This window comes from Oncorhynchus nerka, linkage group LG7 (genome assembly GCF_034236695.1).
Source record: "Oncorhynchus nerka isolate Pitt River linkage group LG7, Oner_Uvic_2.0, whole genome shotgun sequence".
NCBI classification, from domain to species: Eukaryota; Metazoa; Chordata; class Actinopteri; order Salmoniformes; family Salmonidae; genus Oncorhynchus; species Oncorhynchus nerka.
Window position 1 is genome coordinate 37,413,958 of NC_088402.1, and position 72,089 is coordinate 37,486,046.

General features: G+C 42.4%; 3 protein-coding genes across 4 annotated transcripts in view; 2 read left to right on the top strand and 1 right to left on the bottom strand.

Moving 5' to 3' along the window:
- The first annotated feature begins 696 nt into the window (after positions 1-696).
- LOC115131566 (exopolyphosphatase PRUNE1) lies at positions 697-25,398 on the top strand. The gene is made up of 8 exons (XM_029663373.2): positions 697-1,255; positions 13,261-13,365; positions 14,329-14,534; positions 14,805-14,989; positions 15,235-15,393; positions 17,613-17,707; positions 21,195-21,353; positions 21,913-25,398. The coding sequence occupies exons 1-8, from the start codon at positions 1,004-1,006 to the stop codon at positions 22,396-22,398; spliced, it is 1,647 nt and encodes a 548-aa protein (XP_029519233.2). The 5' UTR covers positions 697-1,003; the 3' UTR covers positions 22,399-25,398.
- A 1,715-nt stretch (positions 25,399-27,113) lies between these two features.
- LOC115131567 (BCL2/adenovirus E1B 19 kDa protein-interacting protein 2-like) lies at positions 27,114-46,468 on the top strand. Its single transcript, XM_029663375.2, has 10 exons — positions 27,114-27,251; positions 27,793-27,909; positions 28,084-28,157; positions 28,278-28,517; positions 28,844-29,041; positions 29,233-29,335; positions 29,421-29,552; positions 43,521-43,607; positions 43,893-43,991; positions 44,275-46,468. Exons 2-10 carry the CDS (start codon positions 27,827-27,829, stop codon positions 44,297-44,299), a joined length of 1,041 nt encoding a protein of 346 aa, XP_029519235.1. The 5' UTR covers positions 27,114-27,251; positions 27,793-27,826; the 3' UTR covers positions 44,300-46,468.
- A 4,208-nt stretch (positions 46,469-50,676) lies between these two features.
- LOC115131568 (CDC42 small effector protein 1-like) overlaps positions 50,677-72,089 on the bottom strand; it is a 21,687-nt gene continuing 274 nt past the window's right edge. The window contains exons 2-5 of one of the 2 annotated variants that reach the window (XM_029663376.2): positions 59,527-59,829; positions 54,883-54,987; positions 53,287-53,358; positions 50,677-52,904 (exon numbers count right to left, since the gene is read on the bottom strand). In XM_029663376.2, the coding sequence (XP_029519236.1) occupies positions 53,290-53,358; positions 54,883-54,987; positions 59,527-59,700 (348 nt within the window). In that variant the 5' untranslated portion in view covers positions 59,701-59,829 and the 3' untranslated portion in view covers positions 50,677-52,904; positions 53,287-53,289. The remainder of the gene's footprint in view (positions 52,905-53,286; positions 53,359-54,882; positions 54,988-59,526; positions 59,830-72,089) is intronic. The other variant, XM_065020471.1, reaches the window with a different exon arrangement.

Genomic DNA, 72,089 nt, shown 5'->3' on the forward strand with positions numbered 1-72,089 from the left:
GCAATTGAGGACCAGTACCAGAGGAGTGGCTCTAATGGAACGACTGACTATTCCCGAGAAGCAGGTGTGGTGCGTTGTTAACCTGTTTTTTGTTGTTGTCAGATTGTCATTGTTTATCCTTGCCTGTCCCATCAATGCCCTCTCTATTGGACCTACGATGAACCTACTGCCTTTCCAGCCCCAAATGCCTCAACTTCATCCGAAGCCGACTGACTTTCAATCTCCATCATTAACATGTTTTGTTTGTTTGCTTTTTAAAATATTTTTAGATTATTTGAAAATCGCAATATAAGTTAAAAATGTTATTCATAAATATACCTAAGTATGCCTAGTACGCTAGATCTACTGCGTAGCCTAGGCCTACGATGTTATTTGTTCGTAAATGTAAATGAGACATTTTTTAAGAGGACCACGATTCAAACTTTTTTTAATGTCATTCTCGATCATTTTACATGCATGTGTGGTTGTATTATGTTTTAACTTATCAAATAAATATATCAATATATCTACCACACAGTTCTGTAGTGGATTGCTTTTTGGCACAACTCCGTTTGTGACATCACGAATTTAGTGGAATATTTACCCGCGTTCCGAGTCTTTTCAGTGAACCGGCTCATTGCCTCCGTTAAGCTAAAAGAGCCGCTCATTTGGCGCCTAAACGGCTCTTCGTTCAGTAGCGCTTAAAAAAAATACTGAAAACCATGAAAATATCAAATTTAAGCCAACAAAGTTACCTCCCATTGTGTCAGATCGTGACATGTGTATTCAAATACATTTTTTTTACCGGAGCATATTATTAGATGACCTGCAAAAAAAGGAATGTACAGCTAAATGCGTGTGGACTTGAAAACGTATCTCACCTCACTATTTATTCTTCCTGCAGTGAGGAATTACACTCTTCATACAATGTTTTTATAACTTATCTGCAGATAATCGTTGTCTGTAGCTGAAAAAGCAGTAACAATATGCAAATCAGGGAGCTAAATGAACGGCTCTTTCACAGATGCAATTCGGATCCTTATGTTCACCAAAAAGAGCCGTTCATTCGCGAAGGACCCACCACTGTCACTTTCTACATTATAGCCGCTACACTTCAGGAGCTGCTGTTTTTCAAAACGTGGTGTTGAAATATTTGTCAACTTGTCTTTGCACAGGATCCTGGTCTGGAAACATTCTGTTTTACAGAATATCCCGGGCGTGCTCTACGCTGGCGAAAATGGAGGGGTTTCTACAGAGATGTAGTGCTGCAATAAAGGTAGACAAACACACGAACACGTTTACTATGCATTGCATGTTTTACAGATGTCTCAGTTGCTCTGCTCAATGACTAGCCCTGTCCATCGCGTGCTCTCTCTGCTGTCTGTCATGCCATATTTGTTTTTTTCCTATTGAATTAGCTAGCGTATTACTAATATATTACTCATCATGTACTATTCTATTACTAAACCATTCCAACGTGTCTGCAACTACCTCTGCCTAACAAGTAACGTTCGAAATGTATTCTACCCTCTTGTGGCTTTGAGTCAGTTACTCTTGTCACGGAGTGAAATTTAAAAGTTTAGTCTTGACAGCCAACTGTCAACTAAAATTGAGAGTTTATTGATTGAACATAGAGTCAAATACAGTTTGGTTCAAGATTCAAAACATTTTTTTGCATCTTCGTGTTGTAAAAGGTCTAACATACACAAACCACAGATCGCCATGACTAATGAGGGGGTGATGTGTGGATGAGTTGTCAGAGAGCAAGAGGTAGAATATTGCCCACCGTTACTTCCATTACAGTCATTGTCGAATATTGCATGATGCAGTTCTTGCACAGCAAACCCTACACCAGGCCTCGTTGGTATGTTTTCAATATATTTAGCAAAGTGTTGTCACAGTAGAGTCAGATAACCGATGCCGTGAGGGTTAATCATTTGTGTGACTATTAGTCAAGTGCAAAGAGCTAGACATGGAAAACAATCTCTTAAGCAATTCCCTATCTGCCCCATTCCTGGCATTTACTGACCATGTATTCTCTCAGTGTGTGCCCAATCAAGACGAAAGCTAACATGTGTGGTGAGTTCGCCTGTCTATATACAGTGCAATCGGAAAGTATTCAGACCCCTTGACTTTTTCCACATTTTGTCACGTTACAGCCTTATTCCAAAATGTATTAAATTGTTTTTTCCCCCTCATCAATTTACACACAATTGCCCACAATGACACAGTTAAAACAGGTTTTTAGAAATTTGTGTAAATTCATAATAAAAATAATGGAAATATCATATTTACATAAGTGTTCAGACCCTTTTCTCATTACTTTGTTGAAGCACCTTTGGCAGCGATTACAGCCTTGGGTCTTCTTGGGTATGATGCTACAAGCTTGGCACACCTGTATTTGAGGAGTTTCTCCCATTCCTCTCTGCAGATCCTCTCAAGCTCTGTCAGGTTGAATGGCGTTGCTGCACAGCTGTTTTCAGGTCTCTCCAGAGATGTTAGATCGGATTCAAGTCCGGGCTCTGGCTGGGCCACTCAAGGACATTGAGACTTGTCCCAAAGCCACTCCTGTGTTGTCTTGGTTGTGTGCTTAGGGTCGTTGTCCTGTTGGAAGGTGAACCTTCACCCCAGTCTGAGGTCCTGAGTGCTCTGGAGCAGGTTTTCATCAAGGATCTCTCTCTGTACTTTGCTCCATTCATCTTTGCCTAGATCCTGACTAGTCTCCCAGTCCCTGCCACTGAAAAACATCCCCACAGCATGATGCGTCCAACACCATGCTTCAGCGTAGGTTTCTTCCAGACTTGATGCCAGGTTTCCTCCAGATGTGACGCTTGACATTCAGACCAAATAATTCAATCTTGGTTTCATCAGACCAGATAATGTTGTTTCTCATGGTCTGAGAGTCTTTAGGTGCCTTTTGGCAAACTCCAAGTGGGCTGTCATGTTTTTTTTTTTACTGATGAATGGCTTCCTTCTGGCCACTCTACCATAAAGGCCTGATTGGTGGCATGTTGCAGATATGGTTGTCCTTCTGGAAGGTTTCCCCATCTCCACAGAGGAACTCTAGAGCTCTGTCAGAGTGACTATCGGGTTTTTGGTCACCTCCCTGACCATGCCCTTCTCCCCTGATTGCTCAGTTTGGCCAGGCAGCCAGCTCCAGGAAGTATTGGTGGTTCCAAACTTCTTCTATACATTATTTTTCTCCCAATTTCAATTACGATCATGTCTCATCGCTGCAACTCACCAACAGGCTCGGGAGAGGCAAAGGTCGAGTCATGCGTCCCCCGAAACATGACCCACCACCGCACTCCTTAACAACCGCCCGCTTAACCTGGAAGCCAGCCTCGTCAAGGTGTCGGAGGAAACACCGTTCAACTAACGACGAGGTAAACATGCAGGAGCCTGGCTGCCATAAAGAGTCACTAGGGCACAATGTGCCAAGTAAAGCCCCCCCAGCTAAACCCTCCCCTTACCCAGACGGTGCTGGGCCAATTGTGCGCCAAACTATGGGACTCCCAGTTACGGACAGTTGTGACACAGCCTGGGATCGAATGCAGGTCTGTAATGATGCCTGAGATACAGTGCCTTAGAACGCTGCTCCACTCGGGAGGTCCCCAAAACTTCTTCCATTTAAGAATTATGGAGGCCACTGTGGTCTTGTGGACCAATGCTGCAGAACGGACAATTCCTTCGACCTCATTGTCTTGTTTTTTGCTCTGACATGCACCGTCAACTGTGAGAACTTATTTAGACAGGTGTGTACCTTTCCAAATCATGTCCAATCAAATCAATTTAGCACAGGTGGACTCTAATCAAGTTGTAGAAACATCTCAAGGTTGATCAATGGTAACAGGATGCACCTGAGCTCAATTTCGAGTGTCATAGCAAAGGGTCTGAATACTTATGTAAATAAGGTATTTCTGTGTTTTATTTTTAATACATTTTCAAAAATGTCTAAAAACCTGTTTTCACTTCATCATTATGGGCTATTGTGTGTCGATTGCTGAGGAATTTTTTTAATATATTAATCCCTTTTAGAATATGTAATGTAACAAAATGTAAAAAAAAGTCAAGGGGTCTGAATACTTTCTGGAGTCTAGGTGGGCGTAGTCTGGGCTAAAGCTCTCACATCCAAATTCCTGTGGCCCAACTGCTTTACTGTTGTGCATGTGACATTAATAGTGACATTAGGTGGCACCTCTGTCACTATGCCTGGATGGCAGACATCTCATCCCCCCTTCCTTCCACTGTCTTTGGCTGTCAGGCACAGCAAAGGTTTAAAGGGTAGGTGTCTAATTTCAAGGGGTCGGCCATTTCTTTTTAGTAGTCACCATTAACGCTCTTCACTTTAGTTTTTTTCTTTCCATTAGAGAACAGCTGTGGTGGGAGAACACATTTGAGACATGACGTAACACAAATTAAAACATGAAATGGGCTGAATTGAATTCCCTTCTTAAAACCCTCCCTGTATGACACTGTAGTACAGTATGGACTGTAGTAGCCCAGGTTGTAGTTTGTAGTGCCTATTTTCTTTTTGAAGTGCAGCGAGCAAGGTGCAAGCATTCCTTAACCCACCATTACTCCCAAGCCAATTGGCTATGATCTATTCACTTAAAAGTTCTTCACTCCTGGCATCCTCCAAGTATGATTTCCCATTTTATGTGGGCGTAATCAAAACTTCGTGGCATACTTCCTGGCTCTTGTCGCCTGTTAGATTGAATGTTTCTGCCCTCCAGTCAGATGCTTCTGTTTGGTTCATATTAGAGGTCGACCGATTAATCGGAATGGCCGATTAATTAGGGCCGATTTCAAGTTTTCATAGCAATCGGAAATCTGTATTTTTGGGCGCCGATTTGCCGATTTAAAAAAAAATATATATATATATATATATTTTATACCTTTATTTAACTAGGCAAGTCAGTTAAGAACACATTCTTATTTTCAATGACAGACTAGGAAGGGTGGGTTAACTGCCTTGTTCAGGGGCAGAACGACAGATTTTCATCTTGTCAGCTCGGGGGATCAAATCTTGCAACCTTACAGTTAACTAGTCCAATGCAACAACGACCTGCCTCTCTCTCGTTGCACTCCACAAGGAGACTGCCTGTTACGCGAATGCAGTAAGCCAAGGTAAATTGCTAGCTAGCATTAAACTTATCTTATAAAAAACAATCAATCATAGTCACTAGTTAACTACACATGGTTGATGATATTTTTTTATTTTTTTATTTTTTTATTTCACCTTTATTTAACCAGGTAGGCTAGTTGAGAACAAGTTCTCATTTGCAACTGCGACCTGGCCAAGATAAAGCATAGCAGTGTGAACAGACAACACAGAGTTACACATGGAGTAAACAATTAACAAGTCAATAACACAGTAGAAAAAAAGAGACTCTATATACATTGTGTGCAAAAGGCATGAGGAGGTAGGCGAATAATTACAATTTTGCAGATTAACACTGGAGTGATAAATGATCAGATGGTCATGTACAGGTAGAGATATTGGTGTGCAAAAGAGCAGAGAAGTAAATAAATAAAAACAGTATGGGGATGAGGTAGGTAAAAATGGGTGGGCTATTTACCGATAGACTATGTACAGCTGCAGCGATCGGTTAACTGCTCAGATAGCAGATGTTTGAAGTTGGTGAGGGAGATAAAAGTCTCCAATTTCAGCGATTTTTGCAATTCGTTCCAGTCACAGACAGCAGAGAACTGGAACGAAAGGCGGCCAAATGAGGTGTTGGCTTTAGGGATGATCAGTGCGATACACCTGCTGGAGCGCGTGCTACGGGTGGGTGTTGCCATCGTGACCAGTGAACTGAGATAAGGCGGAGCTTTACCTAGATGACCTGGAGCCAGTGGGTCTGGCGACGAATATGTAGCGAGGGCCAGCCGACTAGAGCATACAGGTCGCAGTGGTGGGTGGTATAAGGTGCTTTAGTGACAAAACGGATGGCACTGTGATAAACTGCATCCAGTTTGCTGAGTAGAGTGTTGGAAGCAATTTTGTAGATGACATCGCCAAAGTCGAGGATCGGTAGGATAGTCAGTTTTACTAGGGTAAGTTTGGCGGCGTGAGTGAAGGAGGCTTTGTTGCGGAATAGAAAGCCGACTCTAGATTTGATTTTCAATTGGAGATGTTTGATATGAGTCTGGAAGGAGAGTTTACAGTCTAGCCAGACACCTAGGTACTTATAGATGTCCACATATTCAAGGTCGGAACCATCCAGGGTGGTGATGCTAGTCAGGCGTGCGGGTGCAGGCAGCGAATGGTTGAAAAGCATGCATTTGGTTTTACTAGCGTTTAAGAGCAGTTGTAGGCCACGGAAGGAGTGTTGTATGGCATTGAAGCTCGTTTGGAGGTTAGATAGCACAGTGTCCAAGGACGGGCCGGAAGTATATAGAATGGTGTCGTCTGCATAGAGGTGGATCAGGGAATCGCCCGCAGCAAGAGCAACATCATTGATATATACAGAGAAAAGAGTCGGCCCGAGAATTGAACCCTGTGGCACCCCCATAGAGACTGCCAGAGGACAGGACAGCATGCCCTCCGATTTGACACACTGAACTCTGTCTGCAAAGTAGTTGGTGAACCAGGCAAGGCAGTCATCAGAAAAACCGAGGCTACTGAGTCTGCCGATAAGAATATGGTGATTGACAGAGTCGAAAGCCTTGGCAAGGTCGATGAAGGCGGCTGCACAGTACTGTCTTTTATCGATGGCGGTTATGATATCGTTTAGTACCTTGAGCGAGGTGCACCCGTGACCGGCTCGGAAACCAGATTGCACAGCGGAGAAGGTACGGTGGGATTCGAGATGGTCAGTGACCTGTTTGTTGACTTGGCTTTCGAAGACCTTAGATAGGCAGGGCAGGATGGATATAGGTCTGTAACAGTTTGGGTCCAGGGTGTCTCCCCCTTTGAAGAGGGGGATGACTGCGGCAGCTTTCCAATCCTTGGGGATCTCAGACGATATGAAAGAGAGGTTGAACAGGCTGGTAATAGGGGTTACGACAATGGCGCCGGATAGTTTCAGAAATAGAGGGTCCAGATTGTCAAGCCCAGCTGATTTGTACGGGTCCAGGTTTTGCAGCTCTTTCAGAACATCTGCTATCTGGATTTGGGTAAAGGAGAACCTGGAGAGGCTTGGGCGAGTAGCTGTGGGGGGGGGGGGGGGGCGGAGCTGTTGGCCGAGGTTGGAGTAGCCAGGCGGAAGGCATGGCCAGCCGTTGAGAAATGCTTGTTGAAGTTTTCGATAATCATGGATTTATCGGTTCGTGACCGTGTTACCTAGCCTCAGTGCAGTGGGCAGCTGGGAGGAGGTGCTCTTGTTCTCCATGGACTTCACAGTGTCCCAGAACGTTTTGGAGTTGGAGCTACAGGATGCAAATTTCTGCCTGAAGAAGCTGGCCTTAGCTTTCCTGACTGACTGCGTGTATTGGTTCCTGACTTCCCTGAACAGTTGCATTTCGCGGGGACTATTCGATGCTATTGCAGTCCGCCACGGGATGTTTTTGTGCTGGTCTAGGGCAGTCAGGTCTGGAGTGAACCAAGGGCTATATCTGTTCTTAGTTCTGCATTTTTTGAACGGAGCATGCTTATCTAAAATGGTGAGGAAGTTACTTTTAAAGAATGACCAGGCATCCTCAACTGACGGGATGAGGTCAATGTCCTTCCAGGATACCCGGGCCAGGTCGATTAGAAAGGCCTGCTCAGAGAAGTGTTTTAGGGAGCGTTTGACAGTGATGAGGGGTGGTCGTTTGACTGCGGCTCCGTAGCGGATACAGGCAATGAGGCAGTGATCGCTGAGATCCTGGTTGAAGACAGCGGAGGTGTATCTGGAGGGCCAGTTGGTCAGGATGACGTCTATGAGGGTGCCCTTGTTTACAGATTTAGGGTTGTACCTGGTGGGTTCCTTGATGATTTGTGTGAGATTGAGGGCATCTAGCTTAGATTGTAGGATTGTATTACTAGATATTATCTAGCATGTCCTGCGTTGCATATAATCTGACTGAGCATACAAGCATACAAGTATCTGACTGAGCGGTGGTAGGCAGAAGCAGGCGCGTAAACATTCATTCAAACATTACTTTTGTGCGTTTTGCCAGCAGCTCTTCGTTGTGCGTCAAGCATTGCGCTGTTTATGACTTCAAGCCTATCAACTCCCGAGATGAGGCTGGTGTAACCGATGTGAAATGGCTAGCTAGTTAGCGCGCGCTAATAGTCAAAGGTTAATGAAATACAAATGGTATAGAGGGAAATAGTCCTATAATTCCTATAATAACTACAAACTAATACTTCTAACTTGGGAATATTGAAGACTCATGTTAAAAGGAACCACCAGCTTTCATATGTTCTCATGTTCTGAGCAAGGAACTGAAACGTTAGCTCGTCTTACATAGCACATATTGCACTTTTACTTTCTTCTCCAACACTTTGTTTTTTGCACTATTTAAACCAAATTGAACATGTTTCATTATTTACTTGAGGCTAAATTGATTTTATTGATGTATTATATTAAGTTAAAATAAGAGTTCATTCAGTATTGTTGTAATTGTCATTATTACAAATAAACAAAAAGAATCGGCCGAGTAATCGGTATCGGCTTTTTTGGTCCTCCAATAATCGGCATCGGCGTTGAAAAATCATAATCGGTCGACCTCTAGTTCATATCAACCACTTAGGTCAGGTTATGTCTGGATACTGCCATACAGGAGGTCTCTGTATTCTGTTGGGCACTGGGCAACCTTAGTTTAGCCACTGTCACTTCACATTATTGCTTCCTCACATGGCTGGAGACTAAGGGCTGGTTTGGGCCAGGAGCATACCACCCTGCAACCCATTGCTGGCTTGCCTCTGAAGCTTAGCAATGTTGGTCCTGGTCAGTCTCTGGATGGGAGACCAGAAGCTGCTGGAAGTGGTGTTGGAGAGCCAATAGGAGGCACTCTTTCCTCTGGTCTAAAATAATTATCCCAATACCCCAGGACAGTGATTGGGGACATTGCCCTGTGTAGGGTGCTGTCTTTCAGATGGGATGTTAAACGAGTGTCCTGACTCTTGGTGGTTACTAAAAATCCAATGGCACTTATCTTAAGAGTAGGGCTGGCTAAATTCCCAGTCTTTCCCTCATACCTCATGGTGTAAGGGATTGGTCTCATTCATCCAGGTTGTTGCTGTAAATGAGAATGTGTTCTCGGCTAACTTACCTGGTAAAATAAGGGTTAAATAAAAATCAATAAATACACATTTCTGGACATGGATTAAGCCTAGTCCTGGACTGAAAGTCTATATCAATGGAGATTCTTAATTAAATGGGATTTTTAGTTGTAGGACTAGACTAATCGGTTTTTGGGAAACCAGCCCTATGTGTTAATGTTTATGTCTGGGGTCATCCATGACTACTCTGCCTACTGTGGAGCTCTGTGGAGCTAGTATAAGAGAACTAGCCTAACGTTTTGTATGCCTGTCCTGTCTCATGCCCACACACTGGGGTTGGGGAGCCCACAACATGCTCATCCACATGTTCATCAACATGCTCACCTTTCCCATAATCAAACACTTATAGTCAATATAAGGTTATTGGCGAAATTCTGACATTGTTGAAATGGTCCATTTCTTTTCCTAAGATTTGATTTGATCTTTTATAAAACATACAAAAACAATATTAAAACATATACATACAAACGACAACATCATACAAACATCAACTACATCACACCTGCCCAGACCCAGGAGCACACACCCCCATCTCCAGCGCCCGCATCACTTTCCGCCACATGGCCTCAAACTGCACCATTTTTGTTTCTCTCCGTAGCCCACACACTTCCGTTAACGATGGACGATTGGTTCATTTCCAGTTTTTAAGTATACGTTTTTTAAAATATGATTGACGAGAAAAGTATCGTCCAACCCGTCGGGTATCCACTGCACCCTCATATGTCATGTCTTGAAATATGCCGACAGACAGATTAAAATACATGTTTGCCTATCTAAGTTATTTCCAACTACCGAAGTTCATAACCGTTACCTAAAATTACACAATTACCTACATAAAATAACACTATTCCCGACAAAAGGGGACTCAAAGTGGATGTATTTAACTGAAATGTTATAATGATGATGAGGATGAGAAAGAAATGTAGAATGAGGAAGAATAGGGCTTGTCTCTCCTCCCTCTCTCCACACGCTTTGCGACTCTGTCCACCAATTCCACGGTTTAGCAGGGTGTTAGCCTTACCTCTCCAAATCCCTGAGGCCTGTTCTAAGTGGACTGGAGAGAGAATGCCTCAGTGTGGTGTGGTTTTACATTAACCAGATGGAATGAGAGCTATGATAGGTCACTCTGAAAGGGAGACAAGTGAGAGTAGCCAGTGTGCGTTACTGCATTTGATTTGTGCTTGAGTAATAATGGAACACTGTTGGCTCATCAATATCAACTCAATGAAGCTGACAAAGTGTCTCAGTGATCCTTGCCCAGAACGCTGCACTCAAATGCAGGCCTACATGGATTGTTCTGTTAAAGTGGTAGAATTTTCATTAGCGTGGGATATGAGGATAACTGTTAGAAAACAGCAGTGCCCTGTTATAAAACAGTAATTGACATTTCTCAGTAATAGAGTGAGCTGCATATGAAGCCCGTTGCAAAACAGTTAGCATTTCCCATTAACGCCATTATCTACAATTGATGGCGAACAAAACAGTCGCACAGGGACATGCATGAAGTTCAGAGCTGCGTGAATCAGAGCATCCTATCATGATCATTTTACTATCATAACATTCCCCCTCAGCACTTCCATATTTGTGTCACAGGCCTACATTTTCCCACCAACCAAGTTGTTCATCTCTTATCTAACCCTTGTTTATATTTCTGGCCTTGTCCTTGAATGGATACTGCAATACTGGATTACTATAGCTGTAGTAGAGGTGGCCCCGAATCGTTCTATTTGCCATGGAACAGTCATGGAGTCACAGTTGGAGAGCTCTGCTGCACACACACTCTGTGGTTAAATATAGCCTCCTTTTGGTTCCTGCTTGCCTGCCCGGGTCTGACCACTACTACGGCTTATAGGAGGTGACAGGCACGCTGGGAAGAGGGAGATGCGAGGGAAGGGGAGGCTGGGCGGCCATGACACCATGTCGTAGTACACTCACACTGGCTGCCCGTTACCTTCACCCTTGGGGCCCTTAACATGGGGCGGAATGGCTCTCTCCACACAGTTAGCGACACCCCATACTGATGGTGAGAAAAACCAGTCTAGGAGGCAGACCTGGCTATATTTCTTGATTTACCATTGAAGTCAATAGGATGCACATCAACTCCCAATATGTTGAGATCAACAGGAGAGATCCTATCCTTGTTACGCTGGTTCACAAAGTACAATCGTGGACCCACCTTATAGATTCATTGTTAAATGTATGGTGGCCTGAAGGGGCGAAGTAGTTGTTAGCATATAATACCTGCTAAATAGTTTGTGTTTGGGCCTTTTCTCCTAATTTACAGATAAATACAGGTTGAGAAACTAACTGAATTAGCTCATTCAAGTGTTCACAATGCAGAGGATAGGGGGTCAGAAGAACTTTGCTGAACCCAGATGGCTGGTTTTTCTTTTTTGTGTTTATACTGCATGCTGCCACACACACTGGTAATTAGTGCTTTCATTGCTTTTGAATCATCACATCACAGCAAGGCCATCTCCCCCCCGTTGTCAGTAATAACACTGTTTCTTACATCATGTCACAGATAAAGCGAGACTAATCACACTCATTATCACAGTGGGTCTATCAAACGAAAGCTAAAATGATCCAAATGAAAACATCCCGCTGAGTCTAATAAGGCTATATCAGAGTTTCAGCTGCACATTCACTCACTGTTATTAAACTTAAGGTAGTTGATGTTCGTTGATACGCCTAATTAGATTATAATCAGCAGTCCAAAAATGTTAGCATAGGCTAGATGCTAACTAACTACTGTGAGCCTGACTGGCAACCATTTCAGGCTGTCAAAATAGGATTTGTTTCAGTAGGCTAAATTTTGGCTAATCAATAACTGACTGCAGGTAGGTATCAAACATTCTGACGACTGTTTGGGTCTCCAACAGGTTGATTGCGAGCTACCAGAAGCTTGCAGCCCACCTATAAGTAACTCACTAAACAATTCAGAAAGTGCATGTATTTTTCACGTGTTCCACCGCAAACTGTCATAAACAAATCTCACAAGTATCAGACACCTTAAGTTCATTATCTCGCCCCTAGTTAGCCACAATTGGCTTAAAAAGACAAACATAACACTCTGCCAATTAATTCCAAGCTATATTGACCCTGTATGTCTTGTGTGGTGCACGCGTTTGTCTCTACCATTCACTTCGTGTAGCTAGTTAGCAATCATGATAACTGTCTTCTGCGTAGACAGAAAGACTTTCTCCAACACCGTCTTAATGAAACATTAACTGAAAAGTAGGCTTAATTTCACGCCCTGACCGTAGAGATCTTTTTATTCTTTATGTTTGGTTGGTCAGGGTGTGACTCGGGTGGGAAACTCTATGTTCTTTATTTCTGTTTTGGCCGGGTATGGTTCTCAATCAGGGACAGCTGTCTGTCGTTGTCTCTGATTGGGAATCATACTTAGGCAGCCTGTTTTGCCACCTTAGTTTTGTGGGATGTTGTTTTTTGTACAGCTCTTGTAGCCTACCGAACGTTACGTTCGTTTTCCTTTTGTTGTTTTTAGGTGTTCATTTTTAATAAAAACAAAATGTACGCCTACCACGCTGCACCTTGTTCCGATCATTTCGACGAGCGTAACACTTACCTGGCAGAATTATGGCATGATTATTTCTATCAATCGGGTTGGCTTTTGTTTATCAAACTCTGTCATGACATGACATATGCAGCAGCAAAAAAAAATGTTAGACAAGCACAGGACTTTTTAGCAAAATGCCCTCAAAAATGGTCTTCTGATGTGATTTAAGCATTGACATGGGCTCAGAACATCCAATTCCATTGGAAAAGTATAAAGTGTGCCTATTTGAAAGCTAGAGAAAATGTATGAGTAGCTCGCAACGTTTCATAATTTTGTAGCTCTCATTTCATGAAGAAACTCTCATGCTATAAAAGGGTGGAAACCCTTGGTTTAGATGATACTAATACTTTTTACATTTTGACTAGTGTAGCCTTGGCTGTGTTAAAAAAAACTGTTTACAAATCTGCAAAGTATAAAGCTGACAGAATTTTACCACTCTCTTGCCCCCCCCTCTTTTTCTTCCTTTATTTTTTCATAACCTCCTTAGGGCAGTGCGGAGGGAAGCTCTGGGATCCACGTCATCCTTGGCAACGAGGCCTGTGACCTCGACTCCATGGTGTCGTCCCTTGCCTTTGCCTACTTTCTGTCCAAAGTGAGTCCAAAGCTAGTTTCTAGCCTGTACCGCCTCTCATTAGGGAATCCCTCAACCCAGGTCGGAAATAAGTTAGCATACCTGAATTATTCATTCCCCTCATATGTTTAGGTTTTTATACGGTAATAAATATTGACACTACTTCAGGGCTGCCGAAATTGGGGCCCGCGGGCCCTTGACAACATTTTAGGCTCTCCAGAGGCTTCCAGAATGAGCTTATGTAATTATGAACAATATATATTTTTAAGTTCTATATCTTCAAAACTTGATTGCTGGCATGCAATACATTTTGGGATTGTATCAACAGTGTACTAATGAAACAAATACCAAAATATTTTTTTTGACTGGAATTTTCCTTTTAAGTCCCATACAAGCAAAATGACAACTCTATAGTGCAGTTGTTTGAAAGCAAATTGGTGGACGAATACGTCCTGCTATGCGGTAATGAATAAGTATCTTCTCTTTGACTTGTGAACAGAGTTGAGAGAGCAGGGCCAAAGTCCTGAAGCACCGCAGGCGCGGAATTTGCGCTGAGTGACTCATTTGTAAGTCTGAGGGCCATGAATAGCTTGACCAAGCGTAATCAAAATGCACAGCATTTTCCAAAATAGGAACAGACAACCCTCAGAGTCACTCAAGCATAAAAACAGTGTCGGTGCCCTGGCCATCGGGCACCAGTCTCTTCTTATCTTTCATTACTGCATTGATCCATCCGTCCTCCCTAACCCCTGGTTTAAGCTGCTCGCTAGCCTATACGCCCCCGCTACTCATGAAATATTCACACAACCTCAGATACTCAAGATCCCCCAAGGCCTGTGAAGATGGACAAAAACATTGCAGAGGAATCCCAGCTAGCCTCAGCAGGAAGGTGCGTTGGTGTCAGATATCTGTTTTGATCTGGTCTCCCTCTTCTATCCTTCCCTCCTTTTCTCCTCCTCTTCTTTCGTCCCCCTTTGTTCCCAGACGTCTGGCAGCTCAGGTAAGACTGTGGTGCCGGTGCTGAACATCCCGAGGGCTGAGTTCCCCCTGCGGTCCGACAACGTGTTCCTACTGAAGGAGAGCGGTGTTCTGCCTGAGGCTCTGGTGTTCCGTGACGAGGTGGACCTGGCAGGGCTCCATAGAGCCAAGAGGTTGATGCTCACCCTGGTGGACCACAACGTGCTTCCTAGGTCATCGGTTGCAACTTTACTCTTTCTATTTATTTTCTGTTCTAAACTCTCGTTCTCTCCGTTGCCATCGCTTTGCCTTTCTCTCACTCAGATTTTCTTCCACGGATACCTACAGTATCAAGTAGTATTGACAACACAGGTCAAAGTTATGGGAAGTGCCTGATATGTGGAGGGCCAGTTTCCTGGACCAAGATTGAGGAAACACATAGTTAAAGATGTATGACACAACGTATTTCACAACATTCACTCAACCCTGACTTTTCCCTGTAGTGCCGACATCGACTTGGAGGATGCAGTTGTGGAAGTCATTGACCACCACCACCTCGAGAGGACACCCTCCATGTCCTGTTCCGTCACCGTGGAAACCGTGGGTTCCTGTGCTACCTTGGTGACAGAGCACATTCACCACAAGGCACCTGAAGTGCTAGACAGACAAGTGGCTCAATTATTATACGGTAAGGTTGCCACAGCAATAATTCTCTTACATCCAGCATTCTCTATAACGTGTCAAACTCCAGTCCTCGAGGGCCACAATGTCTCTGGGTCTTTAATCAGTGTATACCTCAGAACTAGGCAGTGGGGAATATGTCAGGATGAATTATCACTGAATTCGACAACTCTCTTGTAGTTGTACATGTTTGTCAATGCCAGCAGTAATCATTGGCTCAGTTCACCTATACTTGGCAGTGTGCCCACACAGGGGCCATCGTGCTGGATTGTGTCAACATGGCCCCTGAGGCTGGCAAGGTCACACCCAAGGACAGCCAACTGTCCTGCCTGCTGGAGTCGCGTTTCCCTGACCTGCCGCCCAGGGGCGCCCTCTTCCAGTCCCTACAAAGCGCCAAGTTTGACATCTCAGGTAAAATGGTGGGGAAAACATGCCATGGGAGAGGTGTTGAGAGGTGCACAAAATGAATCTGCCTTGTCACTTGACATAAGATGTCATGACAATATGACATTATTATGTCAGTATTATGACACTGTTATGACATGTCATTCAAATAAAGAGGTACCATTATTTAAAGAGAATGTTGTAGAGTAAGTTTGAGATTTCACACAACCTCAAAAGAATGTTGTGGAGTGACCATCTAGAAGTAAACAAAATAAGATGTCAAACCCCTTAGGTGGGAACCTCTGCTCTGTTGACCCAAAGGAAAAAGACATTGATCACATGACACCATTCATTCCTATGTAAAACTCAATAGCACATTGAAGCCAAATAAAGTCTGTTAAGATGGCATCTCATAGAGACATAACATGCACAGTTTGAGCTACTCCAGGAAGTGATGTTGCAGGCTAGCTCAGTGCTGCCCCCTCTCATTGAGTAACTCAATTTGAAGGCCGACCGGGGTACCATGATATTGGTACCACTATAGTCTTCTTTAAAAAATGTATTCACACAAAGATTGCAATCGTGTTTTCTGCTAATAATGCCTGCAGTTACGCGGTCAGCCTTGAACTTACATAGCTTCAATCCGAGGTGATGGTCATTCCGCCTTGTGATGACCAAATTCCAGGTTTGTGTTATGTTATACAGTGCTCTTGACTTTTTCAAAATGTTGTTGTGTTACAGCCTGATTTTAAAATGGATGAAATTTAGATTTTTGGTCATTGGCCTACACACAAAATCCCATAATGTCAAAGTGGAATGATGTTTTTTTTTTTTTTTTTACAAATTAATTAAAAATGAAAAGCTGAAATGTCTTTTGAGTCTATACGTATTCAAGCCCTTTGTTATGGAAAGCCTATATAGGTTCAGGAGTACACATTTGCTAAACAAGTCACATCATAGATCGCCTTCAGAAACTATTCACACTCATTGACTTGTTCCACATTTTGTTGTGTTACAGCCTGAATTTAAAATGTATTAAATTGAGATTTGTTTGTCACACTCTGTGTGCAATAACAGTATTTAACATGATTTTTAAATGATTACCTCATCTCTGTACCCTACAAATGTAATTATCTGTAAGCTCCCTCAGTTGAGCAGTGAATTTCAAACACAGTTTCAACCACAAAGACCAGGGAGGTTTTGCAATGCCTGGCAAAGGGCACCTACTGGTAGATGAGTCAAATCTTTGTTAAAAAAGCTGTTGTTGAATATTCGTTTGGGCAAAATTAAGTTATCAATTACACTTTGGATGGTGAATGTATCAATACACCCAGTCAATACAAAGATACAGGTGTCTTTACTAACTCAGTTGCTGGAGAGGAAGGAAACCGTTCAGGGATTTTACGATGAGGCCAATGGTAACTTTAAAACAGTTACAGAGTTTAATGGCTGTGATAGGAGAAAACTGAGGATGGATCAACAACATTGTAGTTACTCCACAATACTAACATAAATGACAGAGTGAAAAGAAGGAAGCCTGTACAGAATAAAAAATATTCCAAAACATGCATCCTGTTTGCAAAAAGGCACTAAAGTAAAACTGCAAAAATGTGGCAAAGCAATTAAACTTTTTGTCCTGAATACAAAGTGTAATGTTTGGGGCACATCCAATACAACACATTACTGAGTACCACTCTCCATATTTTCAAGCATATTATGGATGCAAGGACTGACCATACATGACATCACAATTCTAGTTTAATCATGTTTTGAGGCTATACAGTGTTTACATTTACTTTGTTTACAAATATTGGAGTAAAACAAGCTTATAGTTTGGGTTATGATGAGGTACGACAGTTGAACTAAACTCATGAGGCATTTCTAATTTATATTCTTCAAGAATCAAATGGGTAAATATAATTAATTTGTAAGTAAAAACATTTATGTAGCAACTACTTATTGCACATTTTAAAGCTTTTTCATCAAACTGCCCTGTTTTCTTTTTATTTCAGATGGTCCCGCCTTCATGTCCTCAGACAATTGCTATCATTTTTGGTCTAATTCTCATTTCTGGAAAAGGCTTAAAATAAAGGTTAAAATCCAGGTCCTGTGCCATGATTAACCAAAACACAGGGCCCTGTATATATGATCTACATGGTAACTTATGATATGCTGTAGTGTTTGTCATGTAGTGTCTATACCCAATTCCATTGTAATACTGCTTGTCCCATTGGTTTGTGTTACAGGTCTTTCTACAGAGCAGATCCTGCTAAAGGACATGAAGGCTGTCTCTGGGGGCGACCTGAGACTGGCAGTCTGCACTGTGTATATGACACTAGATGTATGTACTGTCTAGCCATGCTGTTACTTCACTTAATCCACTCTGCCACCACCATGCTTAAGCCACCATGCTTTAAACTGAGACTCAACGATATTAATAATCACAAGAGCAGTGCAGCAAGAGAGTGAAAAAGAAAGTGGCTGCACTCGTCAGCACCAACACATACACTGTTAAACATCTGCACAGGAGTTTGCATCTCTCTAATGCATTGTGACAGCTGCCTGACGACAAATGCTGACGAGTGCAGCCTCCTGCTTCACGCGGTCTTTGTGTCGGAAGTTGCCCTGCTCCTTGTGGTTAAGGAATATGGCTGAGTCTACCTTTAACAGCACCCGCTCAGGATCACACTGGGTGTATGTGAACATTTACTCTTCCCCATTAACAACAATGCATTAGAATTGCCTAATTTGCCTTTGAATGACCAACCAACTCTTTAACAAATTTGGGTTTGCAGATGATTCACCAAGTCATATTTCCTACTCCTTTGAGAGAATTGTATTCCACTATTATAATCTTAAGTCTTCATTAATGCAACAATGTTACCAATTTGTCTATAATCTTGGGAGAATATCAATTTTCTAATTAATTTTGGCAATGGAGCCTCTGCCTCAGGGAGGTGCAACTACGCTATATAGACAAAAGTATGTGGACATCCCTTCAAATTAGCGGATTTGGCTCTTTCAGCCACACCCATTGCTGAGAGGTGTTTAAAAACGAGCACACAGCCATGCAATCTCCATAGACAAACATTGGCAGTAGAATGACCTTTCAACGTGGCACCGTCATAGGATACCATCTTTCCCACAAGTCAGTTTGTCAAATCTCTGCCCTGCTAGAGCTGCCCCAGTCAACTGTAAGTGCTGTTATTGTGAAGTGGAAACGTCTAGGAGCAACATCGGCTCAGCCGAGAAGTGGTAGGCCACACAAGCACACAGAACGGGACCGCAGAGTGCTGAAGCGTCTATCCTCGGTTGCAACACTCGCTACCAAGTTCCAAACTGCCTCTGGAAGCAATGTCAGCACAAGTACTGTTTTCGTCGGGAGCGTTCATGAAGTGGGTTTCCATGGATGAGCAACCTCACACAAGCCTAAGATCACCATGCGCAATGCCAAGCGTTGGACTCTGGAGCAGTAGAAACACGTTTTCTGGAGTGAGGAATAACGCTTCACCATCTGGAAGTCCAACAGACAAATCTTGGTTTGGCGGATGCCAGGAGAACGCTACCTGCCCCAATGCATAGTGTCAACTGTAAAGTTTGACGGAGGAGGAATAATGGTCTGCGGCTGTTTTTCATGGTTCGGGTTAGGCCCCTTAGTTCCAGTGAAGGGCAATCTTAACGCTACAGCAAACAATGACATTCTAGACGATTCTGTGCTTCAAACTTTGTGGCAACAGTTTGGGGAAGGCCATTTCCTGTTTCATCATGACAATGCCCCTGTGCACAAAGCGAGGTCCGTACAGAAATGGTTTGTCACAATCGGTGTGGAAGAACTTGACAGGCTTGCACAGAGCCCTAACCTCAACTCCATCGAACACCTTTGGGATGACTTGGAACACCGACTGCGAGCCAGGCCTAATTTCCCAACATCAATGCCTGACCTCACTAATGCTCTTGTAGCTGAATAGAAGTCAGTCCCTGCAGCAATGTTCTAACATCTAGTGGAATGTCTTCCCAGAAGAGTGAAAGCTGTTATAGCAGCAAAGGGGGACCAACTCCATATTATTGTCCATGATTTTGGAATGAGATGTTTGACAAGCAGGTGTCCACATACTTTTGGTCATGTAGTGTATATGCAGTGACAAGCCATCTAGGAGTGAAAGTGGCATGTGAATTTTCAATCCCAATGATAATAACTAACAATCAATAAGCTTTGACCAATCCACGAGGTTTGTAAGACCCTGGGTTTAATAATAATTAGGCAAAGACTCAGCTTATGCAAAATGCTCGTATAGTTTATTCACGAGAGCGCTCTGAAGTCCATAATTCAAAGACATTTATTTTATTTCACCTTTATTTAACCAGGTAGGCAAGTTGAGAACAAGTTCTCATTTACAATTGCGACCTGGCCAAGATAAAGCAAAGCAGTTCGACAGATACAACGACACAGAGTTACACATGGAGTAAAACAAACATACAGTCAATAATACAGTATAAACAAGTCTATATACAATGTGAGCAAATGACATCCATTTTATAACTCACTCCCTATTTACGCACATACCTTCACACAAACCGTAGATATCCTACCCACATACATACACACGAACAGTAGATGAGTTGTATCTTTTCCCCATAGTTCTCACCACTGTTTATCACTACCAAGCCGACAGTTCCATTCCCCCGAGATTAGAGGAACCTTGAATTGATTCCCTGTCCTATCATAAGTTTCTCAGAGTTCTAGCCAGGTCGGGTCAAACACAGTTGAATTGTTCTCGGTATTTTCTTAGACACACACACACACGCACACACACATTTCTCTCCCTCACATGTCTCTACCAAACCTTATTGGACATATGTTTAGTACTTTAATCATTCATTATACATGCTACATAAACTAATAATCACTAATAGTTACGTTTCAGGGCAGAATTTTTTAATCAGTACCTTTAAGTATATAATTCCCTTATCAGAAAATGACACCTATATTAAACTAACGTCTCTGAGCGTAAAAAGTAGAGTCTGATTAGCGTAATCAAAATAGATCAGTAGCTACTGTGTTGCTTCAGACCAGGCTAAACAATAGTGACAGGAGTCATGTCTGTTAGTTAAGAACACTCCCTGATATCTGCTGCAATTCAGTAGATCCCAGAATGTAAAAAAAAATTACCGCTTTTTCTAGCTTGTCTCATCGCTGCAACTACCCAAAGGGCTCAGGAGAGGCGAAGTCACGCATCCTCCAAAACATGACCCACCTAACCGCACTCCTTAACACCCGCCAGCTTAACCCGGTAGCCAGCCACACCAATGTGTCGGAGGAAACGCCAATGACCGGGGTCAGCCCACAGGCACCTGGTCCGCCACAAGGAGTCTCTAGAGTGCGATGAGCCAAGTAAAGCCCCACCGGCCTAACCCTCCCCTAAGCCGTGTCGTCCTATGGGACTCCAGGGTTAATTTCTGTATCCGGGAATGAACCCAGGTCTTAGACCGCTACGCCATTCAGGAGGCCAAATATATTATTTTTACAAATACTTTCTATTTTACTGGCTTCAGCCCCATGCCATCACATGTATCATGCGTTGACTGTACACACATGCATGACACAGTTTTGTTGCATGCCAGAATATTTCTCTATCAGACCTCGGTTGAAATACTATTTGAAATAATTTATACTGCATCTGTACTTGATTGAACTTGGTCTTTGGAACGAAACCAAGCAAACGCTCAAAGTATTTTAAAGATTTTGAATTGTGTTTGAACCAATTTCTGTTCTCTATATAATAATGTTTTTTTGTTTGCTGTTGTACGTCATCCTGTTCGTTCGACAGGTGTTCCTACAGCGGAGGAGCCTACAACAGGAGCTTTGTGAGTTCTGTCACAAACACCGTTTCGGTGCGGTGGTCGCCATGACAATCTCTTTTAACGAACGCAGTGAGCCCCATCGGCAGCTGGCGGTCTACAGTTCCAGCACCCTCTATAGGGAGGAGGTATGAACTGCACTGTCATGCCCACTCTTACAATATATTGACCCCTATGCCATATGATGTGTAATGATTTAATATTTATAGGGGTAGTAATATAATAGATTTGATAGGGGTAGTTATATCATAAGTAGTAGTTCCACGTAGCCCTCTAATGGACTTGGCTGAATTGACCCATTTTGTGCTTTCCTAAATATGCGGCACATTTGTGTTCATGATCATGAAAGGTATTTTATATGAGTTCAGTTTATTGTGAAGAGGCCATTTGAATATCGATGTGAATCTTTCCTCCCCACTGTTTAAAAATATCCCCATAAAATGGTCTACTTTTGTGCCAACCAACCTATCTTAGTTAGTTTAATATTGGCCCTCAGAAACTATTCCTTGGTGTGAAAATAAATGGTATTGTTATGTATTATTCTTTGATATTAAGCATGTCTGTAAGTGAGATATATCAAAGTTGCCTTTTGGGCAAATGCAGGCATGACAATTTGAGAATATTAGTCAATGTTAAAAAGGCAACTATGAAATAGCAATACACTGTGTGTTTCTCATTCTGCTGTAGGTGAGCCAAGCATTAGAAAAGTCGTGCAACCCCTCTCTGAGCTTCTCTCCAATGAGCAGCCCCTTCAACAACATCAAGTCTTATCTCCAAGGCAACGCACTGGCCTCCCGCAAGAAAGTGCTGCCTATTCTCAAGAACTTCCTGAAAGAGTGGGATAAGAAGCAAGTGCATTGTGGGGAGGCGGAGGACTTTGAGGAGCTGGACGACCACGTTGACCCCACGGGGTCGCCTAGTTTCGACGACGACGCCCGCCCCCGCTGCTTCTCAGCCTCCCGGCACCACCGCCGCCGCCTGCTGGGCACCGAGGACTCTGGGATGGAGGAGGACTTCCAGGTGCCGGCCACTCCCATGAACAGCCTGGTGGAGGGCTGTCCGCTGGACGCCGGCCTTCCCCGGATCAGCGCGGAAGCCATTTTGGAGAAGTTCAGCCGCATGGGAGGGGAAGCAGGGGAAAATAAAGATGGCAACTGGCCAGGTGAACAATAACCTTCTGTTGATGCCTTTTAATCCTAGTACCCCTGTCTGACTGTCCTCATGCACCTCAATCCAACCAACAGACTATAAGAAGGAGTGTTCATATTCAGAAGCATATCAATCAATTGTATGTTTCATAAGGGACATCTCATAGCAAATTATAATGACAATCCAAAGGGGCCATGTTCAGTAACTCACTGGTTATATAGCAATCCTAGGTTTGCTATCGGCAGCTCTGTTGACATTAACTGGAAACAGGGCCCTGTTCAGGAGGAACAAAACGGAACCAAACGGAACAAAACAGGGAGGTACCATCTGAACTAAGAAATGCTTGTTTTTGTTTTCTGTTGCAACACGTTTTGCTGCGGTGTGCCCGAATGAACACAACCCTGGACTACTGTGGCTGTCAGACTGATCACCAAGCTCTTATGGATGCTTTACTCAAGTCAGGACTAACAACACCATAGAACATTATGAAGAATAGGATATTCTTCTAAAAGACTGGCAACCGGATGAAAAAAAGGGATGACTAGTAGCACTGTATCAAGGACTCCAGATGGAGGTTGAATGAAGTGTGTGTTTTCTCTGTATCGCATCTGAGTACATGGGACTGCCTCGTTGGTTAGTTGGTGCCATCTCCAAGTGTAGGGGGAGTGGATTGGAAATGTGGAGAATACATAATGGACTAACATAATTCATCTTTGAAGGGCCTATTTCAATGTCACAGGCATTTGAGTGAACCTTTATGATGAGGGAGAATCTTGCAGTGGAGAGTGACTTCATCCATTATGACAGCATGTGTTTCAGCGGTCCTGGAAGACTGCTGAGTCTGCTGGTTTTTAGTGCAACCAATCTATGTACAGCTTCATATGTGTGTTATTGGGCTGATGACTGGACGCGTGATTTCTCCTGACGTGTGTGTGCGAGACGTGTTTGTTTCGTGTGTGTGGAGTTTTCATGGTTAGTGGGACGTCTTGATGACATTATCACCAGTCACAAAGTTCTCCTCATTGTCGGGATCCATCTGAAAAGGGGGAAGAATTCACATCCTCCCCACAAAGAGAGAGAGAGGTGGATAGAGAGATAACAGATGATGGATGCAACTCTGCTGCTCATTCATGCATACGAACCTCCTGCCCCCGTTCAGAGACCTAAATATACTCAGTCACCTTTGCTCTCTCTCTCTCTGACTGAGATTTATATCGCAATGCTACTTCAGCTGTCCAAATATACCTATCATCTAGAATCACCATTGATTATGTTACCAGTGAGGAATTAGCCTGGTCTGAGATCTGTTTGCATTCTTGCCAACCTCTATCATCAGAGTTGACTATACAGCACCAACAGATCTGGGACCGAGTTAGTGATGAATTGCTCTGATCTGTAATCTGTGTCGCATAACCAGAGAGCCTCGTGGCGGTTAATTTGAGTTAACATTAGTTCAGATTTCTGCTTCATTAGCTGGCTGTAGTTGGGGCTGAAGAGTAGTTTTCAACTTACTGTACCACAGAGATGTGCAAACACCCAGGCCAACCCACATACAGATAAATGCATAGACACAAACACATTGGCTGCTATGCATGGTAATTATGTTCAGGCTGGTGCCTTGCCATGTTTTAATCGTTGTGGATGTGGAGTCATTATATGTCTGTTTGGGTAGACCTCTGTTCTCTACATACAGTACACTGCAGCTCTAATGTTATCTAGTTGGTGTGAAAATCTTCAAATTCAGTTGACCAAGTGAAACTGAGCAAAAGACAGTGACACTATTGCATTACAGTCTCTTGTCTCTTGCTTTGGATCCTACCCTTTCAGTGTTCCCAGATCACAATGTTTCGATACGTGGAAGTAATAAGATGATGGCTTCCTCTGATAGCCTATGTGAAGCTTTCACCATACTACTCTCACCTATCCAGTCCTTTAGGATCTTGGATCAAATGCAGGGAGGATGGTAGGGACTAAAATTGTATTTTGTTATAATTTGATTTAATATATTTGACAAAAGAAAACAACTTTAAGTGTTGACTAGCACTGTGTTGAACCATTTAATTAAGATATTAAATGAAGATAGTATAGTTGAAGATACTTGATTATATAAATCAACCATGCAGTTTCATTGATATCCTCCCTACATCACAGTGAGAAGGTATGTTCAGTCATCTCGTTCATAGTTAAACAATATATGGCATTTAAGCTAGCATGGTATTGATAATGAGTTTGCTAATAAACATACTCTGAAAGATTTCTATATTGAGCCTCAGGTATTAAGGATTTGGCAATCATTGGCTTGTAGATGTTCAGCAAGCTTAGATTTTAAAATTTTTAAAAAAATGTTTTGCCAGCTAAACATGCATGAGCAAATTTGTTTTTGACAATATCAACACCAATGTACTGTATCTTGTATCCCAAATCCGTTGTTCCCAAGAGGGGTCACAAAAAAGCAAAGCTAATTATGTTTGTGTTATTTTTTTTCTCACATACCTTTTGTGGAAGTGTTTCATGGGAAATGTATTTACAATGCAATGGCTCAGTGACTGTGCAGTTTAATATGAACACTAAACACTAGTTTGCCTTTTCATTTGAATGCCTTTCCTATACCATTTGTCATGATTACATGTTTTTGTATGTGCTCTGTGGTGTTCTAATTTCTCCATGTGTTTAAGGTTTGAAATGTTAGCTAGCTCGACTTGTTTAGCTTCTAAACAGGTTGAACAAAGACAAGTCATTCACAATGTGTTTTTTTTAACCAAATTGGTTCCCTTTTTCAGTTTCTCATGGTTTAAATCAAAAGATGCCCCCCCTCAACATGCAGTTCCTTTCAGCATGGGTAGTTTTGTGAATTTTATGCAGTACAATCAGGATTCAACTTCCCTTGTATTCAAGTATGCAATATGAAGTGTTTGCTGTGTGGTTCCTTTATTTAAGTGAGAAAAAAACTGAATGTGAAAACCACGTGTAAGAAAATATTGTAAGAGTAAAAATATGCTGTTCTATTAAAGATGGATTTGAAGAGTTTGTGTTGTAGTCCAGTTTCATTCAGGCTTCTTGCTGATTCTGGGTCATTGAGCTGATTCAAAATCATAACCTAAAGCTAACGTTTCTGCAAGGCACTATTGGAATCTTTAGTGTCCTGTCACTAACTCGCACCCCTCCAGTCAGCTGTGTCACATTGTTTAGGGTGCGCTCTCACCATTTTCCCCACCATATGCTGTGTGCTTCCACGCCCGGCCATTCCTGGTCATGTCCCAACATGCTATTGTGTGAATATACAGGGCTGTGAAAAAGTATTTGCCCCATTTCTAATTTTGTTCACTTTTACAAATTATTTTTATACTTAATGTTATCAGATCTTCAACCACAACCTAATATTATATAAAGTTAACCTGAGTGAACAAATAACGCAACAATTTCATACTTATTTCATAAACAAAGTTATGCAACACCAAATGCCCCTGTGTGAAAAAGTAATTGCGCCCTTACACTCAATAACTGGTTGTGCCATCTTTAGCTGCAAATCCTCACATCACTGGAGGAATTTTGGCCCACTCTTCCATGCAGAACTGATTTAGCTCAAGAGACATTTGTGGGTTTTCAAGCATGAACTGCTAGTTTCAAGTCCTGCCACAACATCTCAATTGGGATTAAGTCTGCACTTTGTCTAGGCCATTACAAAACTTCAAATGTGTGGCTTTTTTAGCGATTTTCATGTAGACTTGATTGTGTGTTTTGGATCATTTTCTTGCTGCATGACCCAGCTGCGCTCAAGCTTCAGCTCACAGATGGATGACCTGACAGAAGGATTATCCTGTAAAATGACCTGATACAGAGCATAATTCATGGTTCGTTCTATTAAGGCAAGTCATCCAGGTCCTGAGGAAGCAAAGCCATCACACTACCACCACCATGCTTGACCGTTGGTATAAGGTTCTTACTGTGGAATGTAGTGTTTGGTTTTCGCCATACATAATGGGACCCATGTAGGCTAGAACTGGTTGAATCAATGTTGTTTCCACGTCATCAACCCCAATATTGTCATGTGATGACGTTGAATCAATTTTTCCATTATGAAAAAAGATTGCAGTCAGAGTGCAGTATAACTGCAGTATGCAGCAAAAACTCCATCCAAAATAACACTGTTTATTTTACTGCAGTAATTTTGAAGTGTAACTGCAGTTAGAGTGCAGTATAACTGCAGTTCAAATGCAGTGCACTGCAATTATTGCATCCAAAATACCAGACTGCAGTTATTGCACATTTACTGCAGTTTTAAAACTGCAGTCTTTTTTTGTAAAGGTTACACCCAACTAAAATCCAGTGTCATGGTTAATGTTTTGGTTGATTTCACGTTGAATTCAAATGAGTTGACAACTCAAGGATGTTTTGTGCCCAAAACATCCCTGGGTACAAAATCTATTATGTCAATTTTCTATGGTCCTTTCAAATCTACAGAAGCACATACCTTTTAGTATCAGAATAGGGGTTATGATATTTGTATGTGTTTTATAGTATAAATATCATTGAGACAAATCTTTTTTTCTGCCCATGTTGTAATCATTTGTATCAGTGCTGACGTTTTTGTTTGATTCTAGATGTCACACAGCCCAATAGCCTGATTACTGAACAAGCATGCACACGTTTTCATTCTAGAGTTTGTGCAGTCAATCCATGTTTCCTTGGTTACAGGGATGGGCTCCACTGGCAATAAATACACCACACCTTGACTGACTCTCAGGTGTGGCAATTGTGTCCGCGCAATTATGAGTTCAGCAAAGCCATAACGTTTACCTCTTTCACTGAAAAGTTACTGTACTTTTACAAAGACATTGAAAAGCTTGTCGGCCCGTGAACCAAATACCATCAACAAGGTAATGTTACACATGTGTTGCTTCGTATTGTATCTACGCACATGCATTCATGTCTCAAGTTGTGTTCACCACTTCATCGCATGAATCTAAGCAAGACAAACGTGGTGATATTGGGGCAATTTAAATGTGTTTTTACTGGTGTAAGGGTCTTATAAAAGTCATTTTACATTTCCATTGTAAAACAAGTTTTGAAAAATAAAGTCCAAAACGGTGAAAGTCAGGGGTGTTGAATGCCTTGCCTTAGATACCGTACTATAGTACATTTATTGCGATCCATAAAACTGAACAGTGTACGTCTCTACGTTTTCCACTAGAGGCCAGCATAGGAAAAAACCCCTCAGTATCCAATAATTTGGCAGAACTGATCAGACATGAACTTGTTGGTGTTATATTTTTTTGTATCGTCATTTCTTTTCACACTCTTTATTCTTCTCAAATTAAAATATGAAGTTACAGCAAAAGTTGCTCCTCAGTTGTAATAGCTGTTTGGACTTGGTTTGCTGATACTCTTGACATCAACTGTGTTCACCGCTACTATCAGGAAACTTGCCACTGTGAACCTACACAGCAACAACATGGAGCAAAGAGAGGAGGCGCAAGAAGAGGAGGAGGAGGAGGAGGAGGAGGAGGAGGAGGAGAAGGACATGCACATTCCCAGGTCAGAGGTTATGGTCATCAGACTGAATTGTTTTGGTTGGACTAAATTCAATACATTAGTTATATTATCAACATACTAAATATCCAAACATCTGTTTTTTTTTGTACAATGAAACATCTATATCTAATTACAAATCTGTAGATATATAATTGTTGACCTTTCTTAACATTGTAGGTCACCTCCCAGGAATGCACATGGCACAAATGAAGTCTTGGGGAACCCCACATTAGCTGATGATGACAGACCAGGTAACACTTCAATTCAAAATGGCAATGTTGTAACAGAACAGTCACTGTTATAAAGCTACATATAAATAAGCTAAACCTAAAGCTACATATACAAATCCTAGTAATTAAATGTCATGATAGACCCGCCCAGCAGCCTGGCTCTGATGGAGCCCCAACCCAGGAAGAAACGCCTGATGGCCCCTGCCCTAAGTCTGACACTGGATCGCAGTGACTCGGCAGTGTCCGACAACTATGCCCCTGCTGCCCTCATTCCCTCCCCCGACGACGACGACCTGGGACTGGACTTCGACTTGGATGCCATGGAAACGCCCTCGGACAGCGAGTCCCTCCACTTTCCAGTGCACTACATGGATTTGGAGGGTGAGGACAGGGTGCAGTGGACACAACAGACAAACAGCCTTTATCTTTGGTCTGTTTCTTCACTCTCACAGGTTCAAGATCAACCCATTAACTTATTGAACCACTTTCACTTTGATTATATTTGACATTTTTCACATTAGATAAGACACAAATGTTGGACAATACATAATATAGCTATTATCTTTATATATGCTTTGTATTAGGTGATCTTGACCCCATATATATAATATATTATAGATAGTACACAACCACTCTCTGTCTATGCATTGTGTTACCTACTGGACATTATGGGAAATTTACCATTGACACATTATTCCCATTCAAAGATGATCTGGGAGTGGCATCATGTTGCCATAAGGCCCGTGGGTCAGTACCAGAGCAGATAGGAGTGGGCTCTCTTGACCAAGACCAGGTGGACAGCCAGGGCACTAGGTGGCGCAGGTTCTGCATGGGAGACCCTCCTCAGGAGAGTCTGGTCAACATGAGTGTACTGGAGCCTTACCTTCGAGTCTTGTCCCATGGGGGTGAGTCCAGATTCCCAGCACTTACTTAACCTATCGGACATTATGCGAGAATGTGAGTTTTTTTCAGGCCAATGGAATTCGGCTAATGTGAGCGTTTGTTGTGAGATCAACTTGGATGACACAAAGAGCATCTTCACTTTTTTTTTTTTCATCTTTATTTTTCCCTCATCCAAATGTTGTTTTCCTTCCAGGTTACTATGGAGATGGGTCTAATGACATCATTGTGTTCTCTTCCTGCTATCTCCCTGAAAACACCATGGAGAACTACCAGTATGTCATGGACAACCTATTCAGGTGTGAGAGCTAATAGTAAAACACTATCTGTATTGGCCACTCTTCAGGTCAACATAACTAACCCCAGCACCACTAAACATTGCAGGTACATTGTGGAAACGTTGGACCTGATGGTGGCGGAGAACAACGTCATTGTGTACCTGTGTGCCATGGCCCAGCGCAACAAGCTCCCCGGCATTGGCTGGCTCAGAGAGTGTTATACCACCATTGACAGAAGGTTAGTTCTGTTTACTCAAATGGGCTTAGTTTGTGGTCCTATTTCAGAAAACTATATGCCACAGTGAGTAACAAAACAGTACAAAAATCATTCAACTCATCAGTCTCTCATGTCAGTCAAGTCTCCAAGTTGTAGACCACGTTCCAAGCCGTCTACATTACAGTCATCAACTGTGCAATCAGAATGCTCAGGATGTGGTTAGTGGATATGTTTAACAGCTATCCAGGCATTGTGAGATCTGGAAACTGCAATGTAGTTGGCATGGAATGCAGCCAAAGTCAAGTCTCAAGTTATTTTATGCCAAGTAATTAAGTCTCAAGTAATCAAAACCGTTGAAATTTGTCTCAGTCTGTGAAAAATATGTATCAGAGTGGAAAATCAACTAAGCAGGCTATCTCAAGACTTCGAAGGAGAGCAGGATGTTTTCCGTGTCAACTGTACAGGTGAAAACTGGATGACAATACTGCCTAGTGTGTTGCATATTCAAGTGTGCAATTTTAGATTTTCCCGCCAAAACCCTCTCTGCTAGCAGTTTCTGTTTGTTCAGTAAGACCCAGACAGGAACGATCCTTAGCCATCTGTTGTTCCAGATGATCTTGAAGATGTTTAGTGCCTCCTGCATCGCCATGTCATAGCTGCTGCTCTGACCTCTAACATTAGATAAATTAAACCTTGAAAATCCAATCAAATCAAATCAAATGTATTTATATAGCCCTTCGTACATCAGCTGATATCTCAAAGTGTTGTACAGAAACCCAGCCTAAAACCCCAAACAGCAAACAATGCAGGTGTAAAAGCACGGTGGCTAGGAAAAACTCCCTAGAAAACATCTCACATCCCTGAAGCCTTTTTACTGTTGTTTTGTATGGAATGCATTTTCTCCTCTGCACTGAGTTCCACATGTAAATATGGCATCTGATTTACTATCGTGCTTTTCCCAGATTCACCAGCTCCTAACGGTAGTAACTGGCGCTGGCAAGTTATTTGGTTATTCTGCTTGTCTTCTCGTAGCTGTTTATTAAATCCTTTTGTTTGCTTCTCTCCGTGCCTTCTGAACACGTTGGCCTTTACTGCACAGGCAACCCATATTAAATGAATAATACTAGATTCCGAGACTTACCAAAGAAAAAAAAACCTTTTCAAAATGTTAGAATTAGTTACGTTTGTAGGCCTACTGCCAGTTACAATTAAAATACAACCGGTCGATTAAGGCCTTGACCGTATCAGTTAAGCCTACTTCTTTATACACTTTGCCTAATTGGTTGATAAGTGTACATTTAATATATATATATATATATATATATAAAATAAGTCTACTTTCAGTCTGAGAAATTAAGAAAATGGCAAAGTGTTTACAACAGACCCCTTCCTCCCCTAAAATGTGATTCACTGTGAATCCGCAATGAAGTCATCAAGCATAATGAAGATGTAAATGTTCAGCAATGAATCTAAATATAGGCTATGTGTTTTCAAATCGAAATTCCCACGATGTCTTACTGTGGAGACACACTGAATTTTAGCGCTATTCTCTAGAATCAATCGATTTTCACGAGTAGCCCAGAATTCTGATGACATTCAAAAAAATGCAGTTCCGTCAAAGCGGAAGTGGTGGCTATATGTTCCTCTTCCCTTCCCCACAGCGAGATTAAAGCAGGTGGAAGAACGATAATTTAGAATGAAACTTCTGAAACAAATGTTTCCGCAATTCCTCTAAAATGGACGCATGCGATCATTACATAAAGCTTGTTGCTGATTCGAAAGTCTTGCTGTAGCAGCATTGCCCAAATTGTATATGTATATTCTTTATTGCCCAACTTGTAATTTCCCCAACTTGGCATCTAGTGAAATAAATATAGGACTCGGCTAGTGGGAACGTGTTGTTTGTGTTAGGATGTTGTGTAGAAGAAGAAGAATTATTGTATCGAATGTGAATGATCCAGGGTGTAGTCCTTAAAGTCCAACTTGCTCTGATATGATCTGGCTGTATGCAAATCAGGGCAAAACACTCCACCCAAAACCTGTTAATTTGTAGTATTCTATGGTCCATTCAAATCAATTATATGACATCATATTTTATTCAGCTGGGCAATTTGTTGTATGAATGATATAGTAGTGTCCCTACTCAAAGGCATGTAAGCCTAGTAGTTGATTAGTCTGGCTAACACATAACACTCAAAAGTCCTCTAGAGTCAGGAATGGCTCTTTGATGTTGTCGTCACAATGCGTCAATGATGGGGGCTGTGCTTTTACAGGTTGGCTCTACTCTGTGTCTGTCACTCAAACACCCACAGGCACAGCCCCAGAGTGCTGCCCCTTTCATTACAATGTTTTGATTTTCAAATCCAAACAACAAGAGGTCTCAACCCCCGAGGAAAAAAACTACATTTGAGAGAACCAATCAGACCAGTGTGGTCAAAGCTCTCCCTGTGCTGTGAGTCACATGGGTTGTGTCATCCAGGTTAGTAGCCTGAACCACCATCCTTGACTGCTGCGCTCTCCTTTAGTGAAACAGAATATCAGCTACCATGTCGAGTCTCAAGTCATCGAATTTGTGACTCATCGTGATCTAACTCAAGTCTGCACCTCATTAGGTAATTACTATGTAATGAATATTTAACCATACTATCAAAGTCATACCAGTAGGTTACTTTTATACCACTACCAGTACTTTTATTTATTTTTAAACAACTTAAAAAAACTAAAAAACAACTTAAAGCATAACCCTGCAGTTAAACCCTCAGTAAATATTCCCAAGTAATGCCATGTACTGTATACTTAAACAAATTGTGTATGAGAGTTTGAATGTGCAACCATACTGTATGTACAGTATAGGAAGAAACACACAGCAAGTAGCTGGCCATAAGAGTGTCCCATTGGGCCTTAGCATCCAACAAGTTCACGAGAGCCTGCTTTGTCACTCCTCCTTCTTCAGCCAGAGGATGGCGTCAAAGCCAAAGTGTAGTTATGAGTTTCCTCCTGACTCCCAACCTATAGTTCTCAGGCTAGGAGGAAGTAGATTCCAGGGTCGTGTCCATTAGGCACCAAATGGAAGAAAATGGACTGAAACAGGTACGGACTACATGGACTTTTAAAACGTTTGACATTGCGTGCCCTAATGAACACAACCTTGTCATGAGTGTTATTTTCTTCAGGATGGTTACAACAGTGTCCAAAGGCTTGTGTGCAGTATGGCCACTAACATACATTTCGAGAAAGCTTTGATGTTCTAAACCTCGACCTGGGTCTCCTTGATCCTAATAATGTGACTAAATGTCTGGACCCAGTAAAGGTTTCAAGTGAACTGCAGGAGGAAAACAACTGCTAAGACCATCACACAAACCTCGTATCTTGTTGAAATTAAGGTCTAAACTTGACTATTCATGTCCCTTTATGTTATCTGAATATACTTAGTCACATATCAAATATATGTGTAAAGATTTCTAGAGGTTGCCTTTTGTTCAGACACTCATATACAGTCGGAAGTTTACATACACTTAGGTTTAAGTCATTAAAACTCGTTTTTCACACCACTCCACAAATTTCTTGTTAACAAACTGTAGTTTTGGCAAGTCAGTTAGGACATCTACTTTGTGCATGACACAAGTAATTTTTCCAACAATTGTTTACATACAGATTATTTCACTTATCACTGTATCACAATTCCAGTGGGTCAGACATTTACATACTCTAAGTTGAGTGTACCTTTAAACAGCTTGGAAAAGTCCAGAAAATTATGTCATGGCTTTAGAAGCTTCTGATAGGCTAATTGACAACATTTGAGTCAATTGGAGGTGTACCTGTGGATGTATTTCAAGGCCTACCTACAAACTCTGTGCCTCTTTGCTTGACATCATGGGAAAATCAAAAGACCTCATAAAAAAATTGTAGATCTCCACAAGTCTGGTTCATCCTTGGGAGCAATTTCCAAATGCCAGAAGGTACCACGTTCATCTGTACAAACAATAGTACGCAAGTATAAACACCATGGGACCACGCAGCAGTCATACCACTCAGGAAGGAGATGCGTTCTGTCTCCTAGAGATGAACGTACTTTGGTGCGAAAAGTGCAAATCAATCCCAGAACAACAGCAAAGGACCTTGTGAAGATGCTGGAGGAAACAGGTACAAAAGTATCTATATCCACAGTAAAACGAGTCCTATATCAACATAACCTGAAAGACCGCTCAGCAAGGTAGAAGCCACTGCTCCAAAACCACCATAAAAAAAGCCAGACTATGGTTTGCTACTGCATATGGGGACAAAGATGGTACTTTTTGGAGAAATGTCCTCTGGTCTGATGAAACAAAAATAGAACAGTTTGGCCATAATGGTCATCGTTATGTTTGGAGGAAAAAAGGGGGAGGCTTGCAAGCCGAAGAACACCATCCCAACCGTGAAGCACAGGGGTGGCAGCTTCATTTTGTGGGGGTGCTTTGTTGCAAGAGGGACGGTGCACTTCACAAAATATATGGCATCATGAGGATGGAAAATTATGTGGATATATTGAAGCAACATTTCAAGACATCAGTCAGGAAGTTAAAACTTGGTCGCAAATGGGTCTTCCAAATGGACAATGACCCCAAGCATATTTCCAAAGTTGTGGCAAAATGGCTTAAGGACAACAAAGTCAAGGTATTGCAGTGACCATCAGAAAGCCCTGACCTCAATCCTATTGAAGATTTGTGGGCAGAACTGAAAAAGCATGTGAGAGCAAGGAGACCTACAAACCTGACTCAGTTACACCAGCTCTGTCAGGAGGAATGGGCCAAAATTCACCCAACTTATTGTGGGAAGCTTGTGGAAGGCTACCCGAATCATTTGACCCAAGTTAAACCATTTAAATGCAATGCTACCAAATACTAATTGAGTGTATGTAAACTTCTGACCCACTGGGAATGTGATGAAAGAAATAAAAGCTGAAATAAATAATTCTCTCTACTATTATTCTGACATTTCACATTCTTAACATAAAGTGGTGATCCTAACTGACCTAAGACAGGGAATTTGGACTTGGATTAAATATCAGGAATAGTGAAAAACTGAGTTTAAATGTGTTTGGCTAAGGTGTATGTAAACTTTCGACTTCAACTGTATTTGTGATATGGTTTTGGACTCGAGACCAAGAGTTTTTGTGTTCCGACAATAACCTGTTCACCAGTGGGTGAACAGGGAGTACAGAAGAGGGCTCAGAACGCACCCTTGTGGGGCCCCAGTGTTGAGGATCAGCGGAGTGGAGATGTTACCTACCCTCACCACCTGGGGGCGGCCCGTCAGGAAGTCCAGTACCCAGTTGCACAGGGCGGGGTCGAGACCCAAGGTCTCGAGCTTTATGACGAGTTTGGAGGGTACTATAGTGTTAAATGCTGAGCTGTAGTCGATGAACAGCATTCTCACATAGGTATTCTTCTTATCCAGATGGGTTAGGGCAGTGTGCAGTGTGGTTGCGATTGCGTCGTCTGTGGAGCTATTGGGGCGGTAAGCAAATTGGAGTGGATCTAGGGCATCAGGTAGGGTGGAGGTGATATGGTCCTTGACTAGTCTCTCAAAGCACTTCATGATGACGGAAGTGAGTGCTACAGGGTGGTAGTCATTTAGCTCAGTTACCTTTGCTTTCTTGGGAACAGGAACAATGGTGGCCCTCTTGAAGCATGTGGGAACAGCAGACTTGGATAAGGATTGATTGAATATGTCCGTAAACACACCAGCCAGCTGGTCTGCGCATGCCTTGAGGACATGGCTGGGGATGCCGTCTGGACCTGCAGCCTTGTGAGGGTTAACACGCTTAAATGTTTTACTAACGTCGGCTGCAGTGAAGGAGAGTCCGCAGGTTTTGGTAGCAGGCCGTGTCAGTGGCACTGTATTGTCCTCAAAGCGAGCAAAGAAGTTGTTTAGTCTGTCTGGGAGCAAGACATCCTGGTCCGCGACGGAGCTGGTTTTCTTTTCGTAATCCGTGATTGACTGTAGACCCTGCCACATACCTCTTGTGTCTGAGCCGTTGAATTGCGACTCTACTTTGTCTCTATACTGACGCTTAGCTTGTTTGATTGCCTTGCGGAGGGAATTGCTACCCTGTTTGTATTCGGTCATGTTTCCGGTCACCTTGCCCTGAATAAAAGCAATGATTCGCGCTTTCAGTTTCGGGTGAATGCTGCCAACAATCCACGGTTTCTGGTTTGGGAATGTTTTAATAGTTGCTGTGGGTACGACTTCGCCGATGCGACAGCGCCGATGCGATGGCCGGTATATCTTGCTGCTCGGTTGGCAGGTATCATTGCCTTGTAGTGGATGCGAGCTTCAACTGGAATCCAGTGGAGTGTGTGGAGGAGCGGGGTGACATGGGAGAATTTGGTACGGTTGAACACTAGTCGGGCTGCAGCGTTCTGGATAAGTTGCAGGGGTTTAATGCACAAGCGGGGAGCCCAGCCAACAGTGAATTGCAGTAGTCCAGACGAGAGATGACAAGTGCCTGGATTAGGACTTGCGCCACTTCCTGTGTGAGGTAGGGTCGTACTCTACAGATGTTGTAGAGCATGAACCTGCAGGAGCAAGTCACTGCTTTGATGTTTGCAAAGAATGACAGGATGTTGTCCAGGGTCACGTCAAGATTTTCTGCACTTTGGGAGTGGGACACCGCAGAGTTGTCAACCGTGATTGAGCGGGCAGGCCTTCCTCGGAAGAAAGAGCAGCTCCATGTTGTCAAGGTTGAGCTTGAAGTGGTTGGCCCGACATCTAAGCTGAGATATCTGCCAGACACGCAGAGACGTGTATCACCACCTGGGTAGCAGAATGGGGAGAAAAGTGTCATCCATATAGCAATCATAGGAGAGACCATGTGAGGATATGACAGAGCCGAGTGACTTGGTGTATACATTAGAGAGAAGAGGAGAGAGCCTAGAACCGAACCCTGGGGGACACCAGTAGTGAGAATACGTGGTTCAGACACAGATCCTCTCCACCTCACCTGATAGGAGCAGTCTGCCAGGTAGGATGTAATCCTGCAGACCCTGAGGCGCCCAGCCCAGAGAGGGTGAAGAGGAGGATCTGATGGTTCACTGTGTTGATGGCAGCGGATAGATATAGGAGGACGAGAACAGAGGAGAGAGAGTCAGCGTTGCTAGTGCGGAGAGGGAGAGCCTCTGTGACACAACGAAGATCAGTCTCAGTTGAGTGACCAATCTTAAAGCCTGACGTTCTGAGGGAGATAGCGAGAGAGTTGGTAAGAGACAGCACACTCAAGTGTTTTGGATGTCAGAGGGGTCGAACATTGGTTTCTTGTGGAGGGGAGAGACTCAGAGGAGACGCAGCCAGTGAGTTGATTAGGGAAGTGAGGAGTGGGAGGTCTCCAGGGATGGTCTGGAGAAGGGAGGAGGGGATTGGGTTGAGCGGGCAGGTTGTCAGGTGGCCGGACCTCACTAGTCGCAGGATTTAATCTGGAGAGAGAGGGGAGAAAGAGGTCGGGGCTTACGGTAGTTCTGTGTGAGTAGGACCAGTGGATAGGCTGAGGGAATGAGCTGATGTCATCACCCTTCTTTTCAAAGTGGTTGATAAAGTTGTCCGCAGAGAGGGTGTATGGAGTGGCTGGACGATTAAGGAGGGAGGAGAAGGTGGAAAAGTGTTTCCTAGGGTTAAAGGCAGATCATGAAATTGAGTGATAAAAAGTGGCTTAAGCAAGTGAATACAGAGGAAGAGAAGTTAGAGAGGAGGGAGTGAAGGGATGATAGCTCCTCCGGAAGTGTCGTTTGCGCTCATCAAGTGTATTGCCTGCCTTGTCAGTGGGAGGGGACTGGGAAAGGGTCAAAGTGGCAAAAGGAGGGGAAAGAAAGAGTTGGAGAGAAATTAATCAAAGGCAGACGTCTGGAGGTTGAAGTCGCCCAATATGAAGAGCAGTGAGCCATGGTCAGAAAATGAGCTTATCAAGGTATCAAGCTCATTGAGGAACTCTAAGGGCACCTGGTGAATGATAGATGACAACAATGTTAAGCTTGAGAGGACAAATGACAGTGACCACATGGAATTCAAATGAGGAGATGGAGAGGTAAGTGAAAATCTCCATTTAAGAGAAATGAGCAGCCATGTGCCACCACCGCGGCGACCAGATGCTCACGGACTATGAGAGAACACATAGTCAGATGAATAGAGATCAGCTGGAGTAGCAGTGTTGTCTGGGCTGATACATGTCTCCGTCAGGGCTAAAAAGTCAAGGGACTGAAGGGCAGCATAGGCTGAGATTAACTGTGTTCTTGACCACAGATTGGCAGTTCCAAACGCTGGCGGAGTCCAAGAATTCCACATGGGTTGTGCATGGAGGGTACACTAAATTAGAAGGTCAAGGGGAGCGGGAGCGTCTAAAGCCTACACGGAGAGGAGCGAACTGGGATAGAAAACACACACACATATACTGAACAAAAATATAAACACAACATGCAACAATTTCAAAGATTTTACTAAGTTACAGTTCATGTAAGGAAATCAGTCAATTTAAATAAATTCATTAGGCCCTAATCTATGGATTTCACAGGACAGGGCGTGGGTGTAGCCATACAGTAGGTGGACCTTGGAGGGCATAGGCCCATCCACTTGGCAGCCAGGCCCACCCACTAGGGAGCCAGGCACAGCCAATCCGAATTAGTTTTTCCCCACAAAAGGACTTTATTACAGACAGAAATACTCCTCAGATGATCCCGCAGGTGAAGAAGCCGGATGTAGAGGTCCTGAGCTGGCATGCTTAAACATGGTCAGTGGTTGTGAGGCCAATTGGGCATACTGCCAAATTCTCTAAAACAACATTGGAGGCAGCTTCTGGTAAAGAAATTAACATTAAATTCTCTGGCAACAGCTCTAGTGGACAGTCCTGCAGTCAGCATGCCAATTGCACGCTCCCTCAAAATCTGTGGCATTGTGTTGGTAACAAAACTTCACATTTTATAGTGGCCTTTTATTGTCCCCAGCACAAGGTGCACCTGTGTAATGATCATGCTGTCTAATCAGCTTCTTGATATGCCACACCTCTCAGGTGGATGAATTATTACATTTACATTTAACATTTACATTTAAGTCATTTAGCAGACGCTCTTATCCAGAGCGACTTACAAATTGGTGCATTCACCTTATGACCTCCAGTGGAACAGTAGTGCATCTAAATCTTTTCAGGGGGAGGGGGGGTGAGAGGGATTACTTTATCCTATCCTAGGTATTCCTTAAAGAGGTGGGGTTTCAGGTGTCTCCGGAAGGTGGTGATTGACTCCGCTGTCCTGGCGTCGTGAGGGAGTTTGTTCCACCATTGGGGGGCCAGAGCAGCGAACAGTTTTGACTGGGCTGAGCGGGAACTGTACTTCCTCAGTGGTAGGGAGGCGAGCAGGCCAGAGGTGGATGAACGCAGTGCCCTTGTTTGGGTGTAGGGCCTGATCAGAGCCTGGAGGTACTGAGGTGCCGTTCCCTCACAGCTCCGTAGGCAAGCACCATGGTCTTGTAGCGGATGCGAGCTTCAACTGGAAGCCAGTGGAGGGAGCGGAGGAGCGGGGTGACGTGAGAGAACTTGGGAAGGTTGAACACCAGACGGGCTGCGGCGTTCTGGATGAGTTGTAGGGGTTTAATGGCACAGGCAGGGAGCCCAGCCAACAGCGAGTTGCAGTAATCCAGACGGGAGATGACAAGTGCCTGGATTAGGACCTGCGCCGCTTCCTGTGTGAGGCAGGGTCGTACTCTGCGGATGTTGTAGAGCATGAACCTACAGGAACGGGCCACCGCCTTGATGTTAGTTGAGAACGACAGGGTGTTGTCCAGGATCACGCCAAGGTTCTTAGCGCTCTGGGAGGAGGACACAATAGAGTTGTCAACCGTGATGGCGAGATCATGGAACGGGCAGTCCTTCCCCGGGAGGAAGAGCAGCTCCGTCTTGCCGAGGTTCAGCTTGAGGTGGTGATCCGTCATCCACACGGATATGTCTGCCAGACATGCAGAGATGCGATTCGCCACCTGGTCATCAGAAGGGGGAAAGGAGAAGATTAATTGTGTGTCGTCTGCATAGCAATGATAGGAGAGACCATGTGAGGTTATGACAGAGCCAAGTGACTTGGTGTATAGCGAGAATAGGAGAGGGCCTAGAACAGAGCCCTGGGGGACACCAGTGGTGAGAGCACGTGGTGTGGAGACGGATTCTCGCCACGCCACCTGGTAGGAGCGACCTGTCAGGTAGGACGCAATCCAAGCGTGGGCCGCGCCGGAGATGCCCAACTCGGAGAGTTATCTTGGCAAAGGTTATAAATGCTCACTAACAGGGATGTAAACAAATTTGTGCACAACATTTTAGAGAAGTAAGCTTTTTGTGTGTTTGGAATTTTTCTGGGATTTTGTATTTCAGCTCATGAAACATGGAACCAACACTTTACATGTTGCGTTTATATTTTGGTTCTGTATAGTTGAAAAGCTACAAAAGAGCAACATGAGAATCTGAAAATAACAAAGATATTCAAGTGAGAGAGTGGTGTGGAGCCTTCTCTATATTTCCTCGATTAACGCCACAGAGGAACTCGGCAGAACCGTCTTTGTTTTCGGCGACGATACCTCTGCTGACATGACCGCCACTTACAGCTGCCCCTGAGAAAACAGGGGACAGTGATGTACTAACATCATCATGTTTTACATAGGATGCCAAGTTCACAGTGTTTAAGAACTGGTTTCCGGGACAAGATGAAGTGTTTGTGGATGAAAAAGCACTTTCAATTAGAGGTCGACCGATTATGATTTTTCACCGCCGATACCGATTATTGGAGGACCAAAAAAAGCCGATACCAATTAATCATCCGATTTTAAAAATGTATTTGTAATAATGACAATTACAATACTGAATGAACACTTATTTTAACTTAATATAATACATCAATAAAATCAATGTAGCCTCAAATAAATAATGAAACATGTTCAATTTGGTTTAAATAATGCAAAAACAAAGTGTTGGAGAAGAAAAGTAAAAGTGCAATACGTGCCATGTAAGAAAGCTAACGTTTAAGTTCCTTGCTCAGAACATGAGAACATATGAAAGCTGGTGGTTCCTTTTAACATGAGTCTTCAATATTCCAAGATAAGAGGTTTTAGGTTGTAGTTATTATAGGAATTAGAGTACTATTTCTCTCTATACCATTTGTATTTCATATACTGTATTGCCAGTGTAACAGTATAGCTTCCGTCCCTCTCCTCGCCCCTACCTGGGCTCGAACCAAGAACACATCGACAACAGCCACACTCGAAGCAGCTGTCACGCCTTGGTCTTAGTATTTTGTGTTTTCTTTCTTTATTTGTTCAGGCCAGGGTGTGACATGGGTTTATTGTGTTGTCATATTGGGTTTTTTGTAGGCATTGGGATTGTGGCTGAGTAGGGGTGTCTAGCATAGGCTTGGCTGCCTGAGGCGGTTCTCAATCAGAGTCAGGTGATTCTCGTTGTCTCTGATTGGGAACCATATTTAGGTAGCCTGGGTTTCACTGTGTGTTTTGTGGGTGATTGTTCCTGTCTTTGTGTTTGCACCAGATAGGGCTGTTTCGGTTTTCATTATTTCATTTTGTTATTTTTGTAGTTTCTGTATGTATAGGTTTTCCTTCATTAAAATATATCATGAATCATCATCACGCTGCATTTTGGTCCGATCCTTGTTCTACCTCTTCGTCAGAGGAGGAGATAGAAGAGAGCCGTTACAGCAGCGTTACCCATTGCTCCACAAAAACCGCGGCCCATGCAGTTAAAAAAAAAATCGCTGTTGGCTGGGCTCCCTGCCTGTGCCATTAAACCCCTACAACTCATCCAGAACGCCGCAGCCCGTCTGGTGTTCAACCTTCCCAAGTTCTCTCACGTCACCCCGCTCCTCCGCTCTCTCCACTGGCTTCCAGTTGAAGCTCGCATCCGCTACAAGACCATGGTGCTTGCCTACGGAGCTGTGAGGGGAACGGCACCTCAGTACCTCCAGGCTCTGATCAGGCCCTACACCCAAACAAGGGCACTGCGTTCATCCACCTCTGGCCTGCTCGCCTCCCTACCACTGAGGAAGTACAGTTCCCGCGCAGCCCAGTCAAAACTGTTCGCTGCTCTGGCCCCCCAATGGTGGAACAAACTCCCTCACGACGCCAGGACAGCGGAGTCAATCACCACCTTCCGGAGACACCTGAAACCCCACCTCTTTCAGGAATACCTAGGATAGGATAAAGTAATCCTTCTCACCCCCCCCCCCCCTTAAAAGATTTAGATGCACTATTGTAAAGTGGCTGTTCCACTGGATGTCTTAATAAGGTGAACGCACCAATTTGTATGTCGCTCTGGATAAGAGCGTCTGCTAAATGACTTAAATGTAAATGTAATGCAGAGCAAGGGGAACAACCACTCCAAGTCTCAGAGCGAGTGACATTTGAAACGCTATTAGCGCGCACCCCGCTAACTAGCTAGCCATTTCGCATCGGTTACACCAGCCTAATCTCGGGAGATGATAGGCTTGGAGTGATAAACAGCAGAGCTGCTGGCAAAACGCACGAGAGTGCTGTTTGAATGAATGCTTATGAGCCTGCTGCTGCCTACCATCGCTCAGTCAGACTGCTCTATCAAATCATAAACTTAGTTATAACATAATAACACACAGAAATACGGTCATTAGGTCATTAATATGGTTGAATCCGGAAACTATCATCTCGAAAACAAGAGGTTTATTCTTTCAGTGAAATACGGAACCGTTCCGTCTTTTATCTAACGGGTGGCCTCCATCAGTCTAAATATTGCTGTTACATTGCACAACCTTCAATGTTATGTCATAATTACGTAAAATTCTGGCAAATTAGGCGGCCCAAACTGTTGCATATACACTGACTGCGTGCAATGAACGCAAGAGAAGTGACACAATTTCACCTGGTTAATATTGCCTGCTAGCCTGGATTTCTTTAAGCTAAATATGCAGGTTTAAAAATATATACTTCTGTGTATTGATTTTAAGAATAGCATTGATGTTTATGGTTAGGTACACATTGGAGCAACGACAGTCCTTTTTCACAAATACGCACCGCATCGATTATATGCAACGCAGGACACGCTAGATAAACTAGTAATATCATCAACCATGTGTAGTTAACTAGTGATTATGATTTATTGATTGTTTTTTATAAAGATAAGTTTAATGCTAGCTAGAAACTTACCTTGGTTTACTACATTTGCGTAACAGGCAGTCTCCTCGTGGAGTGCAATGAGGCAGGTGGTTAGAGCGTTGGACTAGTTAACTGTAAGGTTGCAAGATTGAATCCCCGAGCTGACAAGGTAAAAATATGTTGTTCTGCCCCTGAACAAGGCAGTTAACCCACCGTTCCTAGGCCGTCATTGAAAATAAGAATATGTTCTTAACTGACTTGCCTAGTTAAATAAAGATTAAGCAAAGGTGTAAAAAATAAAAACATTTTAAAAAATCAGCCAAATCGGTGTCCAAAAATACAGATTTCCAATTGTTATGAAAACTTGAAATTGGCCCTAATTAATTGTCCATTCCGATTAATCGGTCGACCTCTTCTTTCAATAGTTCTACATAGAACATGCTTTTCGGTCCAGGAGTAGGTCTCACCTGTGTCTGGCAAAGCGGCCCTTAGAGTCTACAGACATGTTCCTTTGTGATGTGTTCTCTACCAATAGAGCTAGCGGTCTGCCTTTTGACACCTGACAGTGTCTATCCAACTTCCCCTCTCACTTCCTCTTGTTTGGCTTGGCCCCTGTTAGTGTGAGAGGTAGACTCCTTACTCAGCAGTTTGCGCCTGTCTGGGGAGTCACACAGACTGGGCCCCAAAGAACCTCTGGTAAAGATACAGGTCTTACGGAAGGGTTTAAACCGTCAATCATGGTGATGTGACAGGTGTGTGAGAGAGGTAGTGGACAACCGCAGTAGATATACTGACAGATTGAAAGAACAACTGTAACCTTTACTCTTACACTTGATTCTGTTTTTCTCATAGGTTGAGGAAGAGTCTGAAAGCTCTATACATTGTCCACCCGACCTGGTACATCAAGGCCCTGATCACCATCATCAAGCCCTTCATCAGGTGAGGACCACCATCCCCTGAGACACAAAGTCCAGTCTTTCAGGGTTGCTGTTGTTATTGTTGTTGAGTCAATGGGCCCTGTTACTACATGAAGCAAAAAGGGACAGCGATAGAACAATGGCCACTGTTAGAGCAGCCGCCCTGATCTGGTAGCTGTAAGAGTACACATTTTGTGTATATATTTGATCTAAATCATGCTGTCCACTACTCTTATCTTTATTTTTGACATGTTGGCTCTGTGTCCTCACATAAAACGAATGTCTTCTGGTCCCGTCCTCCTCACAGCTCCAAATTCAGTCGCAAGCTTCAGTTTATCGACAGATTTCGGGAGCTGTCCCAGCACATCCCTATTGAGCGTGTGCAGATCCCCGACTGTGTCAGACAGTGAGTGACCTCATCAGACACTCTCACACATTCACAAAGAGCTATGTTAATGAATCCATAAATAGAAAAGCCCAACACCTATATGTATTGTGTGACTAATATAGTTATTCCTAATCACTCTGTAACTACTATTGAGCAAATAAAATTAATCACTTAAAAAAAAAAAAAAAAAATCTGTTTTACAGCGAGAAAACAGGGAGCCCTTCTATTGTGACGGTTCATGAAAATGTATGGCCTTTGTGTATGTATTTATAGTTTTTTCAATCTATTTCCATTCACATAGGTTTGACGAGAACATGGACAGGTGACACGTTCAGAATGGTGATCTGGAACACAGTATAAGGTTAGGTACATGAAGCCAAAATGTGGACTAAAAAGGCTCAAATCTGGCAACCCATGACTTTGATACTGAGGATGAACCGGGCTTCCCAATCTGATATCTGTTGTCCTATGAGATAACTTTAGTCATACATCACTTGACAAAGTATCTACTGAAGGACCACAAGTAGATGCACTGTGTACAAAAACTTTATGAACACCTGCTCTTTCCATGACATACTGTCGACTGACCAGGTGAAAGCTATGATCCATTATTGATGTCACTTATTAAAGACACTTCAATCAATGTAGATGAAGGGGAAGAAACAGGTTAAAGAAGGATTTGGGCAAGACGAAAGATTAAAGTGCCAGGCGCACCCGTTTGTGTCAAGAACTGCAATGCTGCGGAGTCATTTTCATTCTCAACTGTGTCTTTTGTGTTTCAAGAATGGTCCACCACCCAAAGGACATCCAGCCAATTTGACACAACTGTGGGAAGCATTGGAGTCAACATGAGCCAGCATCCCTGTGGAACGTTCGACACCTTGTAGAGTCCATGCCCCGACATATTGAGGCTGTTCTGAGGGCAATGTGAGGGTGCAACTCAATATTAGGATGGTGTTCTTAATGTTTTGTACACTCAGTTGTAAGTACAATGTAACACTGTGTACATACACAAATTATTACATTACTACTATCTACCATGTACAGTGGCGACCCGTCATACAGGGCAAGTGGGGCAGAGCCCCACCTGTTTTGAGCACAACATTTTTGGGGCTTTCCTGTTCTGCATGTTATGGCGTTAATACTTGTCACATATCAGTTTGCAAACAACGTAAAAAACAATATCATTGAGTTAATAAAGCCGCATACATACATGGCCTCTTTTTTGTTTTCCTAAGGCAGCTCCAAAAAGCAGGTGTTTCAGCTTAGCTCAGTGCTTTCTGTGGTGGTGGGGCAAGCCAGCAGAAAATACGGAGCGGTGCACCGTGATTGGCTCAGTGTTCTGTCACTCATGGGGACACTACGTCACCGCCAAGTTTAAAGGTAGAGCTAGAAAATGTAAGCCTTTTGGGTGCTGCCATAGAGTTACATTAGAAGTGCCCATCCAAGAAGGTTCAAGGTCATTGGCCACAGATAAAATGACTGTTAATGTCATACTTTCAAAATCTTAGCTTGCAGTCATCTTCATGAATCAAGTCGACAATCTACTGGCAAATCATTTTTAATCCTTCTCATATGAAGAGAAATAATGAAGAGAATTTATAGATCAAATGTACTGGTGCTCATTGGCCATTTGACAAACATTACACAACGAGTTGGAAATCGGAAATTCAACAATGAGTGGTTTGGAAGGAATCAGTGGCTAACTGCAAGCATTGCAAAGCAATCATTACCCTGCTATTCAGTGGAGTGGTTATGTGGTCTACGATTAAGAGTCTCTTTTCCTAGTTTAAAATGATAAACATTCAAAATTGGCCATGCTGTCACTGAAGCATGCTTTGTGCCGCACTCACACCAATTGTTAACTCAGAACTGCAAAATCTGACTTCAGGGAGTTCAAGACAACTGGGAACTCGGGGAAAAACAAGCTATGGCTGGGAAAATACATTTTGAACTTTCACCCAACTCAGAACGCAGGCCTCTTTCTAGAGCTATGACCTGAAGATCACTGACGTCATCATGATTCAACTTTTTTGTTGTTGTTGGAGTTCCCAGTTGTCTTGAAAGCACCATAAATCCAGAGAATGCCAGACTTTAATGACAAAGTTTGATGACAAAATTTGCCCACGAAGGACCGCCTCGCCACCTTCCTGTTTAAGTGAGCACAGCACAGCACAGCAAGGTGAGTCCAAAAATGTCTGGTATTGTCACACCCTGACCATAGAGAGCCTTTTTATTCTCTATTTTGGTTAGGTCAGGGTGTGACTAGGGTGGGTAATCTAGGTTGTTTTATTTCTATGTTGGCCTGGTATGGTTCCCAATCAGAGACAGCTGTTTATCGGTCTCTGATTGGGGATCATATTTAGGCAGCCATTTCCTCACTGTGTCTTGTGGGATCTTGTTTTTGTGTTGCTTGTGAGCACTCCAGAACATCACTTTTAGTTTGTTCTTGTTTTTGTGCCTTTTATTGAATAAACATGTGGAACCCATATCGAGCTGCGCTTTGGTCCTAGTATGCTTTCGACGATCGTGACATGTGTGCTGCTGCATAAATGATGCAATATGCCAGGGAGATATGTATACTGTAGCTAAGAAAGTAATACTAAGTATGTTGTGTAATAAGCTTTTAGTAGCCCATGTGCCTCACTCTAATAATTGTCTATTTTCACCTTTTTATTTCGCAAACTCTTCTGATTTGGTGGTGCATATGTAGCCTATAGTGTTTTTGAGAAATGTAATCATTGAATATGGTTAGAGCTTTCATTCTGCTTATATGCCCCCTTTATTCATCCTAAGTGTTCTCCCTGTACACCAAGTCAGAACCAAAGAATGGCCCATGTTCTGAATTATGTTGCGGTACATTTCAAAAGTGCTGAACAAATAGTTATATTGACTATGTCCATCCTAGCTTGGTCATTGTCTTAATCAAAATTACAGATTGCCTCTTATCTGCTTGTCGTCCCCTTATGCCATAGTTTGTACATCTCAATTGTCAGTAGAAACCACATTTGTTTAAGCAAGTCAGCCATATCAGCTAAGTCAGTAAATGAGGCTGAATTAACTGTTTTGCTGCCAGACAAGGCTCCTCTGATATCCAGGCGTAGCAGTGGTAAGGTGTTGGGACAGCTTTATGTAGGCCCTAACAGTTTGTGGGCACCGTTATAGTGCAATGAATGTATTGTTTTAGTGTTGTGAAGTGGCTTAGCTGGCATTCATCCCACCTTTTTGTGTGCTAAAATCACCACTGACCATGTAAATACATCGGTTTTAGGACACTAAAGTGAGGCCTCCTTTTCACATCTTTCTCTGTTACAAAATACATTTTATAGATTGACATCACTCCTTGTGGTCCCCTTTCTTACTGTCATCAATGTATAAAGGAGGGACCTTTTTTAAACACAGTTCTGAATCACAGATTCATTCCCAACTATTGCGTAATATTTGAAGGATTTTATACTGTATTCTTTTTAACTACACTGGCATCAGATACAGTATGGCTCTCATTACTGTTACTGGGCAGATTGACAATGACTTCCTGCCAAAGCTCTGGCTCAGCTACAATGTAAAACCTATGACTTCACTGGCTTTAATTCCTCTGGCGACATTGATCTTTTCATCTCACTTTACACCAGTGAATACTTTATCAGATCAATTGTGATCCACTCATGACGTTATTGGATTATATAAAAAAAAAAATGTATGCTCCAAGTCAACATTGATATGGATGTGTGTTTAAATTATGTCTTTATTGATTCCTTCATCTGCAATAATACAAAATTAACTGAGAAAGCTGGTGTCTACAAAGCTAGATAAGCAAGCTGTCATATGACTCATTGACAATTAGTTGACTGACTTTGATGGAAGCATTGGCTGTAATGTTTCTTTTCAAATGGGATTTATTTCATCCTTTTCTATTTTCATTTTTGTCCTAATAGCATAACTTTCTCAAACGTTTGTCTACCAAGAGAAAACAATATGGCTCCCGAGTTTCGCAGCCGTCTAAGGCACTGCATCTCAGTGCTAGAGGCGTCACTACAAACCCTGGTTCAATTCCAGGCTGTATCACAACCAGCCGTGAGCGGGAGTCCCATAGGGAGGTCATCAGGGTTAGGGTTTGGACAGGGTAGGTTGTCATTGTAAATAAGAATTTGTTCTTAACAGACTTGCCTAGTTTAAAAAAATATGTTTGTAAATACCTCATCAAATCTATTGGAAGTACAACTACAGCACTTCTATAGATTATACTAACACTTTAAAATATTAAGTTTACTAAATTGTATTTGGCCAAAGTCTGCTGTATTTTCCTATAAATAGGAAACTAGTCCATGTGATAAACGTGTCTATGAATAAACCCGATTGTCTCGTGTTCAACGTCATTCTCTCAATAGAACTCCTTATACATGGGGACTTGTTTTCCAGTGCATGAGTGAATGGGTTGTTTTTAAGAGCGCTGTTTGGTACGGAGGGAGGGTGTTTAGCCTCTACCCACTTCCTCTCCTTCCACACAGAACTTAATAAAAGGAGCACAGGGGGAGGGAGAAAGAGGGAGGGAAAGGGGGATTTGGCCCAAAGCGCAGAAGGTGAGACTGCCTGTGCGAATTCACCGGACGCACAGGAAATGGAACCTGACAGTGAAAAGGAAGTGAGGTAGCTGTGGGGAAACTCAAACAGGAACAGAGAACAGTGTATGAAGTAGTGTGAGATTGGGACGAGGCTGATGTTTAGAGTTTTGAGTACGAAAAGTGACAGAGAATTGCCGTTTTTTGGGGAAATCAGGCTTGACATATCCCATCTAGGAAAAACAAGTCCAAAGTTTGATTGATTCAGCCTTTAAGTGTTTTGAATCTAGAGAGAATTTACTGATGTCGCCACTTTCTTTACATAGCATGCATCAATATCTGTTTTCAAGCCCTTGATTAGAAAAACATGTAATACTGTTCTCGGTTGTATACGGCGTAGATGGTTAGTTTCAGATAGTATCTCCTTAGCTTGCGTTTTCAATGACACACACACACTTCTATATGATAAATGTCTCTGCATGATTCAAATGAATGTACATACATTTTGGATCCTTTAATCCCTAGTTTAACGCATTATAATTTTATGATAACTTCATCCGTCAATACAGCATGTTCCATTAATTGGACTCTAAAACAGGACCTGTAGTGCAGTAAGTGCCGCAGTGGCTCAGTAGTCTGATGACTACCATCAGTCATTGTGTAAGATTCATTACAGAAGTAATTATTTGGAGGCCCGATATAAAAACAGCCCCATGTTACATATTAACCAACAGCTCCAACTTCTCATGCTGAAAAACATTGATAAAGGCATTGTTATCTTGTTCCAGGCCCGATCCTATCTGCCGGCTGCCCTTAGTGTAATCAAGAAGCACAATGGGCCATAGATTTCCTTCATTCAGGCGATGGACTTTTGCTGAGCTCTGCCAAGGACAGGCCCTTTGTGTGTGTGTGTGTGTGTGTGTGTACAGTGGTATACATGCAGCCAAGGCCTGAGGCTGTTGCCTATACCCAATGTTTTATATTGGAACAGAGTCCATTGTGAAAGAGGGAGTGTTGTTGGTTTCAATATCCTCTAGAAACACCTTGAAGAGTGACAGGCAAGAGAAGCTGAAAAGCACATGGTGAGGACAGGAGATAAATCACTGGGCAAAAAAATAAATAATAACTATTTTAGGGTAGATAAAATGTTCAATTTCTTGGGTGCAAAAGAGATTCCAATGTATTGGGACCATAGTAAAATGGTTGATGCTGAGCAAAGGAACTCCTAGTGACGAATATCCGGTCTACATTTACTCTCATATGGTTCAGTTGGAAGTTTAGAATGCTCTCAACATTCAAAAACCTTTAACGATGATTTTTAAATCTATTTTATCCATCTTCATTGGACAATCTGGAAATAGTAAGTGATACTTTATGGTTCCCAAACAAATTTACTTTCAAGTGAAATATATTTCTAGTCTGTTGTGATAAATGACAAATAGCTAACTATGGCCAGCCAGAAGTTTGTTTATGCAGTCATCCTTGCCGTGTCAAGTTTACACTAGTCATTGCAAAGACAATAGCTTCAGACTTTTCCCACATGTTGTTTCCACCAAACTACTACACCTACCACATCTTCAGTTTTTCCATAGGCACTTTCCCCCCCTCCCTAGTGAAGTAGGTAATGAATGCGTTATCCTGGGCTCTGCCCCATGGTTAGACTCTGGGCTGCTCAGACTAAAAGCATTATTATAGGTTGTTGAGATTACTGTGGTATCAGAAACAGCTGCTTGTAATAAAACACAAGATGGAGGATGAAATGTGCACAGGCTGGGTGAAACCTCTCGTAACAGTAAAAGTATCTTCCTGCAACTTTGCAGTGAAATTCGCTCAGACTGAAACAGGGGAACTTAAATTTGAGTTTAGTTCCTCACAGCAAATGTAACAGAAGTTGTTATCAACAGTGATTTCTTTAGAGATTTTTGCTGTCAATTGGAGTCTGAAGACTAATTCAAACTTGAAAATGTTTGATTTCCCTAAACTCAGAAAATATTCTACAGTTACAGTTATCCCTAAACTGTTCAACTGGGTATAATTTGTCTGTGCAGGATTCCTTAAGTGACAGACAGACAAACTACTTTTTCATATACACTTGAGGATGTGCACCTTCAAAAGAAAATGTCTCTTTCAAGTAAACAAACACATACATAAAATATTGACTGTATTTTCAGGAGGGGGAAAAAGGCCAGAAGCCGAGAAAACACTCAAAGGTTTGCGAAACACTTACTCTCCTCTCACACATCTGTACACCGACGTTCTCATAGGAGGACTGTGTAACACATGACCAATTAAAAACAGAGCAAAGAGGGAGACCCAGGAAAAGACTGCAACATTAACAGAGAGACTGAAAAGTAGGTAAATTGCATCCTGGAATCTCTACTGTCTGAGATTAGAAATCTTAAGCATATGAAACAAAACGTTAACAAAGAACTTAAAAATCTGGCTCCAAAGCTGATAAAAATAAGGGCAGTCGTAAAACATTAAAAACAAATAATTATAATAATTTCTATGCAAACTCACTCATACTGCAAGCGTTTGAACTGTAGTAGGCATCTAAATAGAACATGACAACAGTTGGTCCATTTAGCGGTCATGAGTCAAGACAACTTTGTGACCTGTTATTTTTCGTATAACAAAAAAAAAAAAAAAAGCCATCACTTTCTCTGCAGTATTATAGGCTCTGCCATTTCCTCTAACCTGAATTGTAGATTGTCATTGAAACAGAAAGCCCATAAGGTTACCTTTCAGAATAGCTAAAAAGCTAATGAGCATGTCTCAGCTTAGAATGACAGGGGTCAATTCTAAGACTAACACTGTGCAATAGGAGACCCAAAGCCAAGTTGCCATGGTTTTTGATCAATTTGTGGCGTTGTTGACATAACCCTGCTGAACTGACAGTCCAACTGGCTGAGAGCTTTTAGATAAAGCCAATTGAGATCGAGATTAGTTACTGCATCTTACGTTCAGCTTGCAAATGCTTATAAGTGGACTGCTCAACAAGACTACCCCCCCAAATAAAAAGGAGAATTCGGGATGGGTCAATTCTATAAGCATTCGGTGTAGAATTGTGCACACCCCACACATTTTCTTTAAACACCAACAGAGCGAGTCTATGGGACACTACAGAAGGTAATGAAAATATAAATAAAATGTTATGCCACATACCGGATAGGAGCAGAGAAATGTGTTGTTTTTACAGGGTCAGCCATAGTAGTACAGCATCCCTGGAACAAATTTGGGTTAAGTGCCCTGCTCAAGGGCATATCGGTAAGATTCCCCCCCCCCCTTGTCGGCTTGGGTATTCAAACCAGCAACCTTCCGGGTTAGTGCCACAACTCCCTAACGGCTAGGCTACCTGCCAATGCTATGTTCAGATTGGCTGGTGTTAAATCATGCATGGTAGTAAAAAAAAAAAGCACCTAAAATATAAAAGGCATAACTTTGGCAATAACACTGAAGGTAGAAGTATGTACACGAGGGGGTGTCTGAGAAACTTGGCGTGTTTGTAAGAAAGACAGTGACTAATGGTGGAATGTGTGAGATGATGTTTAAGAACTGTCTACGTGAAACATGCAAAGTGCCAAAACATTAGCACTGTAGGCCTACAAGTGACCACTCCCACCCCTGGATGTCTACAGTGCTGCTAGGATTGGATCTCAAACTACTACAGACAAGTAGTGGGTGGAGCCAAGGTAGATGCCACATCCTGCTTGTCAATTGAGGAACTTCCCTTCCAAAACCAAAAATATCAATTTGGCCACTGCACTTTAGCAATACATATGAAAAATGCGTGCTTGTCAGGAAACAGATGGGCTCAATTTCCACCATGCACTACTTATAAAGGCATTATAATCGTTAAAGGCACAACACTTTTAAAAGGGCAAACGCACCACTTCCGAGTCAAGAACAAAGAAGACCCGTTTGTTTGCGTTATTGCAAGATCAGTATCACACTTGTGAGACAGTCTTGTTAGAGAAATATGAAATGTTCGGACAATCCCTTGCTTGAGACGGAGACAAAAATGGGAAAATCCGTATCCGCCAGTAGCTGATACCTCCTATGTTTAATCAAAGCAACCTAAAAGCCCACAAATAATCCCATGCAGTCCCCAGTGCTGAGTGAGAATCCAGGGTACTTTCCCCTCTTCATGGCAGGAGTCATGTCCCATTTAAAAACTGGTGATGGAGGCTGAAAGGGATTCTGGGAAATAAAGTCATTGTTTTAGATCTGTTTTTTTATTCTGCCATTTGCGGTGGTCATTGTGGGCCTAAGTGCAATATGCAGAGTTGGTCCATGCAGGTTGGCTTGAGGCTGGGTCCGAGGAAGGGGGAAATGAGGAACTCACATCGAGTCTCTGGATTGGTCCATATGTCTGAAACCGCAACAAAACCTCATGTCATTGGACAACAGCAGTTTCTGAATAAAAAGTCTAACCTTGTTGAATAATATCAGATCCCCCCCAAAAATAATGATCTTAAATCCACAGAGTATGTAGTTAAGTGTTTAAAACACGTTTTCCTAGAACTTAGGATAAGTTCATTGTCAACTTTTGGGGAAGTACAAAAGATAGTGAAAGCCATCCATTCACATTGCTTGACAAACATCCACCCCATCTAAAATAAACAAACAACACTTTCAGCTGGACTTGCCAAATTTCCCCCAGAATTTCGTCATATTTATTTAACCCCCAAGTATTATCCAGAGTGAGTGTGTGTGCACAAGTGTGTGTACTGGAGTATATAGAAGGTACTTACTGGCTATAAGAGGCTGCTTCTGCCATTGGTGCTGGGTCCTTTGGACCTCATTTGTTCCTGGACTGACCCTGACTGCAGAGGAGACAAAAAGTCACAAACATCACTCCCTGGTAGAATTATGTAAAATACAGGGGAGTATCAGCCAGCAAGAATCGGGGATATTGACAATCTGACCTGCTTTCTGGTATTATATGACATGTAGTCAGTCGTGTCACAAAAGTGCTATTAAAGAGTTGGTTGACAGCACCTTCATGACACTGTGACAACACTGTGGTTGCTAAGTAAGTGCCCTTTGTTCACTCACAACGATATGTTAATATTTCATATCCCGAATGGGAACACACTGTAGCCCCACAAACCCTAGCAGAAGTAAATAGTTGATGGATAAACTAGATGTGCGCATGTGTAAATACAAACTAACTGCAACATTCGAACTTAAAACAAACCTGTAGTGGGAACACTGACGGCACAGAAGGTGAGGCAGTGTCAAGATTACACAGAGATGTTTCATAATGGCGTTATGTAATCATGCTGCACAATAAGATATAGGCAGCAGGGGGGAAAAAGGTATGCCCAAACACACTTTAGCCCAGCTTAAACAAAAGGCAGCTGTGTTTGTCTACCACCTGTTTGCACTGTTCCAGTGCATTGACTCCAATTAAAATGGGCCTTTATCACTATCAGGGTTTTGTCATTGTTTGCAATGGAGCCACTGGCTTAGTGCAAACACAAAACATATACACGACTCTCATTCGGCATTAAAAGCTCATTAATGTATTTAAAGGTCGTCAATGCTAAGCAAACAAGACTTGGTCACTGGTGAGTTGACTTGATTTTCAGCTGGATGTCAGAGTTCCATTTCATCCAGGCACAGGAAGTAGCTCTTGTTTTGGGTTCCTGTGCTAGACGATTGGGGGGGGGGGGGGGAGTCATTTACCAGTGTTGCGGGACACAGAGTGGGCCTTTCATTTAGCAGCCAAGGCCTTCCAGCTGTGTCCCCCCGTCACTGTCCCTTCTCTGTGTGCCCTCTGAAGGGACTGAGCAATAGAACCTAGGGAACATCATGGCATGAAGTGGTAGGAACACTTCCGCCTCTGGCACAGGCTGAGCCTTGTTCAAAAGTGGGCAGGTGGTTGGCTGGCAATGGGCCAGTTAACTGAATGTCTATTAGCCAACGAATGGGGGTGGGACTAGTGTAGCAGTTAATGTATCAAAGCTTCATTAGTGTTTTTGTATTAATTGTTGTCCAAAGAAAACCTCTGGACGATACCAGTTACCTGGATTGTAACATGCTGCAATTTTGTTTTACGCAATATCCTCCATTTCACTCGATGATACAATTTTGCTGCAGACAAGACTTGATCCAAGTGTTGAAATAACAGTTCAGGTATGGTGCAAATTAAACTAATTTGACATGTAATTTGTGTGTAAAGCAAAGAACAAATAACAGAAGTATTCACTATGGGCAGCCCAACGGCAATTGTTAAGAGATTGACCGGTCATGATCACTGACTGACGCATCATTCTTCTAAAACAATGATTACGAAATGTGTAAAAGGACGATTTTCATTAAAGTAGCCAAAACCTTATACATACCGGCGGCAAACCTTCTGCCATCTCCCCAGAGCCAATGTGTGTGAGGTGCATAAAGTTTGTGGGCTCGCCGATCATGCTGCGGTCAATCTTCCTCCTCCTCTTCTTCTGAAACAAATGCAGGAGGTCAGTGACCAGTGACCTATAGTAATTAAAATATGGCTAGACAACTGCATAGGACAGTGGCTGTGCAACCAAAATGTGATTTTCATTCAGAAGATGCTCTGAAATTATAACAAACATGCAATTAACCGAACAATGATCTACCATTTTTCTGTCTCCAAATAAGCAGCTTGTACTATTAGAGATACAGGAGAGGAATGCTTATTTGGTTATATATGTATACCATGAGGTGGTTTTTGATCATGGGATGAAATACTATAGAACAAACAGAAGTTTATGCTGGATAGTAAACCATGTCGAAAAAGCCTCTGAGAAAAAACTTCCAGAAGTAATCTAGCGGGAAAATTTTAAAAAGTAATTTAAACAAAAAAAAAAGTAGCTTATGTATAACAAGAATAATAAATTAATCTTCTTGCGTAAGCCATAAAAAAAAATAAAGGCTTTTTAATTTGTCACTATATTAGTTTATGCAGACTGGCAGATGCCATATCCATTGACCATCAACCTTTGGCTATTTTAAGTGCTACATAAGCAACTTTGACCGATGTTTACATCAAAAGAAACAAAAAACATGCTGCTGACCAAAGGTTAAACCCCAGTCATACCGTATTCTATGAGCTAGCGATGCAACTAAAACAAGGTAGACCACTGTGTGGGTGGCACGTGGGGGACTTTTCTTCTTGACGTCATCTTGAATTCTGAGGATCTGTTGGTGCATGCATACATACCCAATGAATCAGGCATTTCACCCACCCATTCTTGTTGCTACATCGTCATTGCAGAGGAAAATCAGGTGTCATTCCCACCGACTCATAAAGACAGCCTTATGACCATCTTAGCAAGCATATTTTGCTACCAAATTGAGTCAGTGAACACCCAGCAATGCCAGGAATTGAAATCAATGAACATATGTAATCAAATCTAGGCAGCATAAGGTAAATCTATACTCTTTTGACATTCTTTGTTAAATCAAGTAGGAACATCTGTGTATATCGACTTCGAAGTATCAATACGGCAACATTACAAGGCATACCCAAATACCCAGCTGGTTGGCATCCACTGAAGTTGCAGCCATGCAGGCCATGAGTCATACCAAACCTCAGAAATAAGCCCTGGACTATAATGTTGCTTAATTGGGAGGAATGCCATCCCGTGGCTGATTGATGGATGTCTAGCTAAATTGGTCAGCTGTGTGTGCTGCAAAAGAGAAAGTCGCTTAGCAACTTATTTTAGGGGATGCCTTCAGCATATGTTGTGTATAGCAACCACTTGGTGTCAGTAACCCTTTGGCATAGGCTATGCTTAGAAACGTGGGTAGCAATTACATGACTTACATTTAGGAAGTTAGGCATACCCCAACTACCAACATCTCATGAGAACATCAGTAAAAAGGGTCTCAATAGTCTTCTTCCAAAATTGACACGCCCCTACCCTTTCGAGACAGTTACATGTAAATCCTTGCCTGTGTTTATTGAAAGCGATGTCTCTGTATTGTCCTCCCCCCACAATAGAACAAACACAGGCCCTAAAAATAAAAGAGGAAGGAGAGAGGGAAAATGCCCTCCCATGGGACAGTGGCCCAGACCGCATCCTCTCTCCTGAGCCGCCGGGTTTCATTGTTGGTGAGTGGGAACGGACGGACACAACCCGCCATTACGCAACACTCCCTGCAAAACCTGGGCCAGGAAAGAGTGAGGGTCAGGAAGGGTACCGCCCTGAGAAGGTCAAGGGTCAGCGGTCGCTTCTGGAGAGCAAAAGGGAAGTTCTTACACTTTCTGGTGAAACACTGATATTTTATGTCATCAATAGGACCTCTATTCACCCCTATAATGCGCGCTAGAATTCCATAAAATGTTTTGCTTTGAAACATCAAGCTACTATAGGTCCAGGCATTATACTTCTCTGGACAGATCAATACAATTGTTAGGGTCTCCACATCAGACAAGAATGTAAGATAGTAAGGACATGCTTATCTATACAGTGCGTCCCCATGTGATGCCTACATTACTGATGGACACAACTACGCATGGTCAATAGTGCATTCGGAAAGTATTCAGACCCCTTGACTTTTTCCACATTTTGTTACGTTACAGCCTTATTCTAAAATGGATTAAATTAAATAAAAAAATCAACCTACACACAATTCCCCATAATGACGAAGCGAAAACAAGTTTTCGAAATGTTGGCAAAAACAAAACACAGAAATACCTTATTTACATAGGAATTCAAACCCTTTGCTATGAGACTCGAAATTGAGCTCAGGTGCAACCGGTTTCCATTTATCATCCTTGAGATGTTTCTACAACGTGATTGGAGTCCACCTGTGGTAAATTCAACTGATTGGACATGATTTGGAAAGGCACACACATGTCTATATAAAGGTCCCACAGTTGACAGTGCATGTCAGAGCAAAAACCAAGCCATGAAATCAAAGGAATTGTCTGTAGAGCTCCGAGACATCATTGTGTCGAGGAACAGATCTGGGAAAGGGTGCCAAAACATGTCTGCAGCATTGAAGGTCCAAGAATATAGAAGCCTCCATTATTCTTAAATTGAATAAGTTTGGACCCACCTAGACTCTTCCTAGAGCTGGTCACCTGGCCAAACTGAGCAATCGGGGGCTGAAGGGCCTTGATCAGGGAGGTGACCAGGAAGCCGATGGTCACTCTAACAGAGCTCCAGAGTTCCTCTGGAGAACCTTCTAGAAGGACAACCATCTCTGCAGCACTCCACCAATCAGGTATTTATGGTAGAGTGGCCAGACAGAAGCCACTCCTCAGTAAAAGGCACAAGACAGCCCACTTGGAGTTTGCAAAATGCACCTAAAGGACTCAGACCATGAGAAACATGATTCCCTGGTCTGATGAAACCAAGAATGAACTTTTTGGCCTGAATGCAGAGCGTCACGTCTGGAGGAAACCTGGCACCATCTCTACGGTGAAGCATGGTGGTGGCAGAATCATGATGTTATTCAGCAGAGGGACTGGGAGACTAGTCAAGATCAAGGGAAAGAGGGTTCCTTGATGAAGAGCGCTCTGGACCTCAGACTGGGGCAAAGGTTCACCTTCCAACAGGACAACAACCCTAAACATACAGCCAAGACAACGCAGGAGTGGCTTCGGGACAAGTCTCTTGTCCTTGAGTGGCCCAGCCAGAGTCCGGACTTTAACATCTCCGGAGAGACCTGAAAATAGCTGTGCAGCGACGCTCCATATCCAACCTGAAAGAGCTTGAGAAACTCCCCAAATACAGGTGAAAGCTTGAGAAACTCCCCAAATGCAGGTGAAAGGGAGAGAAACTCCCCAAATGCAGGTGAAAGGGAGAGAAACTCCCCAAATGCAGGTGAAAGGGAGAGAAACTCCCCAAATGCAGGTGAAAGGGAGAGAAACTCCCCAAATGCAGGTGAAAGGGAGAGAAAAATGCAGGTGAAAGGGAGAGAAACTCCCCAAATGCAGGTGAAAGGGAGAGAAACTCCCCAAATGCAGGTGAAAGGGAGAGAAACTCCCCAAATGCAGGTGAAAGGGAGAGAAACTCCCCAAATGCAGGTGAAAGGGAGAGAAACTCCCCAAATACAGGTGAAAAGTCGATGCTGTAGTTGCTGCTAAAGTTGCTTCAACAAAGTACTTTTTAATAAAAAAAATAAAAAATATATAATAATGAAAAAGCATGTGTGTATATATACACATATATATATACACATATGCTTTTTCATTATTGGGTATTGTGTGTAGATTTGGGGGGGGGGACTATTTATTCCATTTTAGAATAAGGCTGTAACGTAAGAAAATGAAAAAGTCAAGGGGTCCGAATACTTTCCAACTGCACTGTATAGCACAGGCAACGTCTCTTTGTTGAACATGTGCTATGGGTCAGATGGTCAGTGAATTTTAATGGCTGTAATTCACCCTAAGTATAGTGAGTGTGCAATAAATCAAAGATGGCACTCCTTCAAGATATCGCTCATGATGTGGATGCCACTGAACTGCAACCTATAAAACGTCACCCGTTTAAAGACATCAGCCGGTAAGTGATTGCAGATGGAGTCTGAAAAACACCAGAAATAAATCAGCCTTTGCCAACAGATTTATTGGACTTTGATGCATTTAAAAAAGGGTCCCCCATAACATCTTGGCGTAAAATCTAATGGGTAAAGAGGTCTTTCGGGCAGTGGTTCACTTTAGGCTGTTCTAAGCATGCATTTAAGACTCCAAAAATATTTGTTTTCAAGTTCTAGTGTGGTCAGAGTAAGCTTGCTTGGCTGCCTGGGATGCCCAAACCTTGCCTTTGGGTACTATACTTGCAAGACTTGCCAGGGACCTCCACAACCTCAAACATATTGTGGCATGAGAGGGTTGAATAGAAGTGGTCAGGGTCTAATATAGAGCATGCTTGTGGAGTATAGTCCATAGTCTATTACTAGTCTCTATACAACTATTAGATGAGGAATTTTGTGAAACCTGACATAGAGAATGTTTTATATAAGACTCTACATGAGTAAATAAGAGGCAGCTGGCCCAGACTCACCGGTGGGGGTTTGGCCACCACGCAGCAGCCCATCTTGTGCCAGAACTCGCTCATTCCCGGGCTTCGCCGGTTCAGCGCCCTGCTCTCTGTCGCCGCCTTGCAGGCTGGTGAAGACAGGTAGCCCCTGTGACCCTCAATCTTGGGATAGTCCTGGTGCATCCAGATCCCTTGCATCAGATAGCCAAAGTGGGTCAATCCCCAAACCCAGCACCTGCAAAATATCGGGTCCTGATTCTCTCAAGCCTCCCGGTGTCTTAATCCTTCTTCTGGTATCCAGTCAGATTACAGTCCTTAGGGTTTAATCTGTTGAGACAAGAGTTTATTAAAATAATAGCCAATGTAATGTGAACATGGTCCTACTAGTTCATTTTATTTTGATGCAACATATCACTGAAAACCTACTAAGGCAGCGCCGTACCGGCATACTTTTTACTTGATTCTGCCCAAACCAGTGTCTTGAACAGTGTTTTGCTTTTGCACCATTTTAAAATAATGCAATTCTTTGGGAGTAAGTCTTCTTCCTACTTGGGCCCCACCCCCCCACCCTCTGGTCCAGGTTCCAACCGAAGGGAACACAATCAGGCATAACATGTCTAACATATTGCTTCACAAACAAGTGACAAGCACATTAGACATGGGAAAGACATTCCAAGGGTGGAAAACATCTAAGCATCCTCCATTCGCCTCTAGGTTGTTCCTGTCTCGTCCCATGGAAAAGCCAAAACAACACACCGGAGGTCCATCCCTGAAGCCATTTATATTCCCTCTGCAGTGTGAAAGAAAGTTCTGCCAAGACCATTACACTTCATAAAGTTGGTTTATACTACTTAGTGTCGTCGTTTATTGCTATGTTTAAGATTGTCACTGATGATCCGTTAAGCCAAATTAGAGCTGCAGCTTTTTTTTTGAGAGTAGTGGTTACCGCTTGCTCTGACGATTCGGCTTCTTTCTACAGGTTGTTTTTCACCACTGGGTTTGGACTTCAGTTTCCTTTGGGCCCGCTGCCGATCGTTTGATTACCCTTTTCATAATGACATGGCTCTCGTCCAGCTCTGTTTTATCATGCCCAGAGGCTGTGTGAGACAGGGAGGAAACTGTTAAGGAATGTGTGTGGTGGAGTCCCTCTCTCTCTCTCTCTCTCTCTCTCTCTCTCTCTCAAACCCGATACAAAAATACTGTAGAAATAACCTCCTTCAAACATTAAAATTAGCACATTGTTCTGGAAAACATTTGGGCGGGGCAAAGTAAGATTAAAACTACAGTGTGGGTTGCTTGATAGCACATTGCTGGCATATGGGCACCACCGCGGTTTTAACACTACTTCGAGTCAACTGGCCGCTCACTGTATAGTTCCCTTACTAAAAAGTCTATTTGGTTAACAGTCATCAGGGCAGTCAGAAAGTTAGTATCCTGATGTACAGTAAAAGCATCGGGTTGTAGAAGATGGGTGTCAGTGGACGTGGAGAAGTTCTCAACCCCCATGGATGAGGTGGAAGTCTGCACACAAACGTATGATGATATAAGGGGTGTGGGATGGACGTCAAGGAAGGCACTGCCAAAAACACTGGCCCATCATTATATCACCAAGGCCCTCCAGGCTGGCACAAGTCAAACAGGACACAGGCATCTGTAGAGTAGACACCAGTTGAGCCATCCTTGCTCTGTGGGGTTCAGACAGGCAAAGTCTGGGTCGAACTTCTCTCCACATTGACCTCTTACCGTATTCCCCCAAAGCAGGTGCACTTAATGATTATAGTGAGGACACACACAGCATTGTGAGAACACCGTACTCGGAAGGAGGGCTAGAACTGTGAACTGTCTGTAGGATAGAACTGGGGCTCAGAATATCTCCTGTGGCACACTATTTAAAAGGAGAGGAACCTCATGACCAAGCTTCCCATGATTCACAGGACGACAAGAACAGAGAAAGGGGGTGGTGGGGGGGGGGGGCCAACTCAGTGCAGTTGAAATACTTGTCCCGTGAGGTAAGGATTAACGGAAACTCCCGCTTTGGGCTCATCTGGTCTCTGACGGTATGTTCATCATCTTGTATAAATAAACCGTCTCTCCAGAGATCTGGGGCAATCTCGTTCTAATTTGAGGTTTCCCCCGAAGAGCAACGAGGAGCAGCCTAACCTCTTCAGAACAGTGCCAGTCCAGTTCTGTTGAATTACAGTACTGTACTACTGGAGTCTCATCTGTTAAAGTGCTGGTTAGACCTTGATAAGATGGTGCCAATTGTAGATGTCCAAGTCCGCAGCAGTTTATTTGTTCAACTACCACTGGCAACCATGTGGGAACTGGGAAGAATCCTTCTGGGTCCCCAGAAGAGATTATTTCTCCCCACCCAACTTCTTGTCATCTTAGCATTAAAAATGGCCAAGGTGGTTTTTCAGACCATACAAAATGTACAAATGGTTGACAGTTTAAAATAGTTCATAACCCTGCCAGGATCCCTTGAGACAATGCCCCTTTGGTGCCAAAACCATCCATCAGCCGACCTTCTACGAACGCATGTGTGTCTTTGTATTGACAGAGTGAGAACTCACAAAGTACAGTGAAAACTGAGGTTGTCTGAGAGTGTATTTCAAAGTCAACTCTGTCCAAAACACACATGATGGAATCCTCCTGCCCTCACTCACTGGACTCAGTGTCAGTCTACATTAACATGATCCTTAGTGCAGCCAAGGCGTCCCTGTTATCTGTGCTGAACAGGCAGAAAAGCCAAAACAAGAAGGATGACAAAAGAAGCACTGTGAGACTAACCTTATTAAATGACACTAAGCGTGACATGATAAACACCACAATATAGCTACAGTAGCATGTGATGCATCGTGAATCCCATTTTCAGAAGTTCTCACCTAACCCAGTTTCTCTCGTGAAAGGGGAAATTGATTAAATTATTGCCTTCAAGAAAATACGTTTTCAGAAAAGTCAACAACTTGACCTTTCTAAGGCAGTTAGCATAACTGCTATTCTCAGTATGGGTTTGTTCATGTCATTTCCTCATGGGTAGGCTGACAGTGATGCTACTTCCGGCTAACAACACTGACGTGGCTAAAAAATTCCTCAGACCTGCCCACATACTCCCCATGTAAGATATATGTGGCTAAACACATTTCATTACAACCCCTTCTTCCAAATAGTCAGAATGAACAGCAGATTTATATAAAAACACCAATGGCTACCCCCAGTCTATATTCAAAAGAGATCCTGCTATAACTTGCTGGGATTTAGTTAATTGAGAAACAATACAACAGACAAGCGATACTGATGAAAAAGATGTTGAACCCTGACTAAAGACCAGCTCACAACACACACCAAGGCTAGTAGAGAGTAACCTAACAATGCGATAACCAATTAATCGATCCAGCTCTAATAGCGCTACATGTGAGCTGGCAAAGGTACTGTAGGGTTTCATACACTGGTCGTGACCCTCAAACCTCAACTCGTTCGAACGATATCTAAAGCCTCGTTCAAACTGCAAGCCTTAATGCTCAAATCAGTTTTGGAATAACTGACTGTCCAAACAGTTAAATAACAACAGCAAGTGTCTGTTCAAACAGCAGTCGTTTGCTGACATGGCTATGCTTGTTGTCATATACTGAACAAAAATATTTTAAAAAGCAACATGCAACAATTTCTACGATTTTACTGAGTTACAGTTCATATGAGGAAATCAGTCAATTGAAATAGATTCATTAGGCCCTAATCTATGAACGTCACATGACTGGGCAGAGGCACAGCCATGGGTGGGCCTGGGAGAGCATAGGGCCACCCACTTCGGAGGCAGGCCCAGCCAATCAGAATGAGTTTCTCCCCCACAAAAAGGGCTTTATTACAGACTGAAATGTAGGAGTATTTCTTCAGCTGTCCAGGTGGCTCTTCTCAGACGATCCCGCAGGTGAAGAAGCCGGTTGTGCCAGCAGCATACCACCCTGCATACCACTGCTGGCTTGCTTCTGAAGCTAAGCAGGGTTGGTCCAGGTCAGTTCCTGGATGGGAGACCAGATGCTGCTGGAAGTGGTGTTGGAGGGCCAGTAGGAGGCACTCTTTCCTCTAGTCTAAAAAAAATATCCCAATGCCCCAGGGCAGTGATTGGGGACACTGCCCTGTGTAGGGTGCAGTCTTTCGGATGGGACGTTAAACGGGTGTCCTGACTCTCTGAGGTCATTAAAGATCCCATGGCACTTATTGTAAGAGTAGGGGTGTTAACCCCAGTGTCCTGGCTAAATTCCCAATCTGACCCTCAAACCATCATGGTCACCTAATAATCCCCAGTTTACAATTGGCTCATTAATCCCCCTCTCCCCTGTAACTATTCCCCAGGTCGTTGCTGCAAATGAGAACATGTTCTCAGTCAACTTACCTGGTAAAATAACAGATAAAAAAATAAAAAATGTGGAGGTCCTGGGCTTGCGTGATTACATATGGTCTGCGGTTGTGAGGGCAGATGGACATACTGCCAAATTCTTGAAAATGACATTGAGGCGGTTTATGATAGAGGTTAACATTAAATTCTCTGGTAATAGCGCTGGTGGACCTTCCTGCATGCCAATTGCACCTTCCCTCAAGACATCTGTGGCATTGTGTTTATGTGACAAAACTGCACATTTTAGAGTGTTGTTTTAATGTCCCAGCACAAAGTGCACCTGTATAATGATCATGCCATTTAATCAGTTACTTGACATGCCACACAAGTCAGGTAGATGGATTATCTTAGAAAATTAGAAATGCTCACTAACAGGGATGTAAACAAATTTGTGCACAACTTTTAAGATAAATAATTGCGGAGATATTTTCTTTCAGCTCATGAAACATGGGACCAACACTTTCCATGTTGCATTTATATGTGTTCAGTGTAATAACAGGGGTGTGCGCAGTGGTGTAGGCAGATTGGTGGTGGTGCTCGTGCTTCATTCATTCAGAAGTTATGTAGCAAGCTAAGGTGACACCAATGCCAGTCATGGACGTTTACCAGTTGCTTTGAATGTTCAAAATCATTGTGTAAGAACAACTTTAAAGCCTCAAAAAGGATAAGATCTAACTTTCAAAACTAGTCCTTTTGACTAACCACAGCAGACAACTAGCTATCTGTTTAGCTATCTAGTACATGCACTAATTTGTTTGTAAACAATTAACAAGCTACCATCTCACATTCTTGTCAAACTGTCAGAGTAGCTAGCTAGCAAGCAACAAAATGTGCCAAATAACTCTAAAACCACATTTGACCGTTCAGACAAGTCGCATGGCCAGGAATCAGATTTTTAAAATGTGGACTTAAAACCACCTACGAAGGTGGTTTGAAATATGTTTTAAAATTTCAGATTCCATGTGGCTTTTGGCCGTTCAGATTTCAGGAAAAATAACAGATTTGAATATGCACAAAAAAAATTGATTTGAGTTACTTCAAACTGCCAATGTGAACAGGGCTTATTAGCAACAACTGCATTGAGACTAAAATGCTCAGTATTACGCCCTTGTTAGCAGGTTCTCTGTTGTAAAGTGACAATCTGCAGTTGAAACAAAGCGTACTACCTGCCACTTGATCAGTAAAAAGCTGAGGGATGGGGCTGGAGTAAGATAAACAATCAGATTTCATAGACAGAGCATCCATGTTATCCACAGGTAAAAATATGTCGTTCTGCCCATGAGCAAGGCAGGTAACCCACTGTTGCAAAGAAAAAGCCATATCTCGGACTGGCCTATAAAAAGAAAAGATGAAGATGGGCAAAATAACAGACACTGGACAGAGGAACGAGAAGGCCAGCATCCCGGAGTCGCCTCTTCACCATTGATGTTGAGACTGGTGGTTTGCGGGTACTATTTAACAAAGCTGCCAGTTGAGGACTCAAGAGGCATCTGTTTCTCAAACTAGATAGTCATTTACTTGTCCTCTTGCTCAGTTGTGCACCGGGGCCTACCACTCTTTCTATTCTGGTTAGAGACAGTTTGCGCTGCTCTGTGAAGGGAGTAGTACACAGCGGTGTACAAGGTCTTCAGTTTATCGCATGGAATAGCCTTAATTTCTCAGAACAAGAATAGACTGACGGGTTTCAGAAGAAAGTTTTGTTTCTGGCCATTTTGAGCCTGTAATTGAACTCCCAAATGCTGATGCTCCAGATACTCAACTAGTCTAAAGGCCAGTTTTATTGCTTCTTTAATCATCACAGCAGTTTTCAGTTGTGCTAACAATTGCAAAAGGGTTTTCTAATGATCAATTAGCCTTTTAAAATGATAAACTTGGATTAGCTAACCCAAAGTGCTATTGGAACACAGGAGTGACAGTTGCTGATAATGGGCCTCTGTACGCCTATGTGGATATTCCATGACAAATCTGCCATTTTTAGCTACAATAATCATTTACAACATTAACAATGTCTACACTGTATTTGATCAATTTGATGTTATTTTTAAAAAATTGACAAAAGTGCTTTTCTTTCAAAAACAAGGACATTTCTAAGTGACCCCAAACTTTTGAACGGTAGTGTATGTAGCAACTCCAGATTGCCCCTTTAATGGTCACAAACAAATGACATGCTCAATAGCTACACCCCTATAAAATAAACGTTTGCAAATGAAGTAGTCCTGCCAGCTACCTACCTACCAACTAGGTCAAATATAGACAGTGAGCCACATCCAAGAGAAGTGGAAAAGGAGGGGAGTGGTCTTTGACGGAGGAATTACAATGAGACCTTTCATGGGGTCTGGTTAAAACTTTCCAACTGGTTAACGGCACCTTTTTAAAAAATTGTCCGACGTCAGTTTTCAAGCAATGGCTTAAGAACAACATGGCTCTTTCACGGAATCCAGTGCACTGCCATCCACGATTAGACGGATGGTTCAGGTGTTTATATTTGCTTTGGAACACTGAGGCCTTTGGGACGGTTGCTTTAACAAATAATATATATTTGTAAAATTTGAAATGGATCTGTGTAGTGATACCCGCCTGGCAGTAAATTAAAAGCAGGTAGGCCTAAATTGATATAGTAGGTGATGATAGGTCTCTTCAAAATCAAGTTAGATGTTTTGAGGTCTGAAAGAGGTCTAGTGTTGATGTGTCCATTGTCCACATTATCTGTTGTGTAGTGTGCAACTATGTTTCAATTTCAAATGAATGGGGAGAGAACAATTAGTCCATACCAGGAGTTCTCATAGTGCTCTGTCCACCCATAATGAGTTACCGGTAGGCCTACTGAAAAAGGTCTCCAAAGTAAGACACTCCCCTCATGAAAAGGTTAAGTATGGTCAATGTGCACATGAAAGTTTCACTTACAGTATAATTTGAAACAAACAAAAAAAATAAGTAAGAAGTAGGTATTGGTCTGAAGCCAAAAAAAGGTAAGTCACATGAGCACTACATTGCCTACTTCACCCATGCTCTACCAAGGTTTTCCAGCAAACAGCTTTTACTTACGACAGTAGCTCTGCTGATATATTGTACTTCAAACAATGTGCAGGCAAGTTGCTTAGGATTCAAACCTTCTCAAACAGCCTACTTCATACTCTTAGAGGTGCTCCCACAATAACGTGATTTGTACTGCATACAAGATAAAGAATTGGATTCTTCCTCTACTTTTTTATTATTATTTTTTTATTATATGAAAGCAAGCTTTGCTTCTATACTTACAAGACCATCTGGCTTGATTGAGTGAGCTGTTTTGTCTTGTAGTAATGTATGTGGTAGTGCCTGTTATTTTCCATTTAAAATGGTAATTTATTTAAGCAATACATGTCACTAAGAAAAATATTTCATAATCCCATAAATTTACGGTCAAAAGGTGTGCAACATAACAAGTGGTTGTGTGTTGGACCGTCACTCAGTTCTATTCGCCTCGATCTGCATTCCTGAGGTCTGTAACCATTAGCTAATCTGTGTAATATTGATTTAGGCTCAAAACCACTTGTTTTGCAAACATGGTCCTGTTTTATCAATTGCTGTGCTGATCAAGGGACAGTTCAATGTCAGATAAATATGCATCTTAAAGTTGTTTGTATTTGTACTTATTTTTGTAGTAAAGATGGTGACACTACAATAAAACACATTTAGAACTACAATATGTATTTTTAGATATATGCCTACTGCCTAATGATAGATATACATTATTTTAATATCAGGACACTAAAGTAAATTATCCTGCTGAAGAGTATTAATTTGGCTGTTTGAAGAGGTTTGAATCCTGAGAAACCTGCCTACAAATGGTTTGAAGTACAATAGACCAACATAGTTATTGTAGTAGGTTGTGGAAAATATTAGAGATCAAGAAAAAGAAGGAGCAAGCGCTGTGTGTATATTGTGTGAAAAAAAACAGCCGAATTTGTGAAATTGTTTATCCGACATTATTTGAACACTCAAACAGGCAACACAAGCTGGATCTGTCTTATTTCTGGATAGACAGAGATAGCCAGGCACATTTAACAGTTAGGCTATTGATTATAGACCTAATTAAGTTAGAGTTCCCCTCGCTCGCTTTTCTTAAACAATTAAGGCAACGGCGGTTCTCGTCTCCTGACTCCATTGCTGCCTCCACCCGCATTGTTCTCAACATCAATATGCTAAGTAACTTCGCTATTATGCACATTGCAACATGGTCTAGGAAAAGGCGCCAATTAAACACCGCACTGATGTTTCATAACTGCGGACAGCGTCCGCTATCCAATTTGTTATTAATTTATATTTTTATTAGTGTTGCACCATTGTGTGTAATATAACCATATACAATTTCAGTAGCACGTCTTAAAAGTGATGGACAGTGCCATCCCCACGGCAGGGTAGCCTAGTGGTTAGAGTGTTGGACTAGTAACCGAAAGGAACCCCAAGCTGGGGAATCCCAAAGCTGACAAGGTACAAATCTGTCGTTCTGCCCCTGAACTGTTCCTAGGCCGTCATTGAAAATAAGAATTTGTTCTTAACTGACTTGCCTAGTTAAATAAAGGTAAACAATCGATTAGTACACTCAAACAGGCGCAAATTAGACCGATGTCTTGCACACCATGAAATGTAGATACTTTTTAATTTAAAAAAAAGAAGTTGCTACTGCTCAACTGGCTTAGATATGATAGTATGGAGATTTGAATTTAACATTGCGCTTCAAATTGATTATAATACAGAAAAATGCAAAAAAAAATGTTCTCTTCACCCCCACTACCTGTCGCTAACATGACAGTGTACATTAAGGTGTCCTAAAGAAAGGAGCAACTTCAAACATTCCTATCTGCAACAAGGACAAAGTCAAATGTACAGGAAAGAATGCAGTTAATGTCACAGTGGGATCCTCGACCTCCATGACTCAATGCAGCTAGTTTGACATTTCCTGCCATCTTTGTTGGAATTATCAACCCAGTGTGCGACAGGTCATAGGTTACACCACAGAGCTCCACACTAGCAGGGCTAAAGTACACTCCCCATATGCCAGGCTCAGCTGTGCATGTTGGCTGTTCGGATCCCCTCAGACATAAACTGAAAACCCTAACAAACTAAAGACAGACAGAATACACATGGCTTTGCATAAAGTTTATATACTCTTTATACTTTACTGCTACCATATACTTAAAGTTTCCTATTATACCAAAGAATAGAAACAACAGTAGAGACAACTTCCAAATCCAGTGGTTGGAATTTGAGGTGATGTAAAGTAATAGTAAATAAAACTGGATTCTGCACGGATTGATTAAGACATTTTTACAATCATCCACCGTGTAGCAATCCTCGCTATATGAGAAACGTTACAATTCCCACCAAGTGGACTATCCCTATTGGTGCGATGCACTGGGTGTTTGTCTTTCACGCCAGCGACCCTGGTTCACTTTCCTGCCGTTCGCTACAATATTATCAAGCTGAAGAACTCAACATTGAGGTTGGAGCAGAGAGTACTGAAGGGGAGCCAAATCCAGCACTGACCAACAGGCTTTCCCATAATGGAGAAGCAATAGTCTGAAACCATTTCCAGTCTCATCCTAAAACTATGCCCTCCTGAAAATAGACCACAATGGCTTACTTTACCCCATGCATTCAACAGACTTTGAGCCACTGTCGCCAGCCTGACTTCCTTAAGTCTTAGACCTCTAATTTGGGACTGCCCAAAAATGTTTTGTCGAGTCATGCAGAGGCTATGCAATTTGTCAAGCACTCTTCTTTTCAAGGAATGAATACTCAGGGTCTAGTTTAAAACATTAAAATGTAAGTGAACAATACACAACAGAACATTGAATGAAAGCTGAGAGAGGGCTTGAATTACTCAAGCCCTTGATCATTACTCCGTTCCATTACACATAAGAGTCATTGGATGAAGGCATCTTCTGTATGGAGGAAGTTTTGTTAAGAGCCCTGACACTCAGTCTGAACATTAACACACATCGTTTGTGGTACGGTTTTGGAAGCATAAAAATGACCTTAGCTTTCATATCAGCGACAAATAATAATAAACCACTACTGGTCAAAGGTTTTAGAACACCTACTCCAAAGGTTTTTATTTTTTAAAACTATTTTCTACATTGTAGAATAATAGTAAAGACATGAAAATTATTAAATAACATATGGAGTCATGTAGTAAAGCAAAAAAAGTGTTAAATCAAAATCTATTTTATATTTGATATTCTTCAAATAGCCACCATTTGCCTTGATGACAGCTTTGTGCACTCTTGGCATTCGCTCAACCAGCTTCACCTGGAATGTTTTTCCAACAGTCTTGAAGGAGTTCCAACATATGCTAAGCACTTGTTGGCTGCTTTTCCTTCGCTCCATGGTCCAACTCATTGCATACCATCTTCATTTGTTTGAGGTTGGGGGGGATTGTGGAGGCCAGATCATCTGATGCAGCACTCCATCGCTCTCCTTCTCAGTCAAATAGCCCTTACACAGCCTGGGGGTGTGTTTGAGTCATTGTCTTATTGAAAAACAAATGATAGTCCCACTAAGCGCAAACCAGATGGGATGGCATAGCGCTGCATAATGCTGTGGCCATGCTGATTTAGTGTGCCTTGAATTCTAAATAAAATCAGACAGTGTCACCAGCAAAGCACCCCCGCACCATAACACCTCCTCCCCATACTTTACGGTGGAAAATACAAATGCAGAGATAATCTGTTCACCCAAACCACATCTCACAAAGACACGGAGGTCAGAATCAAAAGTCTCCAATTTGGACTCCAGACCAAGGGACAACTTTCCACCGGTCTAATGTCCATTGCTCATGTTTCTTGGCCCAAGCAAGTCTCTTCTTATTGGTGTCCTTTAGTAGTGGTTTCTTTGCAGCAATTCGACCATGAAGGCCTGATTCACACAGTCTCCTCTGAACAGTTGATGTTGAGATGTGTGCTACTTGATCTCTGTCAAGCATTTATTTGGCCTGCAATTTATGAGGCTGGTAACTAATGAACTTATCCCCTGCAGCAGAGGTATCCCTTGGTCTTCCTTTCCTGTGGCGGTCCTCATGAGAACCAGTTTCATCATATCGCTTGATGGTTTTTGCAACTGCATTTGAAGAAACTTACAAAGTTCTTCAAATTTTCCAGATTGACTGACCTTCATGTCTTAAAGTAGTGATGGACTGTCATTTCTCTTTGCTTATTTGAGCTGTTCTTGCCATATGGACTTGGTCTTTTACCAAATAGGGCTATCTTCTGTATACCAACCCTAACTTGTCACAACACAACTGATTGGCTCTGATACATTAAGAAGGAAATAAATTCCACAAATTAACTTATGCCGCCACACCCGTTATTTGAAATACATACCAGCTGACTACCTCATGAAGCTGGTTGAGAGAATGCCAAGAGTGTGCAAAGCTGTCATCAAGGCAAAGGGTGGCTATTTGAAGAATCGCTACATTGTGGAAAATAGTAAAAAGAAAAACCCTTGAATGAGTAGGTGTTCTAAAACTTTTGACCGGTAGTGTTGAATTTTTTTTATTGATACCATCTTTTTGGGTCAGTGTTCCCAAACAGCTAAATCTCCATGTTACAGCGCGTTTTAATTAAAGAATACCACCTATGCTAATTAGCTATCTAGCATGCGCCTAACACCTGTGTGCGTAATGGAAGAAGGCAGCCAGAAACGTGTTGACACTGAATAATACTGTCAGTTGCAACTGTGATAAAGGCAGTTTAAACAGGGTACAGAAAGTGTATATTTTGAATGTGTTAAATTATTTTGAAGTTATATAAAAAGTAAAAGGCTTTATGTTTCTAGAACCGTATCATAATTGAGAATCGATTCATGTTTAGAGATGGAGTATTTGGCTGTTTTTCCTACCAGAGCCAGTCTACCTCTGAAAATAACATTAAGTCCTTTGACCTTAACGAGTAACGGTAGGCTCTTTAAGTGTACATCTTGGGTTAGGCGACTAAACTCCACCGCGGAGGAAGTTTGATATACTTTACCAACACTTCCTTCCCCATGGAAAACATAATTTATCATTCAAATAGCAACGACTTGAGTTTGATAGAATCAGGTATTTTAAAACAATGAATCAATGTTGAAAATATCAAAGTGCAGGCAGATCTAGATTCTAGGCAACATTAACAAAATTGTCTCTGGGTTTGGCCAACTACAACCCTAATCA

Bases quoted from the DNA above. Each gene is read 5' to 3' on its own strand.
- LOC115131567 (XM_029663375.2), top strand. From the start codon at position 27,827: ATGGAGCAAAGAGAGGAGGCGCAAGAAGAGGAGGAGGAGGAGGAGGAG. The intron at 29,336-29,420 runs GTGTGAGAGCTA...TAAACATTGCAG, and splicing joins GTCATGGACAACCTATTCAG to GTACATTGTGGAAACGTTGG. The intron at 29,553-43,520 runs GTTAGTTCTGTT...TTTTTCTCATAG, and splicing joins TATACCACCATTGACAGAAG to GTTGAGGAAGAGTCTGAAAG.
- LOC115131566 (XM_029663373.2), top strand. From the start codon at position 1,004: ATGCAATTCGGATCCTTATGTTCACCAAAAAGAGCCGTTCATTCGCGA. The intron at 14,535-14,804 runs GTCATCGGTTGC...TTTTCCCTGTAG, and splicing joins GACCACAACGTGCTTCCTAG to TGCCGACATCGACTTGGAGG. The intron at 17,708-21,194 runs GTATGTACTGTC...TTCGTTCGACAG, and splicing joins CTGTGTATATGACACTAGAT to GTGTTCCTACAGCGGAGGAG.